Here is a 72,089-nt window from a genome sequence, read left to right on the forward strand (position 1 = left end):
GTGTTTCTCTCAAGTGTCATAATATAGTTAGATAGGGGTTTGAATCCTGCAAATGCTGTGTGTTTGCGTGAGGGGGTTAGTGTGTGTGAAATAAATGTCCCTTTTGGCAACTAGAAGAACACACTACATGATGCACATTCCTCTTTCTAAACACTGATGATGTCAGCTCCCTATAAGTACAGCAGGAGAAGGAAAACCTTCCAGTAATGCAATTATCGCGCTCTGCTCATGTGTGTCTCTCAAGTGTCATAACATAGTTAGGCAGGGGTTTGAACCCAGCAAATGCTCAGTGTGTTCTTGGATAAGGGGGATTAGTATGTGTGCAATTATGTGTGAAAGAAATGTCCCTTTTGACAACTAGAAGAACACACTACATGATGTACATTCCTCTTTCTAAACACTGATGATGTCAGCACCCTATAAGTATAGCAGGAGAAGAAAAACCTCCCAGTAATGCAAATAGCGTGCTCCGCTAATGCGTCTTTCTCTCAAATGTCCTAATATAGTTAGATAGGAGTTTGAATCCTGCAAATGCTCAGTTTAGGTGAAGGGGTTTAGTGTGTGTGCAATTCTCTGCGAAGGAAATGTCCCTTTTGACAACTAGAAGAACACACTACATGATGCACATTCCTCTTTCTAAACACTGATGATGTCAGCACCCTATAAGTATAGCAGGAGAAGGGAAGTTTTCCAGTGATGTGAATAGTGTGCTCTGCTAATGTGTCCTTTTCAAGTGTCATAACATAATTAGATAGGGGCTTGAATCCTGTAAATGCTCAGTGTTTGGATGAGAGAGGTTAGTGTGTGTGCAATTCTGTGTGAAAAAAATGTCCCTTTTGGCATCTAGAAGAACACACTACATGATGCACATTCCTCTTTCTAAACACTGATGATGTCAACACCCTATAAGTATAGCAGGAGAAGAGAAACCTCGCAGTAATGCGAATAGCACGCTCTGCTAATGCGACTCTCTCAAGTGTCATAATGTAGTTATGTAGGGGTTTACATCCTGCAAATGCTCTGTGTGTGCGTGTTTGGATGAGAGGGGTTAGTGTGTGTACAATTCTCTGTGAAAACAATGTCCCTTTTGGCAACTAGAAGAACACACTACATGATGCACATTCCTCTTTCTAAACACTGATGATGTCAGCACTCTATAAGTATAGCAGAAGAAGGCAAACCTATCAGTAATGCAAATAGTGCATTCTGCTAATGTGTTCCTCTCAATTGTCATAACATAGGTAGGGGTTTGAATCTTACAAATGCCATGTGTGTTTTTGTCACACAGTTTGTCCATGTGTGTGGGCTGTTGCTCTTAATATTGTATGACATAGATTATATCAGTAATGTCAATGCACACATGAGGTATGTGTGTGCCACATAGACATATGTACCTGTGACCTTAAATAGTTCCCATGTCTGAAGCCTGCCTCATGTGAATACATGGAATTTGTATTACACAACTTTATGACTGTGGTTTTCTGTGCAGGGGCTGCATTTGGTATGTGAATATACAGTGAGAGTAGTCTATGGTGTCATCTTACCAGCGAGGGATACACTTCTGGTCTGGAGCATATAGTCCACATGTTGGTGATGATCAGGTGCAGCATGTTTTCCCCTCTTGTGGGAGTGGTAACAAGTTGTTCCATGACAATTGAATGTATGTATTCTAGGAACCTTACACCTAGGGTGTTGGAGCTACAGTAATGCTCCCAGTCTATGTGTGGGTAAATGAAACTGCCCAATATATTGTTGTTTGGAGACACCTGCATATATTCATGTATTCTTAAGTAGGCCAAGTGGATTACCTGGGTTTAGGAGGGTGGTCCGTAGCAGGCTATGAACTGGAAGTCAGTTTAACCCACTGTTAGTTGCATGTGGATAGTCTGTGATGCATCACACTGTGGCAACAGCCTGGGGGTGTGGGTATAGGTACATAGGTTCATAGGTTCATAGGTTCATACTAGGATATCTGCCCTAGGGCATTTAAAAGCCAAGCCAGAGTGTGTTTGGCTTTCGCCACCCATTTTAGATTAATGTTGCTATGCCCTTTTCTGAGGTTAGTATACTGTGCCTCTGTCTAACATTGACACAGAAGTGATACCCGGGGTACACCTACGATCCCACATCCAATCATCATGATTCCTCTTGAAGAGAGTCAATGAGGGACACTGCCTAACCTGGACTGGGATTTTATTCCAGAGTGAAGGGAGCCTCTGGGTTATTAATCTGTCCCTCCAGCATGTCCTATTGATGTCAGTGCTGAGGTTCAAGTCTCTTGAGAGGAAAGCTCGATGGGAGTTTGATTTTCTGAGGTGCAGCATGTCCATTACTTCTGGGTTGGACATGGCATTATACGTCTGGCACAGATCGCCTCTGAGCAGGCGGTATGCCACTGAGTATGGAGTTATGTTAACCGGGCAGCATATGGCATCTGTTTGAGCCCTTTGATCCTCTTGGTGAGGTACTTTTGTGGTCTTTCCAGTTGCTGCAGGTGTCTGGTAAGGTAAATCCAAAAAGGGGCATTGTACTCAATTATGGTCCTGATGAGGGATGAGTAAAGAGGCACGATGACCTCCCCTGATCTAGATGTGAATCCTGTCATGATTAGGTGGGCTATATAAAATGTTTTTCTAACCACTTTGGCCACGTGGTCATCAAATGAGAGATTGCTATCAACTTCAAGTCCCATGTCCCTAATTACATCTTCCATACGTAATGGATTACCACCTATGTGGTCATTTGTGGCCACTTTGTTTTTGCCAAAGGGGATGACTATATAATTTGTGGCATTTAGCTTGAGGCCATGGCTCTGGCACCAGTTGTCTGTTTCTATGAGGCCCTTTTGGAGGATGGTTGTGTCGGTTGGAGAGTCAATTATAGCGCCCAGTTTGAGGTCATCCGCGAACTTGGTCAGCCACAGTCCTTCCATGTTGGCCTGTACCTCCGAGACATATATACTGAACAGGAGAGGTCCCAGGACTGAGCCTTGTGGGACACCACTTGTAACTGGTTTGGAGTCTAACATGGCTCCAGCAATTCTAACCATGTGGGTTCTGTCCTTGAGCCAGTTTGCAACCTAGTGACATAGGGGTGTATATTTAAACTGGTGAGCTTATCTATAATGCCCAAGTGGGGTATTGTATCACAGGCTTTTGCGAGGTCCAGGTAGGCTGTGTGGACCACCTTCCCCTTGTCAATGGCCTTGGTGACTGTTTCAAAGAAATCAACCAGGTTTAAGAGGCAGGATCTGCCCTTAAAGTCACACTGGGTAGGATCCAGTGTCTGTAGGTCCCCAATATCTTTATGTATGAGGACCATGATGATCCTTTCCATAGCTTTGCAGACCAAGCTAGTCAGGCTTATGGGGCGATAGTTTCAGGGTCCGTTGACGCACCACCTTTGTGGAGAGGGACCACTGTTGCTGTATGCCACTCTTTAGGTACATATCCTATAGTAAGGCTGAGATTGAACAGTAGTTTTATGTTTGGGTTTAGCTCATCTTGGAGTTCATTTAGGATGCAGCCCGGGACACCGTCTGGTCCCATTGATGCTGTGTTATTTGCTTTGGAGAGGGCAGCTCTTACCTGAGCATCTGGGATGTCAGGGGGGCAGCACTCTGCTGGGATAGATATTTGCCCTTCTGGTGGGGAGGGGGGGAGAAGTTTGCACTGAACCTGTCAGCTAGGATGTTGGCAATGTCTGTGGGTTCGGTGTAGTTTTTTGTCATTTTGGACTAATTCTGAGCATATCTGGGAATTCCCACCCAGGTTCCTAACATAACTAAAGAAAGCCTTGTGATTATCCTTAGTGTCCTGCGCATTTCATCTCTCGAAGCTGTCCTATAATGATTTTATGAGTGCCCGTAGTATTTTGCTAACACTGAACAGTGATGCCTCCCCTTTTGGGGATTTTCCTCTATCATGTAGTAGCTTCCTCCTTCTATTGTATAGTTTGGTTATGGCTGTGGTCCACCAGACAGGACGTCTGCCTTTGTAGGATTGGGTTTTGTTTTTATTTGGGATTGCATGATCCATATATTCCTGAAGGTGTTTATAGAATGTGTTTATAAAGGATTCTGTGGTCTGGGCCGTATTTTCCACAGGCCCGGGGGCTTTGAAGGATTCCACCTCGATTTTGAGGGGTGTGGAATTTGCTGTAGAGAAGTTTTACACTGTGGTTTTGTGGGCAGGGGGTGGGGTTGGGATGTGAATATCCAGGGAGATTACTTTATGGTCTGATCTTACCAGTGAGGGGTACACTTCTGGTCTGGAGCATAGAGTCCCCATGTTGGTGATGAACAGGTCCTGTATGTTTCCCCCTCTTGCGGGAGTGGTAACAAGTTGTTCCATAGCATTTGAGTGTATAAATGCTAGGAACCTGTGAGCTAGGGTATTGGATCTAGAGCAATGCTCCCAGTTTATGTTTGGGTAGTTGCAGTACACCAATATAATGGTGTTTGGAGAGACCTTCATATTTCCAGTGTTCTCAGGAAGGCCAAGTGGGGTTCCTGGGTTTGCGAGGGTGGTGTGTGCCAGGCTATGAACTGGAAGGCAGTTTTACCCACTGTTAGTTGCACATGGATAGTCTCTGATGCTTCGTGCTGTGCCACCAACCTGGAGGTGTGTGTATCTTTGATGAATATTGATACTCCCCCTCCTGTTCTGGTTCGGTGCAAGTTTTGGGGCCAACAAGCATGGTATGAGGTATAATCTGGCAGTGCTGGGGTGCTCTTGGGAGCCTTGAACCAGGATTCTGTTACTGCACAGATATTGATGTTCTCCATGCTAAGGACAGTTTCCAGTGCATGCATCTTGAGGTTTACACTGCTGGCGTTGAGCAGCATTACTATTAGTTTCCTATCCCTTGTGATACCTATGGAGGTGGTTTTGTCTTTTGAGCCTTGCCTAAAAAAGGCACTATGGGGGTAGCAAGAGCCTTTGCCAATATCTGAAAGCCCATGGGTGACAGGTGCAAGCCGTCCCTAGCAAAGCATCGTGGCTTGTCGAGCATGTCGTCCCAGGCTGACAGGCATTGGATCCCCTTTGAATGACACCGACACTTAAGCCAATTGTTGAAATTGATCATCTTGTCTTCATATTGTGGCATCATTCTTGGTGAGGATAAGATGCTACTCAAGGTCAGGGTCATACCAGCCTAGGCCACATGCTCAGAGAGCTCCTCTATGACTCTTATCATGTAGTCCAGGGAGGTACGTCTCAGGTCATTCGCACTGGCATGGACAATGACTGTGTCATATTTGTACATGCCTTGGAGTGACCTGTGTGCTTGTGTTATGTGGTCGATCATAGCGCCCGACAGGCATCTCACCGTGACCTTCTCCTTGTTCAGCCTGGTGAGCGGGACGTCAGTGTGCCTGATGATAGAGGCACCTATTACAAGTGTATCAGGTGTGTTGTTTAGCCTTAAGGGCTGTGACTGTTTGGCATACTGGCTTTGTGAGCTATGTGTTGCACGTGTTCTTTTCTGGGGTAGCGGTTGCTTGTGTGTCTGCTTTGGAGGTGTCTGCTGCTTAGGCAGAATTTTATTTAGAGACTCCGAGTATGTTTTCGTGTGTTTATGTGTTTGGATTGCTGTCATGGTAGGGCTATGTGAGACTGGAATTGTAGTGACTGTGGTTTCCTTCTCCTCCTGACAGGTTTCGCCAGTACTGAGTTGAGAGAGCTTAGCCTCCAGTTTGGCTATATGGTTGCATCTCTCACATGTGTTGGAATTTGTTGGGAGGAGGAGAGGGTTGTCTGTGTACATGAGGCAGTTGTAACATTGCCTCAAGATTCCCAAATTCACCAGCTGGACCGGAGAGGAGATTGACAACTGACCTTTGGACATGCTAGAATAGTATTGGGAATTCCTTTATAATTAACAACAAAAAGGGTCAATGGGGAACAAGGTACTCAAGGTGAGTTTGTGAGGGTGTAGTGCTTTTAATTTGTTAGTACTGGCATATATAAATGCTTTATTGAGCAAGTGCCAGGTAACTCAAATGCAATGTTTTACCAGTAACTTAAATGCAAAAATGACAAACAGTAACTTTCTGTCAAGTGAAACAAGGAAATAAGTACAGTAAGCAATGCAGATGTCACTAGGGATCCACAGAGGCACTGTAAAGCTGCGTTTCAGGTGGAATTAGTGTTTCAGGGAAATAACAAGCAAACAAGCATACAAACAGAGCAGTGGCTCTTGCAATTTGTTGCTATGGCTTCACTATTTGGCCTTTACATTCACTCCTTGAATGCCTGCTAGGTGTCTTTACTGGAATGTGTTGCTATGGCTTTCCTATTTTCCATTTACATTCACTCCTTGTAATGCTTGCTATATTTCTTTCAGCAGCAATTCCTTATATGTTTGTTGTGGTTTGGTGGTACTGCATGCAGTCTGGTCTGGCCAAGGTGTGGGGCTTGACACCTACAAGGGTATTTTATTTTGCTGCTGAGCAGTAGTGGGGCCTTGTACTTTGTACTAACAGTTATGGATAGCAGGCACATGCAGCGCTTGTAAACCGCTATACTGTCCTTATTTTATTAGTTGGCTACATCCTTTGATATTTGTAGGTTGTACACCTACATGTGGGTGTGCTTGTGGAAGCTATTCTACAGCTATTCACAGAGTGTGACAGCAGACAGAATGATATGCCTGTGAGTTTGTGACACTTGCAGGCCTCAGAGATACTCTCAGGTGTATCTTTTATCAGCCTCAGGGAATGGTACATATCAGTGGGATACACCCGTGATATATTTCAGATATTCTGCAGTTGTGACAGTGGGGTATTTTGAGCATATCTATTACTACACCATTTCTGACATGCAAGTAGTGCATACTTTCAGTAACTGACAGTTACCATTACGTGGGATAAAACACCTTTCTGCCTACTGTTAGTATATTTTACAGGGAGTTAGTGGGCACAGTTAACATTTGTTTTCAAATCAGGGACATCCTTGTAAATCAGTCACAGTTGCGAGGTCTGGCCCCTTACTATTCAAATTTGGCAGTGTTTATCCTGCTCTGATAGTGTGTGTGGTTTGCAAGGTGCTACTGTCACATTATTACCTACTAGCTACTGACTAGCATGGCTGTTTCTCTTCTCACACTAATGTTATACAAATCCACAAGAATTGCTAGTAAAGATGCAAGAAAAGCTTTGTGTAATAGCCTTCCTATATTCCCTTTACATTCAGTCCTACTATTTCATGATATATTGCTTTCAGCACAAAGCTCTTGTATATCAGTCATGGCTTTGTGGTAAGTCATGCAGACTAGTGTTTCCAAGGTCCTGGGTTTGAGACTGACAGAGGAATTTTATTTTGCTGCTGAGCAGACTACAAGCCTTGTCATTCAGAGTGACTAAGGCACTTTTAAGCAGTTGTAAGCGGGTTAGCGCTGGTTTGCGTGAGCTCACGCATGCGCACTGTCGCTTAGCTTGACGCACACACACTTAGCTAATCGCACACAAGCGCGCACCCACTTACAACTGCTTAAAAGTGCTTACTCTCGCACACACCCGCGCTAATTTCTTTGAAAGAAAAGAAAATGGGGAGATAGGAAAGTGGTGAAAAGGGGGGCACAAAGAGGGTAGGACAGTAGGAAAACAAGCTCGGGATTTACAGGAAGGATGTAGGAAAGGCCCATAGCTGCCCATTTCTTTATCAGCAACAGCTGTGCATATGTCTGTAATTTGGTGTGAAATTTGAAACCTTTCACCCCTGAGAGAGGGGTGAGGACAACAAAATATGTTGTACAGCCAGTTGTAATTACCAGTTCACATGTCCAGCAGACATGTCTGCAAAATGGGCAGCTATGTATGGGGCGTAATTTTTTTGCGGGAACAGAGTGCCCTTTTTTTATTTTTTTTTTCAGGTGAGAGTGGAATGTGAGGTACAGGAAGTAGGTATATTTGGGGAGGTAGGTAGGGGAGGTTCACAGACAAGTCAAACAAGACGCATACAGGGGCTGAGTATGAAACATGTGGGGGGGAAACACAATTGATGGGGATGGATGTTTGGATATTGCGAGCCTGTGAGCCCACAGATGGCAACAGTGGAACTGAGATCCCCACCCATGGGCAGTTGCCACTGTGCCTTCACAGCCCAGGACGGGGCTGTGCTGGGGGCTGTGTAGGATGGGCAGCAGGCACACCAGTGAGTTGCGCCACCCGAGCCTCAAGCTGGCGTAGGGGTTCGAGCACAGAATGCCTGATGTCGCTACGCACCACAGACCGGACACTTTGGAGGGTGAGTGGACAGTCTCCTCCGGCCACGCTTGCAGTGGGGGGATGAGCCCCATCCCCTGCAGTGCTTCCACCCGAAGGTGGCACAGGGCCACCGGAGGAGGTTCCGGCCTGGGCACTAGTGCCAGGTGCACTCGCCAGCTGAGGTGGGAGAGGTGGGTCTGCTGGAACCCGCCTTCTCTGTTGTCTTTTGTTTAGCAATATTTTATGACATTTTGGGTTAGTAACAAACAATACCATTCAAAATTAGTTGTAACAGCATGCATCAGTATTCCCATTAACCAAACACCCATGAATTCCAAACATTGAACAGCAAGCATAACACATGCATATTTTGAACAACAGTACACAATCCAACAGCATGCAGGGTTGATTGATGGCAACAGGCCATCAGGTTTGGATATGTGAACAGGGCACATGCAGCAACGTGCGTGCAAATATGTTTGAACCAACAGGACAAATGTCCATAGGAATTAATTGTGAATACACATACCCAGTTTGTTGTGGAATGGCATTATTTGTGAATATAGGGTAGGGTGAAGAAATATTTCATTAACAACTTCAACTACCTATACATATGCTGTACATCTCTAGTAGCTGCAGATATATATACCCTACAGGTCTTAGTACAGTTTCCTATATGTAACCTTAGGAATGTTGGTGATGGGACTGTTACTACTACATTAATATACATTGCATTTTTATTCATACACGTTCATATCTGGCTGTGTTCAGGTACAACATCCTGCTACATTTGATTTATATGGCTCTAGACAACTGTGGATGTCCATTATTTCATACAACCATACTATCTCCATATTGCAAGGGTACAGCAACATATCCAAATTGTGGGACAGACACATTCCAGCTTCAGTACTTTATTTCAAACATTTCACTGTTTGGTTGTGGCTGTCTCATTCATTTCATTATGTACTGACTGCCGTACACTTTATTCAGAAGTTATAACAGCTTTCTTGGTCGATTCATACCTCTTTCTCACACTCTCACTTGTTTTATTTTTACAATTCAAGATGGTACTTTATTCTAGGTGTTATTAACATGTCATACTTGGTTACAACAATCCTTTCCAACAGACTCACTTGTTTCATATGGCAGATTTTCAAAGGGGATGTATTTGACACATGTCTATTGTCTTTAGCTTGTTTACCACTAATTTTCAGGCTACAGCAGGTTATCTGATATTACAATGCAGGTGGAAAATCTCTATTTCAGACTTATTTAATTTTTATTTCTGGATTACAGGCTGCATCACTTATCTAATCATACAGTACTAGCAGAATCTTTCTTCTAGTGTTATTTGAACTTTATTAATATGTAACTACACTGAACTCTTTTACAAGCTGTCTCACTTATATTGTATAACAATTACAGAAAAATAATTACTAACCTGCCTAGTGGCACAACCGCTCCAGCCTATCACCATAGGCTCACCGATTCGCAGAATGCACACCTGCAGCTGTAATATAAATTAAGTAATATTGGAACATACATCTCCATAATATCAGCTAGGATAATTCCTTACATACATAATTACATGGATATTTACTCAGTAATGGGGCGTTGGGCATTTGCTGGGCCTCCTGGATCCAATGGTTCAGTTGGTCCTGCTTTCATCTCTTCAGGTCTGCATGGTGGTGACGGACCTGTTCACAAGTCCTTGTTATGCCTGTGGCACTGGTGAGATCATGTGCCAACCGGTTCCACGCCTCTGCCTTGTACGCTCCCCACAGAACCTGGCCCTGCATGAGTTGAGCCTCATGATCGTGGACAAGGAGCCAAACCATGTATTTGGACTCCTCAACACCCCACCTCTGTGCTCGGAAGCGACTACCGTCTCCTACACCTGTTATCCTGACTGCAAATTGGTTCCACAATCAGTTATGCTGTGTATTCACGCCTATGGAGCTTATATATGCCGTTTTTCCTGCACTTATCTGTGATTGGCCATTTTGGAATTGTATCAGCTTAAAAAAACCTGCTTTGTCATGCTTCTTTTTCCATTCATTCCTATATATATGCTAATACTGCATTTTTTAATGCAGCTGTCAGGGCTTAGTGGTTCAGTACTTTGACAATGATGCACAGTATCCTGGGTTCAAGCCTGGGCATTGCTTTTTTTTTATTTTGCTACTGTCTAGACAGGCTAGGAGGTGTGTCTGTTTAAAGGCGGCTTTGATACAGGTTGCTCAACATTGCCCGCCGGTAAGCCGGTTGGCACGCTGCGCAGCTCTGCGCAAATGGGTTAGGCTGGTTAACACGTTATTTGGCTATGAGCATGCATATTACGCTATGAGAAATGTTGCGCAACTACGGGCACACAGTTTCAGCGTGTTAAAGCGCTGCTCAACTCCTGGCACTCATATTACACCTGTTAAACCACTGGTCACCTACGGGCAAACATACTCAGCTTGTTAGAGCGCTGCTCAGCCATGGGCACTTATAAAATATTTTTTTTTTATTGTGTCAGATTTCTTCATAAAAATATGGCCCATTTCATTACATTTTACTTAAATTATAGTTATATATATATATATATATATACATATATGTCAGGGGATTGTTTTGTGCTTATTTCACTAAAAATAAAAAATGATGTTGTTGGGGCTCAAACCGTGACTACCTCCTCTTTGGCCGATGTCTCTACCGCTACGCTATTGCTACTTGACTTAATGTGCATATTTAGATCTTATATGCTTTTTCAATGACTGCTAACTGTGGCTGAGCGAAGGGCACACCCGCGCAAACGAGTGCAATTATGGGCAAACATTTTTGAAATTATAAAAAAAAATTAAACCGTTCATTTTTACGTTTTACATTTCAGTTGGGTTTATAGTCTGTGGGGGCATGTGTGGTGATGTGTTTCTTGACATTTCCGCGGACTCGCTCTTGGGTGTTTCCTTTCGGGACTGTGATTCTTCTGGGGGCGTGTCCCTTTGCAGGACTCGCCGTGCGGACACGCCCCCTACTTTGCTACACGGACCGTGTTTGCCTAGGGTGTGATTCAGCATGCCCTCATGAATATGCATGGCATGCTGACATCACCCCGTTTAACTGCAGCCTCCGTTTAAGACTTGTTAACTCTTACACGGAGGCTTCGTGAATCCTGCCCACTGTTTATTGATGATACTGATTGCAGGTTTTTTATCTTCTTTGCTTTCCCACTTTCTATGAACAACCTAAGTATCTGCAGAACATATTTGATTATGACAGGGTTCCACTATATTATATATGTGTCTGTTGTCATATAACTGTGTGCACAAGGCAGATTGGTGAATAGCGAGAGGTTCCTGGGTTAACACATGCAACTGCCGGATATGTGTGGCCCACTGCTGTACTCAGACATGGCCTAAGTGTGTGAGTATGCCCAGTTTGGCCTTTCAGTGTTTTGTTGCCTGACATTTGTCTCATTTATTCAAGTGTGTGAGCATGTCCAGTGTGACCTTTCGGTATGTTGCTGTCTGAGGTCCACTACATTTGTTGATGTGTGTGAACATGACCAATATTAACATTTATACTATATGTGTGTTGAAAATCAGGTTCTATTCTTACTGCAGGGCTCACCTTTGTGTCTTAACTTGACAGGGATTATGCTGTGCCTGCAGGGTTTCCATGAAATACTTTGCATAGACTTATCAACATTTCTTCAAACAAGGTGACCACAGCAATGCTGTCATGGTTTAGTGGTTCTGTACTATGACTATAGTGTATAGTATCCTGAGTTTGAGGCCTGTCACTGCTCTATATTTTCATACTGAGCAGACCAGACTGCTTAAGGGCCAGTAGAGCAAAAATGAGCATGTTGACTTTTGTTCAGCTATGCCCTACTTAGACCAAGCTTGTCCAACATTGCTCAATGTTAACCAACATTGCTGAACATTGCCCAATATTGCTCAACATTGAACACAGTTGTGCTAGTTAGTGTGTGCAATTTTGTTTACATATACTGAATGGTGGTAAGAGCTGTTTAGCACTGCTTTATATTGCTTAACACATGGCAATCGTGCCTCAGGTGGTGCTGCAAGGCTGTCTATGTCGGATGCACATACTACACTCCCTATACCTGTTTGAAAACAGGTAGTGTCAAGTTAGGCACCCCTTTTACTATATGTGCATGTCAGAGAGAGGTATCATTTCCAGGGTTCCTACTGAGCCAGTGTATGTGCTATGCATTGCCTCTTTGCCAAGACCAAAGCATACTGGGCACACCTCCTTCTGCCTACTGGGGCAGGCTCAGGTTGTTCCTCCTCTGAGTCACACTCTGCCTGTGATGGCCTTGGCAATGGTGGGGGGCTGTTTGGCCCAGGCCTATGCTGGTCCTGCTGCAGCTGTTTTCGCAAGATCATATTATGTAGCATAGCACATACCATAACAATTTGGGTACATGTAGTTGGTGAGTACTGCAAGGCTCCACCAGATGTGTCCAGGCACCGGAATCATGACTTGAGCAGCCCAAACACATGCTTGATTACATTTCGTGTTTGTGCGTGTGCCTCATTATGACGTTCCTGTTCAGGTGTTTGTGCGTTTCTGATGGGTGTCATCAGCCATGGCTCCAGTGCATAGCCAGCATCCCCCACTAGGTGGCCATAAGGGATGTCCCCATTGGCAAATGTCTGGTACAGCTGTGTCAGATGCCAGATATGGGAATCATGGTAGTTTCCAGGGCAACCAGCACACACATTCAGTATTATGCCCTGGGCATCACACACAACCTGGCAGCTGATGGAGGGGAAGCCCTTGAGGTTAAAGTAGACCCTACCCCGCGCACTGGCTGGTACTTTGATGCATATGTGCGTGCAGTCTATTGCACCCACTACCTCAGGGTATTCCGCTATTTGCTGGAAGAGACGCATATTGCTGGACAATACCTCATGGGAATTGGGGAAATATACATGATCACCAACATGAGCTGACATGGCATCCGGGAACTGGTGCAGTACCCTGGATTCTGATGCCTGTGATATCCCCATCATATCACCAGTTGGTCTCTGAAAAGTACCTGTTGCTAATATTCTTAGGCCAACACATACCTTGGTTTCCACTGGGATTGGTTCCCCTCTGTTGGTACTGGGTGTGAAGCATGGCCTGCACAGCTCAACAATTTGCTGCATTAGGTCTCTGTCCACTCTATAGAGCTCCACTATCTCCAGTTCATGTAGCCCCTGATAGGCTACCCTGGGCCTGCACACTCTTCTCAGTCTCCTCACTGTGGGTTGTCCAGCAGCATTCGCATTGTCACCACCCTCAGCATGTTGCATATGTCGCCTTGTAACAGCAATGGCAGCCCCTAACATTTCTTTGTCTCAGTAAATCTTTTTCAGTTTTCACTTCTATTAGCTTACTGCAGTGTCTCTGAGAGAAACATAGTGGAATGTTGTTTGCAGAGTTTTAAGTGCTGGGCTGGGCTGGGCTAGTGTACTGCCTGTGTAATTGCCTGATTCTGATTGTTTTCACCTGCTAGCTCTGCTAGTACTCCCTGGTTAACTTCCTACTATTTGTTGTGCTTCCTTTCCCCTTTCTGTTTCCTCAGGGGGGCAACACCGTGCACACAAGCGCAAACATGCTCACACCAGCTCACACGCAAGCACACATGCTTACACGGACTAAAACTTGCTTATTCTTGCTAAAACATGCACACACTGGTGCAAACATGCTTACACAACTTTAAACAACCTTAGACATGCTTACTCCAGCTTAAACACACGCACACAGGTGCACACGCATGGACACAGTCTTACTCAGATGTACTGGCGTGCACACACACGCAAACACATTGCAAGCACTTCTACAAGAAACTTTAGTGTTATCCATGGCATACACCTTCAATCTCTTGCCTTTAGCTAGAGTACCTGTTGGCACACCTCTTCCAGTGATGAGTAACTGACAGCAAACACATGCCACTCTGCTCCAATGAGCTTCACTTCTTTCATACATACCCCCCTCATGATGTCACCTGTCTTCTAATCTGATACTCCCCTTATCCTACTCCTACACTCCACTGACTGTGCTCATTTCCTATGTAAACTTGGGATTCACTATCCTTACCCTTATTTGCATATGATTGCCTACTAATGCTTGGTTACATCTCTTAGACTGAGCTTCCCCCCTTAGCAACCTCTACTCGGTAGCCATGTTGTCTTCAGCCTGCCATTCCCTTGCGTTGTAAATTAAGAATTACAATAAAATCCACATTTGTGGATTTTAATTATTGGTTTTCTGTTTTTTTAGAGTGCAACGCGTTTGCGCGGTGCTGCGCTACGCTTAAACATCGGAGATCGGGATAAAAAAAATAATTTTATTTTATTTTGCATCGGTGAACATTGCCAGTGGCCGTATTTTTGGCCATTGGCGTGCTTCCTCAACTGGATGCATCCTTTTTTTGGAGCTGTCACGGCTCCGTTTTGCTATTTGCAGAACCGTACTCAGTTATCAATGGAGTACATTTCTGCAAATAACACTACTCTTACTCGGACAGGTTTGGGTTTCCTGGATCGCAAATTTACCTCATTTGCATAGCTTTCACCTGCAATGAAGGTAATTTGCATATCCTAGCCCTGTCCGTGTAAGAGTTGTTTTAGGAGCTCTGTTGCACGCCCCTAATGGCTGTTCCTGGATCGCTCGGTGGACATGTTGGCTGCATAGAGTCTTACTCTACTCTCAGACTCCATGCAAGCCTTTTTGAATCTGGCCCAACAGTTTTTTTTCCCATTAGCATTAATTTTCTGAAAGGTGTGAAGCCTGAAACTCAAATGTCTGTCATTATACTCCGAGTTGAATCCTCAATGATTTGCCAATGATTTGCTAGAAAACCACAATTTTATGAGAAACAGACCAAAAATATTAGGCAAAAATCTGACATTCTGTGGAAATCTGGACAGCTGAGTGGTACATGCAAGTAAAATAAAAATGTATGTTTATCAATCAACAGTACTACTTAGGTAGAGTGTGTGTGTGTGTGTGTGTGTGTGTGTGCGTGCGTGCGTGCGTGTGTGTGTGTGTGTGTGTGTGTGTGTGTGTGTGTGTGTGTGTGTCATGTCTGCATGAACACAATCAAGCACTATGCTAACAGTATGTCCTATCATCTCAGACAGGTGTGAGCCATGCACAGTAGACCTATCAGTTCTGCATCATTGCTCCTAACCATGAGAACTACCTCTTCCAGGAGTTGCACTGCTAGTTCCATGGTTCTTGCTAGAATTTGGGATGCTACCTGACTGTGACTGATGTCTTCTGGATGAATTCTTATCACGACTACATCCAGGAATATGACCACATGGCATACCATATTTGTGTGTGGACACAGCAATCACTGATGGAGCACAGGAAGCAGTGCTACTACTGGAGCAGGATCTTGCATGACCAAGTGGGCTAACACCGGATGATGTAGTACTTTTATGGCTGCATGGATGCTGACCCACACCCAGTAGACATTCCATTACAGACACTACTCAATCCAGTGTCCTTCATCCTGTCCAAGGAATCACCCACACCGTTCAGTAAGTCCTGGATGTCAGAATGCACAATGTTTAGTGGCAATATCTGCTCTGAGGCCCTTTTGGAAAGTGTCCGTGCCTCCTTGATGCCCCTAGACATACTTTGTTTGACACCTACTGACACACCAACATCAGGACCAGGGTGGGCAGCAGCTTCCTCCATGCACTTCTAGCAACTTGCCAGTGTGGTACCTCAGTATCATGGTGCCTATGGGAAGAATCAACCAGTTCTGCAACTGGAGCAACCACACTACTCTGATCAACTGTCTCACCCTTAACCTATCCTATGTCTGAGGTTCTGTATCATGGGTATCCATAGACATACTAAATGCATCTGAAAAAGACCATCAGTTCCCCCAGACTATGCCTCTCCATCACCACAATTATCATCAGAGGCTAACAATACTCTGACATCAGGCAGCAGGAGTTCTACAGTGCCACTGGCAGGCTCATCTTTTACAAATAAGAACCAATGATCAAACCTACATTAAGTGAAATGTGTATTGTAACTTATTAGGGAATGGGCAAACTGTACATCAGCAACCTGATTGGAGAATGAACGTTCTCCACAGGGTATTAATGTACAAGTAATGCCTGCTGAAAAACAAGTCCACCATTTCACGGCAGCATATCAAGCTGCAGTGGAGCTCACACAGAAAAAAATAACTGTTGCCATTATTTTACAGTCACTAAGCAGCACTTTAGCTGTTTAGTGAGTGTAAAATAAAAATGAAAAAAAGAAAAGAAAAAAGCATGTGTGTATGTGTGTGAGAGTCTATGCATGTATGAGAGTAAGAGAGAGAAATTGATTGAGTTATTATTTTACACTTGCTAATCAGTGCTTTTCCTGTTTGACAAGTGTAAACAAATAAATGAAACAGGAAAAACTTGTGCATGTGTGTTTATGTTGCACTCTGCGTGTGTGAATGAATGCATGCACAAAAGCTGAAGAGACTGTGTGTGTGTGTGTGTGTGTGTGTGTGTGTGTGTGTGTGTGTGTGTGTGTGTGTGAGAGGGAGAGAGAGAGCGAGAGAGACTGAGAGCGACTGAGCTTTTCCCTGGCAGCATCAGCAGCATCAGTTAAGAGATTTATGTACCTTTTAACCTCTTAGCACAAGAAATCTGGACAGAGACACAAATAGCAGGGGAACAAGAGACTGAAAATAGGGACAGATTTTAAACATTGCTCTTATACACTTAGAAAGTTGTGCTTATTAAAATTGAAAAGTTTAGATAGATGAGGTTGTGTTTACACACAAATTATGTTATATATAATTTTGCATAGAGTACAACATTATGGTTTTAATCTATTAGGTTTGAATAAGTGTTTACATTTGACAAATGTTTCATCAATGTTTATTATTTATTATTTTTTATTTTTCATTTTGTATTTTTATGTGATATTCAACATATATAGAGCTAGGGCAATTTTTTAGATAATAATATAATCCACAAATATGTTTGTTGGTCCTTGTGAATGCTTAGGAATGGGTGATTTTATTGTATTGCATTTTATTCTATTTTCACTTGATTTCATGGTAGGAACAGAATTTAGGATGTTGAATATTTAGTGACCTGTACCTTTAAGAGATGCTTTTGCTGTGGAAATTTGGCGTTTTTTTTATAATGAAGTTTATAAATTCAGTATTCAAATTTTAAGCAATGTGTTATTTGGTTTCTGAGGAAGTCTAACTATTTGGTTTGGACGAAAAACGTTTTTACATTGGCGTTTAAATAAATAGAGTGTTTCTTACGAGCTGTGGCTTTAGCGATTCCTGTAACACTTAGAAAGTTGCTGGAAAAACAGGGTTTCTGTTAGCATGCATTTTCTGAAGCAGAGATGTGTGAGAAGGAGACTGGGTGAGAAGACTACTGGCAGCAGCTGCAGTAATGAAGTTTGCATACATCTGGACCTTTCAACTGAAAACATCTGGATAAAGCCTAAAATAAAGGGGGAACAAAGGCTCTAAAATAGAAACAGATTTTAATTATTGCTGTTATAAAATTACAAAGTTGCTTAAGTAAAGGAGCTGTGAAGGAAATAAAAGTCTGAAACTCAAATGTATGTTGTTATTTATTAACTTCAATCTCCAATGACTGCCAACAAACTAAATGATTTGGGAGTAAGGGACTAAAAAATAAAGTAAATACCTGGTTATTTATAAGTGTTATATTTTGGATGTAAAATGCTTCCTCCAACACCATTAACACATATTGCAGCAAGTTTGAAACATTAGGCAGAGGAACTATTTTACATCAAAAACATATTCAAAAAACATATAATAATACAAAGGTAAGTAAAACAGATTAACACATACCCTGGCAGGCATTATTGTTTGCAAATATGCTAATGCAATGAAAGCAAATAACTTTCAGTTGCACATACATCTACTTTTTAGATGTTAATAAGAATACAAAAGGTGTGCTTACCATGTGCAGGTGGTAGTGCAATGGCAAACCCATATGCCCCTACATATAAACAAAAGAGATGAAACAGTAATAAGCATCACTAAGCAGATGAGAAAAGAAATAGAAGTCAATTGCCTTTACAGCTGCAAAATAAGACACATCTCATGGAAATTGTAACTGTGCACTGGACATACCCTCATCCCCCCATTCACACTTTCTTCTCCCTCTCCATCTATGTCTACCCCACTGTGTCTTTGTTTCTCTCTCTCTCTCTATATATATATATATATATATATATATATATATATATATATATATACACACACACACACAAGCATATACATATATAATATAACAAATTTTGAGGGCATAGTAGAGAGAGAATTGAAAATGGGGATAGCACAAAACAAGGGGGTCCCTAACTTAAGCAAGGAACAGAGATTAATATTGGATGAATTAAAGAGCAATAATTTTTTAAGAAATATGAGGCCAGACAAGGGAGGAGGTACTATTTTTATGGATATTATGATCTATGAATCAAAAATTATGGAAATGTTGGATGATTCGACAAAATATACAAGGGTATCGATTAATGAAATTAATATCTCATACAAAAAGATTTTTGTTACTCTTAATGATTTATTATTGGAAGGGACAATTGCTATCAAGTTATTTAATTATTTACATTTAGATAAACCTAAGGTACCTTCCATATTTGGAATTCCTAAAATTTACAAAAGTATAGAAAACCCACCTTTAAGACCTATAGTGGCCTCAGAAGGCTCTGTTACTGCTCCACTAGCAAAATGGTTGACAATAAATTCAAGGCTATGGTGTGTAAAGGAGTTAGTGTGCTGAAAGATTCATGGCAAATGTTAAGAAGTTTCAAACCAGAAATGTATAGTGAAAAAATCATTTTTGTAACTATAGACGTAGTGGATTTATTCACGCCCATCCCCCATGAGGAAGAGATGGAGTGGTTTGAAGAAGCTTTGATTAAATATGGGAAATTTATTCAAAATGACTTCCACCATATTAATTTTAATGGAAATGGTACTGAAGAACAATTTTATTCATTTTGAAGGAGAGTTCTTTCAACAACTACAAGGGGTAGCAATGGGTGCTAACTGTGCCCCGATATATGCTAATATTATTCTTTCCTACTGGGAGGAAGAATTTGTTTTAAAATCAGAGTATGTGAATAGTTGGAGCCTGTATAAGCTTTTCCTGGATGATATTTGTATTCTATGGATGACTACAGAAGAAAAGTTTTTAGAATGTTTTAATTATATCTCAGGGACTCCATCTTTCTTGAAATTTACTTACAGCATTGACTCGGTGAAAATGAACTATTTAGATATTATCATTAAAAAGGACGAGCATAGATTTAACTCAGTGGTACACAGAAAAGAAACATTCTCCAACTCTTATTTATATTACTTCAGCTCCCACCCACTACACCAAAAGAGGGGGATTATAAAAGGACAATTTGTCTGAGGATGTAGGATGACCACTGATGAGAATGATTTTTTGAAAGAATGTGAATTTTTAACTAAATTATTTCAGGAAAGGGGAGGCCCATAAAATATGATTGAGGAAATGTAAAAGAAAGTGGTTGAAGGAAGAAATGGCAGATGTGCACCCATTTTAGGACAGGAAAGCATCCCTTGCGGTAATGAAACAAGTGACAAAAATGGTAAAATAAATGATTTTGATGATGCATTTGTCACTGACTTCAATGGGGACTAAGGAACATCCTGGAAAAAGAGTGAGAAAGGTTTCGAAATATTTCTGACATAGAAGTGATTTTCAGAAAACCCTTGAAATTTATATATAAAAAGGGACAGAATATCAAGAACATATTTGAAAATAAAGGAAATAAAAACATGCGGAGAGAAGGTAAAGTAGGCACATATAAATGTGGTAGTTGTCCACAGTGTATATTTATCCAGACAGGAGGGGTTTATATCATAACATTGAAGTAGTAAAATATTGAATGTTATAATATCAAACCCAAAGCAGTGAACACTGAAACTAGCAAAGCTACAGAACTCAACTTCTTTCCTAGGGAAAGAATTTGCTGGGCTGTTTCTGCCGCTTCGCTATTTTCTCCACTGTGGTGCAAAGGTTACGGACCGTGTTAAGGTAAGTGTGCGAATGGACCGGGTTAAGGTGAGTGTGGGAAAAGGATAGTTAGGAACCTTAGGGAGCGGGTAAAGTGAGTGTGGGATAGTTCATAGGTTCATAGGTTCATACTAGGCTATCTGCCCTAGGGCATTTATAAGCCTAGCCAGAGTGTGTTTGGCTTTCGCCACCCATTTTAAATTAATTTTGCTATGCCTTTTTTGAGGTTAGTATACTGTGCCTCTGTCTAACAGTGACACAGAAGTGATAGCCGGGGTAAACCTACGATCTCCCATCCACTCATCAAGATTCCTCTTGAAGAGAGTCAATGTGGGACTCTGCCTAACTTGGACTGGGATTTTATTCCAGAGTGAAGGGAGCCTCTGGGTTATGAATCTGTCCCTCCAGCATGTCCTATTTATTTCAGTGCTGAGGTTCAAGTCTCTCGAGCGCGTAGCTTGATGGGATTTGGATTTTCTGAGGTGCAGCATGTCCATTAATTCCGGGTTGGACATGGCTTTATATGTCAGGCACAGATCGCCTCTGAGCAGGTGGTATGCCATTGAGTAGAGCTGGAGTTTCTTTAACCGGGCAGCATATGGCATCTGTTTGAGCCCTTTGATCCTCTTGGTGAGGTACTTTTGGGGTCTTTCCAGTTGCTGCAGGTTTTGGTAAGGTACATCCCAAAAGGGGCATTGTACTCAATTATGGGCCTGATGAGGGATGAGTAAAGAGGTACGATGACCTCCCTTGATCTAGATGTGAATCCCTTCATGATTAGGTGGGCTATATAAAATGTTTTTCTAACCACTTTGGCCACGTGGTTGTCAAATGAGAGATTGCTATCAACTTGGGTCCCCAGGTCCCTAATGACTTCTTCTGTACTTAATGGATTACCACCTATGTGGTAATTTGTGGGCACTTTGTTTTTGCCAAAGGGGATGACTATAAACTTTTTGGCATTTAGCTTGAGGCCATGGCTCTGGCACCAGCTGTCTGTTTCTATGAGGCCCTTTTGGAGGATGCTTGTGTCGGCTGGAGAGTTGATTATGGCGCACAGTTTGCTGTCATCTGTGAACCTGGTCAGCCACAGTCCTTCCGTGTTGGCCTGTACCGCCGAGAAATATATACCGAACAAGAGAGGTCCCAGGACTAGAGGTCCCAGGACTGAGCCTTGTGGGACGTCACTTGTAACTGGTTTGGAGTCTGACATGGCTCCAGCAATTCTAACCATGTGGGTTCTGTCCTTGAGCCAGTTTGCAACCCATCTAGTGACATAGGGGTTTATATTTAAGCTGGTGAGCTTATCTATAATGCCCGAGTGGGGTATTGTATCGAAGGCTTTTGCAAGGTCCAGGTAGGCTGTGTGGACCACCTTCCCCTCGTCAATGGCCTTGGTGACTGTTTCAAATAAATTGACCAGGTTTAAGAGGCAGGATCTGCCCTTAACAAAGCCAAACTGGGTAGGATCCAGTGTCTGTAGGTCCCCAATATCTTTATTTATGAGGTCCATGATGATCCTTTCCATAGCTTTGCAGACCAAGCTAGTCAGGCTTATGGGGCGATAGTTTCCAGGATCCGTTGAGGCACCATCTTTGTGGAGAGGGACCACTGTTGCTGTACGCCACTCTTTGGGTACATATCCTGTAGTAAGGCTAAGATTGAACAGTAGTTTTATGTTTGGGTTTAGCTCTTCTTGGAGTTCATGTAAGACGCAGCCCGGGACACCATCTGGTCCCATTGATGCTGTGTTTTTTGCTTTGGAGAGGGCGGCTCCTACCTGAGCATCTGAGATGTCAGGGGGGCAGCACTCTGTTGGGATAGATATTTGCCCTTTTGGTGGGGAGGGGGGAGAAGTTTGCACTGAACCTGTCAGCTAGGATGTTGGCAATGTCTGTGGGCTCGGTGTATTTTTTGTCATTTTGGACTAAATCTGAGCATACCTGGGAATTCCCACCCAGGTTCCTAACATAACTAAAGAAAGCCTTGTGATTATCCTTAGTGTCCTGTGCAATTTTTCTCTCGAAGCTGGCCTTAGACGATTTTATGAGTGCCCGTAGCTTTTTGCTAATACTGATCAGAGATGCCTTCCCTTTTTGGGATTTTGCTCTATCATGTAATAGCTTCCTCCTTCTATTGTATAGTTTGTTTATGGCTGGGGTCCACCAGACAGGACGTCTGTCTTTGGAGGATTGGGTCTTGGTTTTATCTGGGATTGCATGAGCCATGTATTCCTGAAGGTGTTCATAGAATGCGTTTATAAAGGATTCTGTGGTCTGGGCCATATTTTCTACAGGCCCGGGTGCTTTGAAGGATTTCGCCTCGGTTTTGAGGCGTGTGAAATTTGCTTTAGAGAAGTTTTTCACTGTGTTTTTCTGGGCAGGGGGTGGGGTCGGGATGTGAATATCCAGTGAGATTAGTTTATGGTCTGATCTTACCAGTGAGGGATACACTTCTGGTCTGGAGCATAGTGTCCCCATGTTGGTGATGATCAGGTCCAATATGTTTTCCCCTCTTGTGGGAGTGGTAACAAGTTGTTCCATAGCATTTGAGTTTATAAATTCTAGGAACCTTTGGGCTAGGGTGTTGGAGCTAGAGTAATGCTCCCAGTCTATGTTTGGGTAGTTGAAGTTGCCCAATATAATGGTGTTTGGAGAGACCTTCATATTTTCCAGTATTCTCAGGAAGGCCAAGTGGGGTTCCTGTGTTTGGGAGGGTGGTCTGTAGCAGGCTATAAACTGGAAGGCAGTTTTACCCACAGTTAGTTGCACATGGATAGTCTCTGATGCTTCGTGCTGTGCCACCAACCTGGAGGTGTGGGTATCTTTGACGAATATTGATACTCCCTCTCCTTTTATGGTTCGGTCCAAGTTTTGGGGCCGAAAAGCATGGTATGAGGTATAACCTGGTAGTGCTGGGGTTCTCTCAGGAGCCTTGAACCAGGTTTCTGTTACTGCACAGATATCGATGTTCTCCATGCTAAGGAGAGTTTCGAGTGCGTGCATCTTGAGGTTTAGACTTCTGGCGTTGAGTAGCATTACTCTTAGTTTCTTATCCCTTGTGATACCTATGGAGGTGGGTTTGTCTTTTGAGCCTTGCCTAAAAAAGGCACTATGGGGGTAGCAAGAGCCTTTGCCAATATCCGAAAGCCCAGGGGTGACAGGTGCAAGCCGTCCCTAGCGAAGCATCGTGGCTTGTCGAGCATGTCATCCCAGGCTGACAGGCATTGGATCCCCTTTGAATGACACCAACACTTAAGCCAATTGTTGAAATTGATCATCTTGTCTTCATATTGTGGCATCATTCTTGGTGAGGGTAAGATGCTACTCAAGGTCAGGGTCATACCGGCCTGGGCTACATGGTCAGAGAGCTCCTCTATGTCTCTTTTCATGTAGTCCAGGGAGGTATGTCTCAGGTCATTCACACCAGCATGTACAATGACTGAGTCATATTTGTACTTGCCTTGGAGTGACCTGAGTGCTTGTGTTATGTGGCGGATCCTAGCACCTGACAGGCAGCTCACCGTGACCTTCTCCTTGTTCAGCCTGGTGAGCGGGACGTCAGTGTGCCTGACGATAGAGTCACCTATTACAAGTGTATCAGGTGTGTTGTTTAGCCTTAAGGGCTGTGACTGTTCGGCACACTGGCTTTGTGAGCTATGTGTTGCACGTGTTTTGGTTTGGGGTAGCGGTTGCTTGGGTGTCTGCTTTGGAGGTCTCTGCTGCTTAGGCAGATTTTTATTTAGAGCCTCCGAGTATGTTTTTGTGTGTTTATGTGTTTGGTTTGTTGTCGTGGTAGGTCTATGTGAGACTGGAATTGTAGTGAGTGTGGTTTCCTTCTCCTCCTGACTGGTTATGCCAGTACTGAGTTGAGAGAGCTTAGCCTCCAGTTTGGCTATATGGTTGCATCTCTCACATGTGTTGGAATTTGTTGGGAGAGGAGAGGGTTGTCTGTGTACATGAGGCAGTTGTAACATTGCCTCAAGATTCCCAGATTCACCAGCTGGACCGGAGAGGAGATTGACAACTGACATTTGGACATGCTCGAATAGTATTGGGAATTCCTTTATAATTGAAAAAAGGGACAGTGGGGAACAAGGTACTCAAGGGGAGTTTGTGAGGGTGTAGTGCTTTTAATTTTTTAGAGATGACTTATATAATTGCTTTAGTGAGCAAGTGCCAGGTAACTTAAATGCAATGTGTTACAGGTAACTTAAATGCAAAAACGACAAACAGTAACTTTCTTTCAAGTGAAACAAGGAAATAAGTACAGTAAGCAATGCAGATATCACTAGGGATCCACAGAAGTGCTAAAAGGCCACGTTTTAGATGGAATTAGTGTTTCAGGGAAATAAACAAACAACAAGCATACAAATAAAGCTAGATTCAGAAGGCCTGGATCTAGTCTATGCTACAGCAAACAAGGTGTACCAATTTCAGTAAGAAACAGTGAGAATATGCAGGCACTATAAGCCTCTAACCAGAAATTCCCTGCTCAGAAGGGCAGAGTCCAGCCTCTCCTCCCACAAGACTGCAGACCGCAATCCTTCTTAACATAAAATAACTGGCCTGAAGCCCAAGTGCTTAAACCAGAACTAATACATTTTTAGAATAACAGACACTGAGCTCTCAATCAGCAGTTCCCAACTTAGAAGGATGTAAGCTACCTGTCTTGCCACCACAGTGCAGGCCACAAACCTTCCTAATGTAAAACAACTGGTCTGAAGCCCAAGTGCTTAATCCAAAAGACTTAGAAATTATAGCTACACTTTAATCAAGTTTCTACCAGCAGTAATAAATACAACTGAATACTTTAAAGAATGCCTGGATTAGTGCTCAAGTTATATAAACAAAGCTAGATCCAGCAGGCCTGGATCTAGTCTATGTTACAGCAAATGAGGTGTACCAATTTCAGTAAGAAGCAGTTCAAATATGCAAGCACTATAAGCTTTAACCAGAAATTCCCAGCTCAGAAGGACAGAGTCCAGCCTCTCCTCCCACAAGAGTGCAGAACACGAACCCTCTTAATATAAAATAACTGGCCTCAAGCCCAAGTGCTTAAACCAGAATTAATACACTTTTAGAATAACAGACACTGAGCCCTCAATCAGCAGTTCCCAACTTAGAAGGATGTAAGCTACCTGTTCTGCCACTACAGTGCAGACCACAAACCTTCCTAATGTAAAACTGGTCTGAAGCCCAGGTGCTTAAACTAAAAGGCTTACAATGAGTTACACCAAGCAGTAATAAATACAATTGAGTACTTTTAAGATGACGCAAAAGCAAAATAAAGTAGGAAAAACACAAATACAGTAAAAGCAGATAATTTTTTTTTTTTTTTTTTTTTTTTTTTTAGAACGAGAGAAAGGAGTAGCAGAAACTAAGCTGATTGGCCTTCTCAAATGCTCTCCCTGTACTGGGTAGAATGAGTTAATGACACTAGACTGGGAGGAGGGTCCCAGATCAAATTTACACTAGGGGCGGGCAACTGCAAAGCCACCAACTATAAAAACACTATACCAACAGGGAGGGAGGGTGGGAAACAAACAGCAGAAATGTTACTCACAGCTGAAAAGCAGCAGTGAGCCTTTAAATGAAAGTTTTAAACAGCTAAAGGATCCACTAGAAAAAAAGAGTTTAACTGCAACAAGTTATCATAAACAACCCAACAGATGCTTAATAAGAGTGGACAATTTCCAGTTAATACCTCACACACAGTGAAACTAGCTAGAAAAAATACACAGTACACAAAGTGCTATAAACAACAAAGAAATAAAGAACAAAATAAACAAAAAACAGGATTAGGTTTAGGGAGCGGCATTAGGGTTAGGGAGCGGGTAAGATGAGTGTGCGATAGTTAGGGACCTTAGGGTTAGGAATTGGGTAAGGTGAGTGTGCGATAGTTAGGGACCTGAGGGTTAGGGAGCGGGTAAGGTGAGTGTGTGATAGTTACAGACCTTAGGGTTAGGGAGCAGGTAAGGTGAGTGTGCGATAGTTATGGACCTTAGGCTTAGGGTTTGGGTTAAGGTAAGTGGATACATAGTAGTGTATGTATGGTTTAGTGTAGGGTTAGAAGTAGGATTTTAAGTGTATATGTGTGGATTACTTTTTTTGGTGTGCTTGTGTTGTGTGTGTGTTTCTTGGAACAGCAACATTTTTCCTTGGGATTATATCACATTTCGACATTCCAAGTTCAAGCTTATGGTGTTCGATATTTTGGGATTTCGATTATGTGATATACACCCAGACAGGAGATGTAGTCTTTTTGAAGAGTAGAAACAGAAAGTTATGTAGCAAAAGTTTTGCTAACTGTAACAGCAGTGGATTGGTTTATATAGCCCTATGTGACACATGTCCCTATTTTTATATAAAGAAAACTGAAAGAAAATTAAAAACAGGATGTACGAGCATGACTATGGTATAAGGAATAAGGTAGCAAATAATGCCCTATACAAACACAAAAATACATGTCAGGATGCCAGCTTCCAATTCTTTGTAGTAGAAGTGGTACCAAAGGACATAAGAGAGGGTTTGTGGAAGGCTAGGTCAGAATACAGGTGAATTATTTTGGCAGCTATCCTTAGATGCCACAAAGCCCCCGAGTTTAAATGAAGCAGTATCACTGGCCTCAGTAGATAGATTCCTGTCCCAGAGACTTCCTATACTCTGGAACAAACTACCCATTCATGTCAAGCAAAGCTCCTCATTGGCCCTCTTTAAGAAAAACCTTGACGATTGGATGGGAAATAGAAAAGTCACCCCAGGGATTACTTCTGCAGCACTGCTTGACAGGGGCACAGGAGAATCATTTTCTTGGATGGCTAAAGCCAGGGAACCTTTTTGGCTAGGCTTATATAGGCCCCAGGGCCACTAGCCTAGTACCTACCTATGAAACTAAAATTAAGAGCAGCAAAACTGTAATTTAGGGTGGAATATTTTATTTGTCCACTAGAAAGCAAATGGAACATAGGTGGATGAATAAACTGCAGCAATGTGTATGTTCCTGTAGTCATTTATTTTAATTATATTTTTATCCCATTTTAATCATCTGTGCAATATTTATTTATGGAATGAATTTTATTTTTTCAGAGTATTTTTTTAAATGATGCTGGAATGTGGTAACTATTTATTTATCTGCATTTTATATAAATATGTTTTATCAACACTGTTTTAAACATTTATTTCTCATTACGGTGTGCTTTGTGATTGGTTAGGGTTGATTTGTATGAGTATAAATGGAGGCACAATTAAAAGGGAATGCATTCATCTGAAGAATTTTTTTAGGTGATGAAAACACTATTTAAATTTAAGCATTCATGTAGTTTATTGTCTGACTGTACTTTGTTTCAGTGAGAAATTAAAGGATTAAACTCAGTAGCAGCGTGGTGGTTCTTCCAATGTGCTCCGTTTGTACTGTTTTATGGTCATTTTTTTGGGTGAGGACTTTATTTCACAGATTTTCTTCATATATATATATATATATATAAATAGATAAATAGATAAAGTTCCAACAACAACTCCAGCACTTCAAATTAAAATAGCATGAATATAATAATCATGGCATGGGACATTCACAGACTGTGTGTTAAGTTGATTTAATAACTGGAATAACAGTAAGACCAGCAAAACAAAACAATAAACTGGTTTTGCCACATGTATCTATAGATATAGATATATATGGCTCTACTTCCCATGACCAAAAACTTAAAATACTGCAATTTATTTTACTGAGACCATAATCCCTAATTTTCAAAATACTGAAAATGTATTTGATCAACTCTCACTATACTGAAATGTCATAATGCTGATAAATGAAGGTTTCATATGAGTGCTCACAACTTAATAGCAGATCTCCTCTCCCTCATACTCCTCTCCACAAAGAAAGAACTTGATAATAATTTCATAACAGGGCAAATATTTCTATCACTCTGTACATTCCAGCATTAAAATATATATATACCTGTCAAGGAAATATGGTTAAAAGTTTTTGGTCTGATAGGTACTTCAATGGAGGAAGCCAGGTAGACATCAGAGCCTTAGCAAAATTGTTACTGCTACTAATGCAAAAACCCATGACCTTGGTAATAATTAATACAATAGGCTTCTGAACAAAGTGGTCAGCTTTTAAGTTTGAATTTTCCAGTAAATTATCAACCCATAACTAAGATTAAAATACATCAGTTTGTTCATAACATCTACTTATTTTTGGAGCAAGTCATTTGTGAAAACAGAAAAAAGTTTGCAAAGGAAGTAGCAGTTAAGTAGCAGCATTGATTTGTCTGGATCCATACAATCCTACTTACTATGATACAAGTTCTTTAGCTATACAATTACCTTTCTAGAGTGCAGACTCAGCCTTCTCAGCACTGTGAATATGCAAATGAGGTTAACCCCACAATCTGCAAAAAGTGCAGGGAAAGTAAATGTGGTGTAAGGACCTATACAATTGCAGGAATATGCCCTATATCTGGAGAGACAATCAATGAAACGTGTTACCTCCTAAGTGCTTGCTAGAGTGGAAGATCTGTCTGATTGTAGTATCAATCAGGGTGTGTCAGGGAGAAAGTACTGTGAAGAAATCTTGTGACCACCATTGACTGACTTAGGAGAGGAATATTCCTGACTTTGATATGAATTGTTTATTACAAACAATGTCTGCCTCTGAATACAACTGTGTCTGCAATTCTAAGGAAGCAGATTACTCATTGAAGTATATTGCCAACTGCAAGGCAGAGGATATAGCATTCTTGATAGAGAAGCCTAGACATGTAAATGATGTTAATAAAACAAGGAAGCAAAAAGGTGCAGTGTTTAAATATTTTATTTTGTTTTATTTTATATTGTGTGAGGAAAGATTATCTTCCCTGTTGCCAATGTCACCACTGTCCACTCATCTAAAAGCAAATTACACAGGACAAAGATCAGGAATAATTTCTCTTGCACCTGTAATATCAATTGATGCTATGTTGCATAAAGACTATAGGAAATGTCTTCTATATTTTTGCAGCATAATGCATGTGGCACATAGTGACAGGAATCTGAACTGTGTCTTGTGAATGCCCTGGTGTCCTAAAGTTGTAATCCATCAATGAAAGTGGCTGTGGAAAGGTCATAATGAATAATGATCATATGCTCATGTTGAACTATAGTAAAGTTGAGGAAATATCAAACCTATACATTTTCATTTCTTTCTTAATGTTTCTTCTATTTCAGTACTTTTATTTTTTTATTTTTTTCTTCATCATTTACTCACCATTTGGCATTACACACTCTTGACTGGGAGTGGACCCTATCAGTAAACTAGTGTTCAGTGCCTGAGGAAAAAAGACAACATTTTAATTGGCTGCCTTTTGTAGCTCAAACAAACCTTGCAGCACTGCATAGACATTAGCAATCTGAACAGTGCTCAGTGGAGAAATTGGACCTGTCAGGTAGCTTTCTCTGTGGCACAAGGTGTAAGTGCAGTGAGCTTTGAGAAAAAGGGCAGCTTATGCAGGGTTAGAATCCAGTTAACTGATAATTTTACAATGAGGGTCTGAATATATATTTGCAGACATTTTGTTAGATCACTGTGTTGTGTAAAACAACTATTTTCAGTATTGATAACAGCACATGAGGTGTTGTCAACCTATTTTGACATTATTTGTCATTAACTACAAGTCTGATAAATATCACACATTACATTTATGATGCTGCAGGGACATGCAAGAATGATGAATGTGTCACTTGAAAGCACTTCTTACTGTTTTCATTGCTAGGTATACCAGTTGATGGAATTCATTTTCATGTCAGTTTTTCTCTGAAAGTTTTTCTAATGCCTTTTGTATTTGTGCTCTACTTAGTAGTGTGCAAACACAGTTTACTGCTTAAAGAAAAAAGTGATACATTAATTTAGGCTGCCTTCTGTAACACAAACCTGCTTGGTGTTGGTGTGCAGCCATTATCATTCTTGATATTACTTAATGAATACATTCCTTCTCTTAGCTAACTGTCCCTGTAGACCAATGTAAAATTGAAGTAATTTCAGCGATATAAGATAGGTGATGAGGGTTCAAATCCAGTTCAGAGATACCTTTGCAGAGGGAGTCAGAATGCCATTTGCCACAATGTTTTGATTAAGAATGTCACAGTAAATGCATATGAGTATCATAACTATGGGCCGGATTCAAGAAGGCTTGAACGGAGTCTAAGAGTAGGGTAAGACTCCATGCAGCCAATATGTCTGCCGAGCGATCCAGGTACAGCCGGCAGGGACGTGCAAGAGAGCTCCTAAAATGACTCTTACACGGACAGGGTTAGGTTATGCAAATTACCTCCATTGCAGGTGAAAGCTATGCAAATGAGGTAAAATTGTGATCCAGGAAACCCAAATTGTGATCCAGGAAACCCTAACCTGTCCGAGTAAGAGTAGTGTTATTTGCAGAAATGTACTCCGTTGTCAACTGACTACCGTTCTGCAAATAGCAAAAACGGAGCCCTGACAGCTCCAAATAAAGGAAGCATCCAGCTGAGGGAGCATGCCAATGGCCAAATATATGGCCATTGGCAATTCTTCCCTTTGCAAAATAAAAAAACAAATTTTTTTTACCTCGATCTCCGAAGTTTAAGCGTAGCGCAGCACCGCACAAAAGTGCTGCGCTATAAAAACTATGAAAAAAAATAAAAGCCACAAATAGGGATTTTATTCAAAATATCCAACTGCCATGCAAGTGAATGGCAGGCTGAAGACAACATGGCTACTGAGTAGAGGTTGCTAAGGGGGGAAGCTCAGTCTAAGAGATGTAACCAAGCATTAGTAGGCAATCCTATGCAAATGAGGATAAGGATAGTGAATCCCAATTTTGCATGGCATATGAGCAAAGTCTGTGGAGTGTAAGAGTAGGATAAGGGGAGTAGCAGAGTAGCAGATAGGTGACATCATGAGGGGGATATGTATGAAAGAATGTAAACTCATTGGAGCAGAGTGGCATGTGTTTGCTGTCAGGTACTCATCACTGGAAGAGGCGTGTCAACAGGTACCCTAGCTAAAGCCAAGAAATTGAAGGTGTATGCCATGGATAACACTAACGTTTCTTGCTGAAGTGCCTGCAATGTGTTTGCACATGGGTGTGCACCTGTAAATCCGAGTAAGACTGTGTGCATGCGTGTGCACCTGTGTGTGAGCATTTAAGCCGGAGTAAGCATGTGTAAGGTTGTTGAAATTTGTGTAAGCGCGTTTGCACCTGTGTGCGCGTGTTCAAGCAAGAGTCAGCAAGTGTTAGGCCATGTAAGCATGATTGCGTGCGTGTGAGCTGGTGTGCATGTGTTTGCGCTTGTTTGCGCAGCGCTGCCCCCTGTGGAAACAGAAAGGGAAAAGGAAGCACAAGAAATAGTAGGAAGTTAACCAAGGAGAACTAGCAGAGCTAGCAGGTGAAAACAATCAGAATCAGGCAATTAAACAGGCAGTACACTAGCCCAGCCCAGCCCAGCACTTAAAACTCTGCAAACAACTTTCCACCATGTTTTCCTCCGAGACACTGCAACACTGCAGTAAACTAAGAGAAGTGAAAACTTAAATAGATTTACTGAGACAAAGAAATGTTAGGGGCTGCAATTGCTGTTATAAGGCGACATATGCAACATGCTGAGGGTGGTGACAATGCAAATGCTGCTGAGCAACCCACAGTGAGGAGATGGAGAAGAGTGTACATTCCCAGGGTAACCTACCAGAGGCTACATGAGCTGGAGATAGTGGAGCGCTATAGAGGGGACAGAGACCTCATGCAGCAAATTTTTGATCTGTGCAGGCCACGCCTCACACACAGAACCAACAGAGGGGAACCCATCCCAGTGGAAACCAAGGTATGTGTTGGCCTAAGAATACTAGCAACAGGTACCTTCCAGAGACCAACTGGTGATATGATGGGGATTTCACAGGCATCAGCATCCAGGGTACTGCACCAGTTCCTGAATGCCATGTCAGCACATGTTGGTGACCATGTATATTTCCCCAATTCCAGTGAGGTATTGACCAGCAATATGCGTCTTTTCCAGCAAATAGCAGAATACCCTGAGGTAATGGGTGCAATAGACTGCATGCACATACGCATCAAAGCACCAGCTGGTGAGCGGGGTAGGGCCTACATTTCCCTCCATCAACTGCCAGGTCATGTGTGATTCCCAGGGCATAATACTGAATGTGTGTGCTGGCTGCCCTGGAAGCTACCATGATTCCCATATCTGGCATCTGACACAGCTGTACCAGACATTTGCCAATGGGGACATCCCCCATGGTCACCTAGTGGTGGATGCTGGATATGCACTGGAGCCGTGGCTGGACACCCATCAGAAATACACACACACCTGAACAGGAATGCCATAATGAGGCACACGCACAAACACAAAATGTAATCGAGCATGTGTTTGGGCTGCTCAAGTCATGGTTCTGGTGCCTGGACACGTCTGGTGGAGCCTTGCAGTACTCGCCAACTACATGTACCCAAATTGTCATGGTATGTGCTATGCTACATAATATGATCCTGCGAAAACAGCTGCAGCAGGACCAGCATAGGGCTGGGCCAAACAGCCCCCCACCATTGCCAAGGCCATCACAGGCAGAGCGTGACTCAGAGGAGGAACAACCTGAGCCTGCCCCAGTAGGCAGAAGGAGGCGTGCCCAGTATGCTTTGGCCTTGGCAAACACGCAACGCATAGCACATACACTGGCTCAGTAGGAACCCTTGAAATGATACCTCTCTCTGACTCACGCATACAGTAAAAGGGATGCCTAACTTGACACTACCTGTTTTCAAACAAGTATAGGGAGTGTACTATGCGCATCCGACATAGGCAGCCCTGCAGCACCACCTGAGGCATGATTGCCATGTTTTGTTTTAAACAATATAAAGAAGTGCTAAACAGCTTTTGCCACTATTTAGTATATGTAAACAAAATTGCACACACTATCTAGCACAACTTTGGGCAATGTTGAGCAATATTAGGCAATGTTCAGCAATGTTGGTTAACGTTGAGCAATGTTGGGCAAGTTCGGTCAAAGTTTAGCAAAAGCAGGTAAACATGCTCATATTTGCTTTACTGGTCCTTAAGCAGTCTGGTCTGCCCAGTATGAAAATATAAAGCAGTAACAGCCCTTTAACCCAGGCTACTATGCACTATAGTCACAGTACTGAACCACTAAACCATGACAGAATTTCGCTGGTCAGCCTGTATGAAGAAATGTTGATAAGTCTATGCAAAGTGTCTCATGGAAACCCTGCAGGCACAGCATAATCCCTGTAGAGTTATGACACAAAGGTGAGCCCTGCAGTAAAACTACAACTTGGTTTTCAACACACATATAGTATAAATGTTAATACTGGGCGTGTTCACACACATCAACAAATGTAGTGGACTTCAGACAGCAACATACTGAAAGGTCACAATGGGCATGCTCACGCACTTGAATAAATGAGGCAAATGTCAGGCAACAACATACTGAAAGGCCAAACTGGGCATGCTCACACACTTAGGCCATGTCTGAGTACAGCAGTGGGCCACACATATCTGGCAGTTGCATGTGTTAACCCAGGAACCTCTCACTATTCACCAATCCTGCCTTGTGCACACAGTTATATGACAACAGACACATATATAATATACTGGAACCCTGTCATAATCAAATATGTACTACTGATACTTAGGTTATTCATAGAAAGTGGAAAAGCAAAGAAGATAAAATACCTGCAATCAGTATCATCAATAAACAATGTGCACTCCAAATATTATCCAATCCAGGTTATGGAAAGATTATCTGCGAAGGATTCCAGACAGAACCATGACAGTTCCTTCAGCTATGTCATAAATAGCAATGTACACTCATATATGTTCTGTGTCAGGGCCAACTGTAAATGACTGACAATGCCAACATCCTGTCAGACAGGCCCATACATATATACTCACCTCCCACTGACAAAAGGCCCTATCATCATACCAGGAGATATCACATGTAGAATGGGTAAACAGCTACTTCCAAGGCTGAAAACATGGCATCAATTGGATTACATTGTTTCCCTATTTGTGCCATAAGTGAACTGCAGAACAAACAGACCCTGCACCTGAACAATCTGTTCAGCCTCACCCTCCCTACAGGATATGAAACTGTTGAATGGGTTACATCAACATATGGCACACTCCACAAGTGTTGGTGCACAACAGACCATGGGAACTATAATCTTATAAGCCTATGAAGTCTGATCTGCAAGGCCATGGAGTCCATCATGATTGAAGTCATAAACAGAGCTATTGGAATCCTACAAACACACAACCCTACCAACTTTGGTTTGGTCATGGGCAGATCATGGTTCCCAAACCTGCTAGACTGTTTGCAAGGCAGCCACCCAGGACATACATCACTGAAATGAGCTACACACATCCCACATAGACATTGAATAGTCCTTTTCCAACATCCCAGACACATGTCATATCCACAAAATCAACAACCTGTGCATAAATATGTATTGTCATCTGATGGATTGGCAACTGGGCCACAGATAGATCACACAAGGTAAGAATTGTGGAGTCCTGTTCAAGCTGGTAACACCTGCTGTCCCCCATGGCTCAGTCCCGGGATTGCATAAAACAAAGTGCATACACATTACCATGTCTAGTGATGTCAGCATCCTACAAATATAGCAGGAGAAATGAAAACTCCCAGTAAAGCATATAGTGTGTCATGTTAATGTGTATTTCTCTAGTATCATAACATAGTTAGGTAGGAGTTTGAATCCTGCAACTGCTGAGTGTGTGGGGGGTGTATGTTTGTGTGTGAATTCCTTTGAGAGAAGTGTCCTTTTCGGAGACTAGAAAAACAGCTTAAAAGTAGTACATTCCTCTTTGGCAAGTCTGATGATGTCAGCATCCCACAAATATAGCAGTGGAAACAAAAACTCCCACTGACGCATATAGTGTGTTGTGTTAATGCGTATCTCTCTAATATCATAATATAATTAGGTAGAGGTTTGAATCCTGCAATTTGTGAGTGTGTTTGTGTGGGAGGGGTGCATGTTTGTGTGTGAATTCATTTGAGAGGAGTTCCCTTTTTGGAGACTAAGAAAACACCTTAAAAGTGGTATATTCCTCTTTGGCAAGTCTGATGATGTCAGCATCCCACAAATATAGCAGTGAAAATGAAAACTCCCAATAAAGCAAATAGTGCGTCATGTTAATGCATATTTCTCTTGTATCATAACATAGTTAGATAGGGGTTTGAATCCTGTAATTGCTGAGTGTGTATGATTTCTTTTGAGAGGAGTGTCCTTTTTGGAAACTAGGAAAACACCTTAAAACTGGTATATTCCTCTTTGGCAAGTCTGATGATGTCAGCATCCCACAAATATAGCAATGGAAATGAAAACTCCCAATAAAGCATGTAATGTGGTGTGTTAATGCATATTTCTCTAGTATCATAACATAGTTCGGTAGGGGTTTGAATCCTGCAATTGCTGTGTGTGTGGGGGGGGTGTATGTTTGTGTGTGATTTCCCTTGAGAGGAGTGCCCTTTTTGGAGACTAGGAAAACACCTTAAAAGTGGTATATTCCTCTTTGACAAGTTTGGTGATGTCAGCATCCTACAAATATAGCAGTGGAAATGCCACCTCCCAGTAAAGCATATAGCGCGTCATGTTAATGCGTACTTCCCTAGTATTATAACGTAGTTAGGTAGGTGTTTAAATTCTGCAATTGCTGTGTGTGTGTGTGTGTGTGTGTGTGTGTGTGTGTGTGTGTGTGTGTGTGTGTGTGTGTGTGTGACACTGTTGGTCAATGTGTTGTGGGTTTTGCTTTTACTACTGTATGACATATCAGTAAAACAACAGTATGTGCATTGCACACTTCAGGTATCTGTGTGGCAAATACATATATGTACATGTGACCTCAATTAGTTCATAGGTGTGAAGCCTGCTTTTTACATGAATACATCTGTTACCTTTGACAGATTGTGCTGCTGCTTCTCAGACCTTAGGTCACATATGCATGTTTGTGACAGGGCCAGCCACTGTAGTGATCTGTGGCCTAGGTCATCTGTGTCACACACACCCATGACAGTTTCTATAGAATAGTGTGAGTGAGGGTTCATGCCTGGGGTATATTTCAGACATGTTCAAACATGACAAAATCTGTCAATAATGGACATTCATTATAGGTGTACAACAACTTTGTGGATATGCATACAGACCCCTTATTGCTTATGTGATACACCGAGGGACTTCAGAATACCTTTGGAAATGTGAATACCAAAGGACAGATGACATAACACTTGGCTGTATGTACACATCACTACCCATTCTACATGTTGGGGGCTACTACCTATGTGGTACTGTCGGGATACTATGTTTAGTAAATGTGGATGACAATGCTATAGTTGGCTTATAGCTTTACATCATGGGTTGGACAACAGGTATCTGTCTGTATGATACCCTTGTGGAAGATAAGTGTCTCATCCGGTGAATGCATTGTAGGCCACTGTATACATTTCCAGATGTGGACGGACATATCCCTAGTGTGTTTGCTTGTACCTAAGAGGGCTACATGCCAAACAGGAGTGGTCCCTGGAATGGGTGGCGGTCAGTACCACTGGTTACTGGTATAGTATAGTACCGGAAGGATCCAAATGCTACTGAGTTTCCTACATCTGTGTGTCAGTTGTCAAGACATCATCTAACGATTGGTTATAGTCAGGCTGTTGAGGTTGTGTATACTACCAGCATGCAAACCAATGACAGATAGTAACAGTATCACCCACAGCATAGTGTCAAACCATGTCATACACACATGTGTACCCGAGTTAAAACATATGTGTAGTAAAATGCATACTGGCCACCAATAGAAACTATGAAGTGTTAACACTGTGTAATACAGGGCATGTCACCCTTCCCATGTGTCCACTATGCACGTACATGCAGACAGTGCACCTCCACCATGTTCACAAATGTACACATACTGCCAGAACTACACACATCAGCCAAGTGGCACATGGGTGGACAATACATTTTTGGAATTAACACTGGTGTAAACAATACTACATTGATAATCATAGCTTTAATGCATCATGTCTGCTCAGATATACCTACAAGGATATCATTACACTTTACTGTTGACAACATGCTAACATTGCTACACTGCTATAAAGTCACCCTGTGCATCAGCACCATGTTAGCCTGTTTCTGCATCAATGTTACAGATGACAGGAGGTGGCACAGTTTCATCATATGCACAGGGTGTGTTGTTGGTTTGCCAGAGCCCGACATTGACCTATCCAATCAACATGTATGTGTGTGTGTGTGTGTGTGTGTGTGTGTGTGTGTGTGTGTGTGTGTGCGTGTGTATGTGTGAGGGACAACTGTACAGTATGGGTCAATATTGATGTAATGTGTGTGTATGTGTTAGCCCTAGGTGTTTGGTTTATGTGCGTGTGTCTGCATGCACACAGTTCCACCATGTGGCTGCCATATATGGGAGGTTGTGGGACAGCCACAGACTGTACCTGCCAGGCTGTACAGATCACCGTCTCTGGCCACGGACACAGTACCTGTGCCTGGCAGGGGTGCCACGGACAGTATCGGGTACTAATCCAGACTGGGTACTATCATCAGAGGCAGAGGGATGTCGACTGAACCCATGTCCCTGCAGGGACTGGCCAGAGTCACATGCACATGGTCTTCTATGACGGTCTATTGACAGCCCAGCCCCAACATTGCTTGGGCTGGTACTGCCACTACAGGAGCGGCTGTGACTTGTGTGTCGTCCGCAACGACTGCCAGCCAATGATGTTGCTGGGATACATCCACGTCGATATCTCAGCCATCCTGCACTGTCCTGGCACATGGACATGACACTGCGGAGGACATCTAATGTCTCCCCCCAATGTCTATCAATGACCTCGGTGTAATTACGGACGGCACCGGCAAGGTCACGGATACTGTCATTGATAGCGGTGTTATGGGCCCTCTATGCCCTTAGTCCCTGTCTGGTGTACCGTTCCATACGTGCCTGTGCCTGCATTACAGCCCGGAACATACCTGAGGTTGTAAAACCTGTGGGGGCACGTCTGCCAGGGGCATTACAACCAGCAGTGCTCCCACGAGAACCCATGGACATCTGCCTATGTGGTACCATTCCAGGAATCTGGGTATGGCTGCTGTGAGTGGATGCATGTGCCATAGATACCACACTATCCTGGTCAATGCCTACTGTATGCTGTCCCTCAGCTAAGGCCATTGATGATGAGGGGTGTATTGGCTGTATGAATGTGTGCATAGATGGGGTGGAAAGCTGTGTACTGTCGATTGGCGGACCAATCACAGACCCTGTCAAACCTGCCTGTGCCACAACACATGTATCATCATTTTCACTATTTGTGGCAGTGACTTCAGGTTCCCTGCTGCACTAAACCAACACAACCTCAGCACCTGTAAGAGGAAGACAGGAAACACACTTTACAATCTGTACATGATGTTAGCACACATGCACACATGCGCACATGCACACATGAACACATGCACACATGCACACATGCACACATGAACACAAATACACTACTCACTAAAGTAGATACACACACACACACACACACACACACACACACACACACACACACACACACACACACATACACACACACACACACCAACAGCAATCCAGAACATACTCATTAGTGGTTGATGGTGGAGTACAGTATCACAAGCCCATGAGTCCTATCACACATGTCAGCATGCAGGATGTGTGTTGCTCAACAGCATGCAGTGCGAGTGTAGAGAGTCCTTGTTAATAACAGTATACATATCTTTGATGCATGTGTGTTGTTCAATGATTGGCCTCACCCTGGAACACAATGTGTACATGGACACAACATTGCTGTGCAAGTATTAAATGCTTTTCAATGTCCTGTGCACCATCACTCACAGGTATACATACCATGGCTGGATGCACACAACTGTCAGGTGTATAGCAATGAATGCTATGTGTAGTACTGTAGTTACTGTAACTGGATGTAGTGTAGTACCATGAGACAGTATCAGGCAGCATCATGTCGTCACTCAAGGCCCCTAATGTGTGCCACGCTGGCAACTATCTTGCTGTACCTGAACTGCAGCACTGTGGCTACATTAACCATTTCACAGGCAGTTGTTACATGGGTATGTAAGGTGTTCAATAGGCAGCATTGCCTAACATGAATGTGTTGTGTGCTGAAGAGTGTCGCACCACCCCATGATAGGCCTCTACCCCTCAGGTATAGTATGTGTGCTGTGTGCATGACATTTGGGATACTTGAGTCTGATCTTACAGCAGGTGTCTAAATATGCCATGTTTATCATATTAACACATACTGCGTATGACAAAGTGGGGTATGTTGTGTGCATGTGTATTGACTCTGCCTATACAATGTCCACTACAGTGTACCACAATTGTTTGGGATGCTCTCTGTATTGCATGTGTTTGAGGCAGCTACTCATGTTACTGGGATGTGCATAGTCCCACAGAAAACATGCAGAACATGCATTATGTGTAGGTGTTTTACATGTGTATATGGCCTACAACTCACCTATGACATGCACATGTTATTTGCTATATTAAATGTAGAACACTCACCAGCATGGCTCTGCTGTCTTGCTGTCACACCAGAGGGACCTACAAGGATATGAGACAGTTTGTCAGTGTCAACAACTATGGCATTGCTGCTGTGAGTTTGCAATTTTACAGTAGTACAATGGTTGACAGTCACAGGCATACAGATTATGTTCCAAATTATCAGTATTGCACAACACCAGGCTCCACATCTTCTAAATACACAGTACACATCTGACATATGCATGTTCTAACAATTAAGCTAACAGTAGTCTACAGATATGTCATGTTACCTGCACGCTCCGAGTCAACTTGCTGGGTGACACCGGCCTCCATGATGACACATGTCTGTTGTAGTGGTTGGCCAGGAGCCACCACGCTGTGGAGCAGTTCTTCCACTCTGGTGAGGGGCGGATGCAATGCTGCACCACCACCTGTGGCAAGCTGTTGTCTGTGGACATCAGAGGCATGCTCCCGGACATGTCTAATTAAATCACTGCAGTGATGGAGTACCTGCTCATAAGTCCGGTTATGCATGCCTACATCATTAACCCGATGGACAACATCTTGCCACAGTGCAGTGCGCTCATGGTGGTCCTGGCTGGTTCTGGAGAACAGCAGGGTGTGATGTTGTACTAGGGTGGATATTATGATTTCCTCCTCTTCAGGGGAATATGCAGGGTTACGATGGTGAGACATGTCCCTGGAAGACAATAAAACAATAATTATGAACAAGTCATGTGGCACATTTAACATTCTAAAGTACAGATATCAATGAAATGCCATATATAGCAACCTATTAGCTGTCAGTAGATGCACACTTTTAATACCACATATCAGTGCTCATCCCACAACTTCCTGACAGTGCCTGGCATGTTCTATATATTAAACTATGTTCTGCACTGCAACAAAGTGAAACCAGTATGTAAGACTATGCAACAGTACATGGCACACTGTATGTGACACAATGCACCACCTAGCCACAGGAGGTATATATGAAGCTAATGCATACAGAAATATGTCATCCATTGAAATGATTGTAAAGTACAGTTACAGTACTACCAGTACATCACACTACTTCTTGATAGCAAACCCCTAAGTAACATATGTGCACATTCATCAATATAGGTGGCATACTGCTGTACTACACTATACATGTTGCTAGATATGCACTTATATCCTGTAACAAACGTACAACTGAGGCAATTTTACAGGCATACCCACACACACATCAGACATACCTACAAGACACAAAGGTATGGCAACCCAGATGAGCTTTACCTGTGTACCATACAGTACTGTGTGTCAGCACTTACAAAACCTTATGCCTGAGGTATGTAATGTGTGAGGACTACAAGTAACAAACAAAACAGTGTTTCCAAGCAATGTGGATATACACCATACTGTGCTGTGTAGACCTACAGCTTCAGGTAGTACTACAGTTCATACTGGATTTGTATTCACTAGTGTTAACAATCAATAAGCATACATCTACTGCTTTAGCCTACAATGGCTCACTCCAGTCAACACCATGGGACTATGTCACACCGTATGCCATACTGCTTTTCCTGCCTAGCAATAGCATACATATCTTTTGTGGGGATCAGAGCTAGAACACTACATACCATGATATAAACAGTTTCCCACTAGGCTATCACACATATACACAACATTGACACATTCACCTACACATTAACCATCACACTCAGTCAACCTCACATAGCAATTAATGCAACAAGTACATGCATGTGTGTATCGGGTCCTAGGTAGCTAATAGGCTATTAGCCGTAGGGCCTATAGAAGCCTTGCCATATGGTACCCTGCCCTTCAACACCCATGTGATTTAAGTTCATGTGCCCCTGTCATGCAGAGCCACAGAGGTGATTCCCGGATTGTATTTCCTATCTCACATGCATTCATCATGATTATTCATGACGACTGCTAATGAGGACCTTTCTTTGCTATTGATAGGTGGTTCTAGAGTATGGTATATGTCTGAGATGAGAATGTACCAGCCCAGCATGCTCTGCTTTTTGATGTTACAAGTTTAGATCAGTACAGTGCGTAGCTTGTATGGATTTTGATCTGTTTACATGGAGCATGTCCAACACCTGTGGGTTTGGCATAGCTTTGTATGTTAGACAGAGGTTGCCTCTGGGTAGGTGGTATGTGACACAGTGTAGCTGTGGTTTTGCAAGACAGTCTGCATAGGGCATCTGTTTGAGTCTGGTAATACTCTTTGTGAGGTATGTGCCTGGCGTTTACAGTTGCTGTAGATGTCTTCTGAGGTACATACCAAAAGGGCCATTGTACTCTATGATGGGTTTTATGACTGATGAGTTGAGTAGAACACTGACCTCTTTTTCCATGGATGACACACCTTTTCTGATGACATGTGGACCATACACAGTTTACATGACTAGTGTGGCACTGTGATTATCAAAAGGGACACTACTGTCCACCAGTGTCCCGTGGTCTCTAATCACACTTTTGGTGTTGAGTAGACTACCACATATGTGGTAGTTCATGGGTACAGGGTTTTTAACAAAAGGGATGGCAATACATTTACAACATTGAGTTTGAGCGTACATATAAACATCCATTGGTGTACATATAGATTTACATATAGGCACATATACAGTCCACCATTCATGGTGGGAATATCAATTATACAAAGGTTGAGAGGGATACAGTTATGTAATAATATTGCACAGTCTTGTGCAGAATGCATTGAAGGTATTCTCAGCCCATGTATCTTTAGCAGGACTCCCTGTCTGGAAGACTAAAAACCTAAGAAATCATACCCACAGCGTTTAAATGCCACATGTCATATACCAGCACTGTATGCTGTCTTGTTTGCCACACACTACAACCTACAGAAAAATATGCACATAACAACCTTCACCAACATATATATGTCCACCCTTCACAAACAGTTGCAGTATGTCCCTTGCTTTATGCACATGTTAAGATGCTAATATATCTGACGCATAAATATCTCTCCATATGTGTGTGCCATACACACACAAGTTCCACACTGTTGTAAGTCCATAGACCTCACGGATGACCTGTTGGGCTTTGCTACAACATGAACAGTTGTCACATGTGTGCATAACAGTAATATTACAGGGAGTATTTATAGCTGCTAATGCTACATTACTATAGTAGCCTGGTACAGCAGTTGCCAATGCTAAGCTACACATTATATGACTATCATGCATGTATTACTCTGTCACATCCAGGTTTATATAGCTGTTTGCACTACTCCCCCAAACAGCCATTATACACAGTACTGTACAGAACATAGATAACATGATCAGATGTTTGACATTTAATGTTGAGCTACATATGTCACAGTTATGTCCCACTGCACACAGCTACACACTAATTTGTCCATGGCAGTAGTTATGCATGGCATCAATGCATACATACCTACTGCTGCCACATATGCATGTTTCAATGTATGTACAGTACTCTTCATAAACATCTACTACTTGCCGGTAACCACATATCTGTTACATACCTGTTTGGTCACTTTCAGGTCCGTCTGTGTATGTTTTGACAATTTTTTTTTTTTTGGTATTAATTAAGTAAAGTTTTCTTTTACTTAATTTTTTTTTTGGTTATTTAAGTTTTTTTTTTACTTAATTAATATTTTTGGTTAGTAATTCAGTAAATTTGTTTTACTTAATTAAATTTTTGTTTTATTAAGTAATCATTTTTTTTACTCCTCTCCAGGTTTACAGATGCTATAACATGTGCAATGTAATGATTGCATGTGGGGATAGCAAGTACAGTCTGCTTTTATAGGTATCTGCACATGTGCATGTGATGCCCTCTGTACCAGTTGGTGCCCAGCATTTGGTAAATGCATGCAGCCTGCTGTGTGGTAAGTGCAGTACTCACTGTCATAGCAACCCAATGCTATAAATTGCTAAGTTATGTAGGCGTAGCCCTTTCAGATTTCCAGAGTGGGACCCATGCTTGTTTGCTATGGATCCTGTTGTTTAAGTCAGAAGGTTGGTATACTTCTTATATCTGAAGCTAGAGGTGTAGACAGTGATGTACATGTACTCAGACCTGACTGTTGCCACTTCCAGTACAGAGCTATCAGTGCAGAGTTTAATTCACTGCTACAAATACTTATACAAGATATATGTGAGTATGTAGTTTCTTTTCTACTTATATAATTAGCTGCCATATAAAAGTAGTTATTGAGAAGTATTCTTTTGGCACATTAACTGTTTGTGAACTGTTATACTGTGCATATTAATGTACTCACTTCTGCAGGGTTTGTGTTTTTTATTGTTGACATTAGCACAGGATTCTCAGGAAAACTGGACAATTCATGTACTGAGTATGCCTACCTACATCCTTGGTAGACCCTAAACACACATGTATATTTAAAATTTTTTTGGGGGGGGGTGCAGACATACAGAGAGCATTATGTATTATTGTGTGAATGTTATCTTACTGGACTTAAAGGATTGGTGTGTACCTGTTAGTTTATCAAGGCAGGTGCTCTGTCCACCTTTCTGACTAACATCAGCACTTTTCAGAGGGATTCAGAGGGACACAGCTAAAATATGCTTCACAATCAGGGACATCCCTGAAAAGTGGTCATAGTTAGGAAGTATGGCCTCTGCCCTAATCAGACATGCCAGTGTTTGTCCTGCTATGATACTGTGTGGGGGTTGTAAAGTGCCTCTATAACATTATTTGCTGCTAGAATGGCTGCTTCTCTTATCACAGTCATGTAATGCAATTCCACAACAATTGCTTGTAAAGATCCACAGAACAAGCTTTGTGTTATGGCCTTCCTATTTTTCCTTTACATTCACTCATTGTATTTCATGATATATTTTTTTCAGCACCAGGTTATTGCATATCTGCTTTGGCTTAGTGGTACTTCATGCAGTCTAGTGTGTCCAAGGTCTGGGGTTTGAGACTGATAGAGGTGTTTTATTTTACTGTTGAGCAGAACAAGGGTCCTGACATACAGAGTGACTAAGACACTTTTAAGCAGTTGTAAGCGGGTTTGCATGGATTTGCATGACGCTTAGCAATACTTAGCTAAGCACGCACATGCGCACACTCGCTTAAACCCGCTAACTACTGCTTAAAAGTGCTTACTCCCGCTAACCCTCATGCTAATTTCTTTTAAAGAAAAGAAAATGGGGAGATAGGAAAGTGGTGAAAAAGGGGGCACAAAGAGGGAAAGACAGTAGCGAAACAAGCTTGAGATGTGAAGGATGGGTGTAGGGAAGGTCCATAGCTGCCCATTTCTTTACCAGCAACAGCTGTGCATATGCAATAAATTTGGAGTGAAATTTGAAACCTTCCACCCCTGAGAGAGGGGTGAGGACAACAAAGTATGTTGTACTGCCAATTATAATTATCAGTTTACATGTCCAGCGCACATGTGTGCAAAATGGGCAGCTATGTATGGGGCGTAATTTTTTTGTGAGAACAGATTGCCCTTTTTTTTTTTCAGGTGAGAATGGAATGTGAGGTAGAAGAAGTAGGTATATTTGGGGAGGTAGGTTGGGGAGGTAAACAGACAAGACAAACAAGACAGACACAGGGGCGGAGTATGACACATGGGGTGCGTGAACACAATTGACGGGGACGGATGTTTGGAAATCGCAAGCCCATGAGCCCACAGATGGTAACATTGGAACTGAGATCCCCACCCATGGGCACTCACCACTGCACCTTCACAGCCCCGAGGGTGGCTGTGCTAGGGGCTGCATAGAAGGGGCAGGCTTATCCATGAGTCGGGCCATTCCCACCTCGAGCTGGCGTAGGGGATCAGCGACTGAACGCTGGATCTCTCTACACACCACAGCCCGGACCCTTCGAAGGGAGACAGGTAGCCCTTCTCTGCCCATGCTTGCACGGGGGGGGGGACCCCATCCCCTGCAGCACTTCCACCCGAAGGTGGCACAGGACCAATGGAGGAGAGGAGCCTGGGCTGGGCACCAGACCTGCTGATGCCAGGTGCAATCGCCAGCTGAGGAGGGACAGGTGGGTCCTCTGGGACCGGCCTTCCCATACATTCTGTGATTAGGTGTGTTTAATTACAACATAGACAACAGCATTCCAAATTAGTTGTAACAGCATGCAGTAATATTCCCATTAACCCAACACACCAGGGTTCCAACAGTTGAACAGCAAGCATAACACATGCATTTATTGAATGACAGTGGACATTCCAACAGCATGCAGGAATGATTGGTGGCAACAGACCACCAAGATTGTGGTGTTTGAACAGGGCACATGCATCAAAGTAAATGCAGATATTTATAGAACAATAGGACATATGTCCCAACAAATGTTTTGAGATTAGACATACCCATTGAGGTGTGGAATTGCATTGTTTATGCACATACAGTGGGGTATAGAAAGAAACCTGCATTATCATCTTATAAGTACTTTTAGTCTATACTACATTCCTGTTGACTGCAGGTGTATATCCCCTACATGTATTATTACACTAGGCAACATGCATTAGGTTGTGTAATGGGTTTGGCTAGTTCATTATATACCTGACCTATATCTGACATACTAGCTGTCCAAGATGCAGATGTTACTGCTACATAGTTATATATTTTATTTATATTTATATATCTACATATCTGGATTTGTTCATGTGACATTTTCAGTTAAATTTCAACAGGACCCTACATTTCATGTAGCACACTCACATTTCTGGGGAACACATTAACAAGCTACTTGTGTGCCAGATTTACCTATGCATGCCAGCCATTAACCGACTGTTGAGGACTGTATATATGCTTCACAGCTACTGGCACTTCCTTCATCCACTTTATATGGGACTGCCCAACAGTGGGTTGACAGCACTTGATACAACAGTACTATTTATATAATGCAAGGGTACAACAACATTTCAAAGCAAGTGACACAGACACACTCCAAGTATTATACCTTTATTAATTACATTACACAGTTTTCTACAGGCTATCTCCTTTATTTGATATTACAGTGTATATGGAAGACATATTCAAGACATATTATACCTTTATTAATAGGTTACAACACTCTTTTTCAGGCTCGCTCACTTATTTTATATGACAGTACATGCAGAGATATTATTCCAGACTTATTTTACCTTTATTAATGGGTTACCACACTCTTTTTCTGGCTCTCTGACTTATTTTATATAGCAGTACATGCAGAGGAATTATTCAGGGCATTTTATGGCTGTATTATTGGGCTACAACACTTTTTATCAGGCTCTCTCACCTATTTTATATAACAATACATGCAGAATAATTACTAACCTGCCTGGTTGCACAGCCTTAGCAGCCTATCTGCATATGCTTGCTGATTTGCAGCATGGACACCTGCAGCTGTGAAGTAAATGAAGGGATATTGAGACATACATATCCATTATATAGACTAAATTAGCATGTCTTACATACTGCATTCCATGGCTACCTATTCAGTAGTGGGGCATCTTGCATGTCACGAGCCTCCTGTATCCATTGGTTCAGTAGGTCCTGCTTCCATCTCTTCAGGTCTGCATAGTGGTGACGGACATGCTCACCAGTCCGAGGGATGCCTGTGGCACTGGTGAGATAATGAGCTAACCGGTTCCAAGCCTCTGCTTTGTACTCCGTCCCTTGGAACTGGCCCTGAAGGAGTCTTGACTCATGACAGTGGACAAGGAGCCAAACCATGTATTTTGACTCCTTTATGCCCCAGCGTTGCGCTCGAAAGCGAGTACCCTGTCCAGCACCAGCCATTCTAACTGCAGATGGGAGCTACAATCAGTTATGGCGAGTATTCCTGCCTATGGAGCTTAAATATGCCACATTTCCCACACTTTTTTGTGATTGGCCATTTTTGAAAATTCTCGGCTGACTGCAGACCTGCTTAGCAATGGTTAATCTACCATTTATAAGTATATGTATGTTAACAGTGGCTGGTTGTCCTAAGCTGTCATGACTTAGTGGTTCAGTACTTTGATTATGGTGCACAGTATCCTTGATTTGAACCTTGTCATTGCTTTTTATTTTACTACTGTCCAGACAGGCTAGGGGGTGTGGCTGTGTTCAGGCCTCTTTGCTCTACGTTGCTCCACGTTGCCCTACAGTGCACTGGTTAGCGCGGTGCACACCTCCGCACAAACCTATTGCGCTGGGTAAAGCGCTGCTTAGCTACGGGCAATTATATGTCAAGATCCTTCTTATATTTATATATATACATTTTGTTCACTGATACATAGGCCATTTCAATGCTTTTTTAGTAAAATTGCATTTGTATATGTCAGGAATTATTTCACATACTAATTTAAACCATAAACTAGAAAGGGGAGTGGTGGGACTCGAACCGTGAAGGCTTGACCAATGCGCTATTTGGCTTAATTTGCACAAATATTTCTTATTATGCTCTTCAGTGTCGAAATTGCTAACTGCAGCTAAGCAATGGGCACACCCGCACAAACACGTGCAAATACGGGCAGCTATATCAGGAATTATAAAAAAAAAAAAAAATAAAGTTTTACATTTTATAACTGTACTGGGGGTTTACAATGTGAGGGAGTGTAGTGTTGGGTATGTAGATAGTTGAGCAGACTCGCTCATGTGTGTTGACATTTCACAATTCAGACACTTGCAGGGGTGTGGACCTTTGGAATGTTCGGCAGTCAGATACGCCCCCTGACTTCCAGCACGGTCCATGTTAGACTTGGACTGGAGTCAGCGTGCCCTCATGAATATGCATGGCATGCTGACGTCATACCATTCAACTGCAGTTTCTGAGTAAGGCTTATTTAGTCTTACACGGAGGTTTTGTGAATCCTGGGGTATATTTATTGCAATAAATGTATCATTTCTGTTTGCTGTAGAAGCCCAATATAATGTGTATAAATTATGCTGAATGTGACAATGATGATATTTAACACAGAATGCGCATGCATAGGTCTGATATGCAAAATACTTTTGTTCTAATTATTGAGTTCTCACATATCTTAAGTATGTGTTTATGACAGTATCTGTTACAAAGTATGAATGTATGAAACCTAACCCACTATCTGTTACTGAGGTCATGCAGCTGCATGCATCTATGATGTATACACAAATACAAATACTGCATTTTACATAGAAATGCAGACCCATGACTACATTAAATCACAGACATACAGGCATAGTTTAGGTATGCTGCAGTGGTGCAGCGGTAGTGTTGTCGCCTCACAGCAAGAGGTTCTCCTGTTAAATTCTCAGCCGGAGTGCCTTCTGTGTGGAGTCTGCATGTTCTCCCTGCAGTCGAGTGGCGTTCGAAAGACATGCGTGAATGGATGTTCCTTCGTTGAAGGTTGGGCATTGGGCTGGCACCTCGGCACCGTAAAAAAAAAAATCTACTGCCAATCATTAGCAGACTGGAGTTCTGCTGTGGTGACCCCTAACCGGGAAAAGCCAAAAGAAGAACAACAGGCATAGTTTAAGTGTGTGCACATTCAGTCATAAATTTCTATACTTCTAATTATTATGTTTATAAGTAATCTCTCCTGTGGCATTGACAGTTTATCAGCAAAGTTTAACATTTTATCCTTTTTTTTATTTTGGGTTAAATTCCCAGGTGTTACTATTCAATCTTACCAATGTCTGATTCCCAACATGTCAATGTATCACAAGTCATACCATATTCCTATAAACAACCATGATTATAATAAACACCATAAAGCATGTTAGTGTTCAGCATTGGAAAATATCCCAGTAGTTTAAGCATCACACATAGTTGTAGTTCACTGTCATTTTTAGCACCTTCTCTGCTTTTTGATATGATCATTGTCAATGTGTCTGGCAAGCCATTACTGTGCTGTCAGTTGTGTAAGTGTATCTTTGCGCACAAGCTGTTAGATGTGAGGCCTGATTTGCACACCAATTTAGACTCATATTTTTGCTTGACTGCTCTAGATGTGGCTGGCAACAGTAAGACTAGTGTTCCATTTAGAAGAGAAAGTTAGTGTGTTGAGAAGTTCAGGATTTTGTGGCATTCCTTATGAAGCATAATAGTCAGAGACTACTGCAGGGGGAATGTACTGAGTCTCAGTATAATGCTAAGGCTTAGAATAGTTTGGTAAGGCTGCCCCGATGCAAACTGGGAAGCAATGCCATCACCTGTAAAGTGATATGAAGAGGTGCATGAGGGACCTTCTGAGTAATGTATTCACCTTAGTTTTACCATATTTCTGCTTAGTTTCTTGCCATACTACATGAAAATGTCCATATATGTATTGTATTGTATTTCTATCCATTCTATATATTCCTTTATTGCATGTTATGTAATTACTTCAGAAGTATGTATACTTAAAATGTAATCTGTGTTTATCTTTGTTCTTACTATTTGTTTACTTAAACTTTTTTGGGGAGCTTTTCTTCTCGATTCTCTGCTGAAAAGGGGCTTCTAAGAACCCAGACAGACTAACCCGGTTAACAAATGTAAAAATAAAATAAATAAATAAATAAAATAAATGTATTTAAGGCTGCAAACACCCTTCAGTTGTGCAAGTATACTGACCCATTACTTGGCAGTGATATGGCATTTATTAGATGGCCAGATAGCCAGTTATTCATTATGCTTTTACATACATATTTTTTCTTTTTCTACTGCAAAGCTGTAGCTGTGATTGTTGAAAACTATGAGACACATCAGGAGAAACTAACTCATCTTAGAGAGGCACAGGGTAATCATCTGTTCTGATTGCAAGGTATGGAAGACTTCTCAGTCCATCACTGTATTTCATCTTGTGCAGGCAGGTGTACCTTTTAATTTTTATAACAAGTTTGTTCCAATAGCTCATGATTATTGCATTCAGTTATGAGTACCTTAGATTAATTGTGTGGTGATTCAATACCAGAAGCAGATATTTTACTTTTTTTACAATCTGCTATTTATAAGATGTTTTAACTTCACCGCTGAATGGCATTAGCAATTCAATACTTACAAATGCAGTTATTACCATAGAAAGTATATTTCTGACATGGCACAATGAAATACGTGATTTTTTTTTGTCATATCATACCATTGTGATTGACTCATTTCATGACACATTCATGCCTTCCCATTATATCTGGATGTGGCTAAGGTATACTTATGTATTTCTCATATTGTTTTACCTATTGGAATAATTAAGTAATGTGGCATGCCGTTAATTTAATTATCGCTCTTTTGTCTCCCCCCCTTTTATCTCTCCTTGTATGTATTTATTTAATACATTGCTTCTGAAAATAAAAAGACCATCATCACAGGGATGTAGACCATCCACTGGGGTTTAGTCCACTATACCCCCACAGGTGATGATACCACCACAGGCAACAAAGACACCTAGCACATCAGGGATATAAACTGTCAGCATTGCCTCCACAACTCCTGCCCTACCTGCTCCATCTGCAGCAGGTAGTGCTGTCCTGGCTGCTGGAGAAGAGGTACCCTCGAGCTGCAGTAATAGTGGAGGTGGTGAATTTGTCACTGAATGGAGATGGCAGGACTGGTGGAAGGCATTATGAACAGCGGCTTCAGTGCTCCAATTGGCAGGGTTGAAAAGGTCCTGCATTGTATTGCCAAAACAATGTCAAATTCATCACTGACCAAAGCAACCAATACAAGAGACAGAGATGAGCGTTCAGAGGGTGAGGTTTAGATTCTCACTGTTCTCAAGCTGGACAGGGATGCACTTCCAAGGTGCCCTGTATCTCCAGTCATGGTGCCCTCAAGTCTTTTCTTTCCATCACCATCCCTATCTCTGTTGTATGTCTGGGAACTCTGCACCTGCAAACTAACCCACCATACCCAACTGACTTTCTCATTCCTAAGAACTTTCCCCAACATTCCTCTCTATCCCCCCCAAAATTGGGCACTTGCCCCACAAAAAAAAAACAAAACAAAAAAAAAAACAATTATGCCCCTTACAAAGCTCTTCACTTCACCTAAGTGTCATCTTGACACACTTGGTTTGGTACAACTGGCTACACAACATTGTTGCTGTCACCCATCCCTGATGTGGTTCTCTCCAAAGTTATGAAATTGTGTTTACAATGCTACATTTATGTTATTAGGAAGTGGATAGCTATGGTGCATATTCATGTCATATTTCCCCTGTGTGCCATCCTATGTTTGTCAACCCTATTTTAACCACTTTCTTATCAACCCCTTTTTCACATATGTAAGCTTGTCAAAAAATAGAATCATAAACAACACATATGGCCAGAAATGGCCCATGGAAGAGACTTCACTTTTTGTCTTCAGCATTTATGCTGAGGTTGGCATCAGGCACCAATGCTGACAGTGAAAGCCATTCAATTTCCAGTGGCAAGAGCTGACAACTTTAATTTCAGTTGCAGTAGTCTAGTTACTTTTGTGCAAATGTGTTTAAACCCATTGCACTATGGAATATGGATGAATGGGGGACTAAAGGCACCAATGTGAAACAGTTCCTGCAATAGTTCTTACAATGCCAGATATAATAAACCAGAAGCTCCTATGTGGTGTGTTGAGATAATTCTCGTCTCTAGAATGATGTTTTTGCATAGTGTCATGGGTTCATTTACATTTCTAGGTCAAATTCTTATTTCATGACATTTTATATTCCAGTAATATAATGAACTGCAAAATGTTTGTGTTTATCTCCGTTTCCAACATTTCAGTAACACACCATTTGAATACTGAAGTAATAAATCATTTTCATAAACGTTCTAACCCCAACAGCACCCTTATCCTGCTTATGTCTTAATCTTGTTTCTGCTCTCCTACACCTACTTGATCCCTATAGTAAACACTTTGTTATTTAGACCATGACAGATTAATAATGAGGAAATAATTAAGCATAACACACCATACAGATGGTCCTACTTGTCCAAGAAAAAGATACTGCTGATATTTCTCCCTCTATCTGTCTCTCTCTTGCCATCTCTCTGTTCAGTCTTTCCACTTCAGGAAGTTGTCAATGTCTTTCAGTTGGGTGATTTAAATTGTGTACAGTAGGTGCTCCTTTGTGTTGTAATGAAATAATGCTCATATCTATAGACATGCATTGAATACTTTAAAGGGTTCTAATCCAGGCATTAGCTAAGTATTAATGACTGTTTTATTAATTTTTTTGTGCAGCTGTTGCCTACATATTGTTATGAATCACTATTTTCCTACTTCTATCATAAGCTACTTGGTTCCTCCCTCCCTCTGTCTTTGTCGATGTATCTTCTCCCTTCTGTGTCATTAGTTTTCTTCTCCTGCATTTGCACAATATCTTATATTGAGCATCAAGTCCAACTTAAGTTAAATGGAAGTACACAGCTTATGTCAAAATCTTGTGAGTTTTTGCCTTCGGCTGCATTATTGAAGTGCCCTTCATGCTGTGCTTAGCTATGTATAGTCAGATTAATCTACTTTTGAACAAGCTGAAGAGTTGAATGTGTAGCATGCAGTTGTCATGAGGGTAACACATGCATTCTCTTTCCCGCAGTCTGTTTTCATATGGGAAGTTTCTGAAGTTCCTATAGCATGTATTTAGGTAATACTCATGTCTGCAGATTTTTCTTACAGTATTTTCATGGTTTGAATCCAGGTGTATGCCAGTGTTTTTGAATGTTTTGTGTGCCTTCTGTGGCTGTACATGTTGGCTACACCTTGTCTTAACACAGTATTATCTTGCTGCTATATTAATGTGCTTTCTCCTTATTGTGAAGCCTGTCACATATAGACCTTGCATGAATAATTAATATAATAAATTCATCAGTAACACAACAAAATTATGAGCAGAAATAAACCATAGACTAATTGCTTAATGTTTTTATGTATATTCCTGTCAACAATGGTCCACCTCATTCCAATCCCTCTGTGTCATCAAAGAAATTTTACCAATTCCAAAATGTTTCTTTTAGCCATGTTTCCACCAGCAATAGCATGTTTGGTTCCTCATGTGTAACATAATATACCAGTAGGATACTTATAAGGTTAAAGAATTGCAACTATCATAACAAATGTGTTATATGTTATATAGTCCATCAGATTCAAACATAGTTGTAGTGCAGACTGCTTCTTTGTACGAAAGTCATTGATGAGCACCATAGACTATTGCTAATTCCCCATTCTAAGTTCAACACCTCATGATATGACTACGTATGTGCTAATACTTTGTCATCAGCAGCATGACTGAGCTTGCCAAGGCTGTGCTTCAAAAAAAAAAAAGATTTACAACTAATAATTCTTTACTTAAGTTGTACACCATTTATATGTCTGCACTGAATTTGGAAAACACGGTATCTGGATTTCACACTGATGTTGACTGAATTAAGTCCGTCTGTTAATGTATGCCTGCACTCCAATGGTTATACTAATGACTGTGTTACAGTGTTGGGTATCTTATTCACATCTAATCCATCACTGTTATTCCGAAATCCACTGTCATGTTTAGGACGTGTCTGCTTGTGATGTTAGTGTATATTGTGCAAGCATGAGACAAGATGAGTGACAGTGACACTATACATGTTTACTATTTCCATATAACTGTTCTAGTGATGTGGCAAGAGTGCCTGACTGATAATACAGTGGTTTACAATAGGGATTGTCACTGGTATTCCATTTTTTAAGGTACATGCTTCATAAAAAATGCAATGTCCAGGAAGGACAGAACATAAATCTTAGAGAGGGATGTATTACATGGGACAAGCAAAGTGCATTCACTTGTCCACACACTTGCATTTGTTCCAAAACCTGTGATGCCTAGTACCAGCTGTTCCAAACACCGAGGTTACACATATTACATACGATTTTTCACATCATTAAAATCAGGCTTCTCCTGCAGTGCTTGTGACTAATATAATGTGTAATAGAATGTGTAACTAGATAGGTAGGAGGTTAAAATCTCATCATGAGGAATGCTTATGTGTGTGTTGGGAGATAGGCTTAGTGACAAGTAAGTAATATATCACTGTCAAATATGCTGTGTCTACTTCCACTGAGGAAAATATATTTTAAATTTGAACACAGTTTTCACTGCACATTATTCCATTTTTATTAGAAACATCCTCAATATGGTGCACTGATGAGGTCATCCTGTCAAAAGTGCACTCTTTTCCCTTAAGAGTCAGACTCCTTCTGTGGTGCTTGCACATAATATTGTGTTCTGTAGATTGTGTAAATAGATAGATAGGATTTCAATTAAACTCCCTACTGAAATGTTGGCACTTGAAATGCTGAGTGCCAGCAAGCCAAAAAAAAAAACAAAAAAAAACAAAAGAGAAGAGAGAGTCTCAAAAATTGTTCCTCTCCTTAAAACTTTTTTTTGCCATGGCGTAAGCTCCCCTGCACCGCCTGCACCCCCATGCCCTCTGTAGTTATATATCTCAACTCATAGGTCACCATACCTTAGAGAAAAGGGAATATTCAGAGAAATGGCATCTTGAACTCAGCATATGTAACTTTGTTATTACAACCATTCAGTCTCTGTATTACAGGACTCGCTTTAGCAGGTCATGACATTTCACATGGTTATCTTCAGTTCTCACAGTGGGGAACTTATGTGTGTGGCTTCAACATCAAGTATGTATAGCTTCCTGAACAGGTATACTGTATTAACTTCCAGTCAAGGAAAGATTTTAACATGGGAGAGGATGCCGCCATCATCTTATCCTACTTTTACCACAAACATCTTTTCTCCATCACACTGATGAGGTCATCATGTCAAACGTGCAATCTGCAACCTTACAACTCCAACTTTACTGGAGCACTTGCAGATAATTCTGTGTTGTATAGATTGTGTAGATAGATAGGTAGGGGGTTCAAATCCAACACTATGTAACTAATGTAAGAGAGAGAGATCATGTACTAACAAGAACAATAATGTCTGTGACTTTAACCCTAAAGAGATGTATTTCACTGGCAGAGGACTATCCTGTACTTTTGTATTACCCCAGGCAATAAACAGATTTAGAAATCCAGCATGGTATCAAAAATGAACCACATCAAAGTGCTCATATGAGTTATGCTGTGGAGCTGGCTGGTGATACTGTGCATTCTAGACTGTATAAGTATGTGGGGGAAATGTTTGAATCCAGAAATGATTAATTACATTCAGGGGTGTTTGTCTGTCAAGCTGTGTAGAAAAGGTTTCTAATGCATGCAGTATGTGTAGTGTTACTCTGCACTTTAACCACCTTCATATATTTTTCAATGAATTTCAATCCCTGAAAAAATGTTGATGTCATCCATTCAAATGTACACTGTTACAGCTGTAAAAGATCATCTTGGATGTTGTGTGCAATTCAACAATGTTCTGTACCTTTTGATTTTAGGCAGTGTATTCAAACGCAGCTATTACTCCTTATACTCACTTGTGTCAGTATGTCTGTGAATATGCAGGTAAGGTAAATTTGTCAGCCAGCTATCTGTTGTACACACACATGGCAAGGGATTCCTACTGCAAGTATTTCTGCTCATTTTTCACACAGAAATACTTTATTCAATAATGATGATGCCAAGGGATGACAATTGGTGCTCCCATGTGAACAACTAAGGTTTTTCTTGTGGCATAAGAACATGAAACTAGATTATGCATGTTTGTGCCTACATAAGGCATGTGTTCAAATCCATGATTATCAACACATTGTGCCTGAGTGCCATTCTTCCATCACACTGATGACTGTATTATATACATGTGTCTGGGTATACTTAGCAGCAGGCAGTGCTATGTGAAAACCACACATATAGTAACAATATTTTAAAGAAATAACAGGCAAACATATCCCTTGCAACAATAACATGATGTCCTGGATTCAAAGACCAAAATACCTCACACTAGTAGCACAGTTGAACTATAATACATTCACTCTTCTCAATTTCATATTCCTGCTGTTGTTACATAGTCAGGTGTTCAAAACAAACTTTGACTTACTGTAAGCATTGTATGCCTTAATGCTATTATGCATGAATGACATCCACAGGTGTTATAATATACACAATTACAGTTGGAGAAACCTCCACCAGCCCTTCTATCTCATAGAAATTGCAACACAATCATATGATGTAATCACTTCATATAACTGGAGTTTCACGGCACTGTTAAGATTTTCAGTGTGGCACATGTGATTCATGCATGTTTGTAGTTGTTGTATTTAAATAGCCTGGTGTTCAATTACAGCCCAGTGTAACATTCTATGAATGTACTTACATTATACAAACACTGCGTAAGATTCTAATCTCCCTACTCATGTCAACTGAGTCTAAGACCTGCAAACAGAAACTTGCTTTCAGTAATCAAAGCAAACAACAATCACTGTGAAGTTCTATTTTCAAATCAAATAACCAAATTATGGAACTCTCTTCTCTACACCCTTCAAAACACACCTGAATCTATGAATTTCAAACAACTACTATTTGAATATCTATCCAAAAACTGGTATTGCCCCTGAACTGACAAGATATCTATAACTCTCTCACCATACTGTTCACTCCTTACCTCATTTTCGACCTCTCCTCAGTGCTCCCACTGCTCATAAAACATATACAAAGAAAATCTTATTTGTTCATAACTATGATTTATTATGTACACAGTACTAATTTTATTATTCTCGCAGTGATCTTAACTGAAATGCCTGTGCCATTTTCTTTTTTTGAACTTGTATCTACTAGAAAAGAGTATTGAATATTTCTCTGTATAGACTAACTGGATGATGTGTATTCTGCATCTTACTATATGTTCACTATTGTACTATTTAATTATTGTATTTTGCATATTTCTGTTTTAGCTTTTCTCACCAGGCCACCAATTAAAAAGGGCTTCTGGCCCAGTCAGACTTTCCCTGTAAACAAATGTAAATAAATAAATAAACAAATGATTATCAATTTTTAATTTGGGGAAAGAAACATCAATGATGTGACTGCTCGGGTCTACTTCTTTTTAATGAAATGACACTTTACTGAATCTGACATTGCAAACTCAAACTGCCAAAAGTGCAGTTCAATGAAACTTCACTACATCGAACATCATTTTCCCGAAGTGAAAAAAAAAAGCACATTTTTGCAGGGGGGTGGGCCCTGCACACCCCATGCATATTATTTATACCAACTCTGAGATTGCACTACAGTGGGAAAGGGTTAAATCTCCTTATCCCCACTATACTGCAATCTGCACCAGCAAGCTCTGGCTACTATGCAAAATACATTCCCAGTAGTTATGTTAACAACAAAAGACAAAAACCAAATCTGTTCTGCAATACCACTCTGGAATCAGTGATCTGTATTCAACTAAGTCAGTCTCAATGTAGTGTAATTTAACTGAACTGCACTTTCGGCAGTTTGAGCTCCATGATGTCAGATTCAGTAAAGTGTCATTTCATTAAAAAGAAGTAGACCTGACTGCTCCTGTGCCACATGCCTTCAGTAATGACTTGTATAGCATATCTACACAGATACAGTGTATTTCAAATCTGGGACGATGTTGAACAAACAACAGCAACAGCTTCCATAGACATGAAATATTTGATATTGCAATGGTCACAGTCATCATTCTGACAAAATCATATTGCACACATTTTCCTCAGATGCCCTTTATTTTTTATTTTATTTTATTTTTATTTTACATTTGTTGACCGGGATAGTCTAGCTGGATATATGTCCATTTTCAGTAGAGGCCCGGGGAGAAAAGCGCCACACAATACAAATCAAATTCACATTTACAGAAGTACATATTTAGAATGCAAATACATTTTATTGTAAAGATAAGAGAAATCAATAAGAGGTTGCAAATTTATAAAGTACATAAAGAAGGTTACATATATTTGAAAAAACTTAGTATAGTTAACAAGAAGTTATATTTAATTGTTGCTAAAGAATACTAGTTAAGAAAAGAGAAGAAAAACAATAGTGTAGATGCAGATAAGAAAGAAAGATAAAGGAAAATGAAATGGAGAAGCAGTTAGGTAATAAATCTAGAAATAATATGTGTTACTTTTTAATGAATCCAGTAATAGCTAGGACTATGATGGAGAGGAAGCATAGTAGTATTTAATATGAAATAGATTAAGAGAATAGAAGCATAATACGTTGTAAAGATGAAATATTTTCAGAGATGAGAAAGTAGGTTGATTTAAGGTAATAATGGATAAGTTGGTCAGTCAGGTTTAGAACAGGGACACATCCAATGTGTTTTCAGGAAGTTTATTTTTAAACAGAGTAGTAGAGGGAAGTGCGGTAAGTCCAGAGGGAAGTAGGCTCCAGGTTTTTCCAATAGAATTAGAAAACAGAGAGTCTCCTTTATTACTTCATGCACAAATTTCATTTATTTGTGACAGGATCCATTGCTATGTCTTGTAGCATATGTAAGCAATACAAGCTCTGCAGAATGTGTATTATGATAGGCAGAGGTTTGAATCTGGTATCATATAACTGCCACATAACTGTATCAGACGGGAATGGCTTGGGCAAAGGAAGTACTACTGCACAATCAGAAGGCAACATTCTTAGGGCATCAGCTTCCATGGTAGGGGATCCATACCCATTACAAAAGGGAAATACTGTAAGCCCTTCAAGTGTGTTCATGACACACGAAGTGTAACTATTTCTGTGTGTCACAGGTTAATATGCATCTTTCTGATATCTGTCTTGTCATGTATTCCAATCTGGCAAAATGCTAATGTTGATCATGTTATTGATTGTTCACAGGCATTACCTAATTTCCATATAAGAATGTACTGTATTGCGTGTCTTCCTCAAAACATTTATGTACTACTTTAATTGTTTTTTCCCACTGTACATCTTTAATGGACATGAGGATTTACATAACATGTCTTGCTGTATGGCATGATGCTAGATCATCATAAAGTGTGACTGGGCCTGTGCTTGGGCAGTTTCTTATATGTTTGCATTGTTTACATGCTGTTACAGCAGTGCTTGCTGTAATGTCTTATGAGCATGCTCAGTATAATCCTGTGTTAGATGCGCTCCTTTTGCAAATGGAGACCTTGAACTACTGCAGTGTCATCAGATCTGTGTTATCATGTGTCACTTTTGTATCTTGACTGCTGTTATATTACTGTTTATGATGTGCATGTATATAACACACATGCTTATCTAAGACGTGTCAATATAATATACCGTCCCATCTATAGTTGCCCAAAGACAAATGTTAAAACATATCCTTCTCAGCTGTGCATGACATAGCTGCTGTATGACTCATGTCTTGTTCATATAGGATGGAGTGGAGAACACAGCACTGCAATCAAAAATCACACAAACATTCTCTACGAATGCATGTCATGTCATATTCAATAACTGCACAAAATGCGAATGGCTCCTAATGTAGCCACTCTCTTTTCTAACTAGTATCTCAATTCGGCATGTTATCAACATTAATGTTGGAAATACTCCTCTTTCTTACAATGCTGTATTGTGTCCCTCTTACATACATTGTCAGCATAAGTTATGTACATGGGTAAACACTTGGAAACAGGATTATTTATTATTACCATCGATATGGACATTTTTCTATTGAAAAATATTTCTTTGTGGCATCATCACATTTAAATGCATTAACTAAGTACATTGTTTCCATTTACTCTCCTCTCATAATTATCCCTGTCCTATTAATATTGTATTCTGTATAAATTAACCCAATTCCACATCCCTTGCATCAATACAATTACAACTCACTTACCTTTACTTGATATAAGTTGTCAGCGCATGCACACCTAACACACTTGTCTACAGGCAGGTAGATTTGTTTACACTCTCTATTCATGTTTCCAGCACCATTTTATGGCTGCCAACACTACTGCTCACCAGAAAACAGTGTTTGAAAACATGCAAGCATGATGAACCACATGCATATTCAATGAACTCTGCTGCTCATTACGCTGAATCCCATCAAATGTGTTAAACACTAGAATAAAATCTGAATCACATTCTCTGTTTAAATTAAGCATACCCACCCTGCAATTTACAGGTTCATTGTACTTACTAGGCTTTTGATCTATCAGGATCTTAAGAAGCCTAGCCTTAAATTCCTATGGTAATTTTTAGCATATATATTTTGAATATGAATAACCCAAAGGTGGGCAGAGCAAGGATATCTTGGGACATATACTTCTTGTCCCTATCTAAGAGGGACATGGGTGCTATACCTGGGCTGAACTTTTGGTTTCCTATCCAATTATCCAAATTACATTTCAAAAGAATTATAGATATACCTTTCTTTATGTTAGGTGGAAGACAGTACCGTAGAAGAGATATTCTTTATGATACAAACCTAGCCCACCAACATCTTCTATTTATGTTGCAAAAGAGATTGTGATCCCTTGTGTGGGTATTCGTGCTACCTTTTGACTTACAAATGTGTAATAGGCCTGAGAGGATAGGGTCTGTTGAGGTTCTACATATGAGGCAGAGGTCAGGTCTTAGTAGCCTGTATGGTTATCAGAAGAGGAACAAGGCTTTGAGATGGTTTGCAAAATTTTTGTGATTTAGGCCCTTGATCTTTTTAGTGTAAAAATAGTGTGGTTACTCCAGTTATGACAAATCTTTGGACAGGTACAAATCAAATTGGGGATTATATTAATTGATTGGCACAGTGAGAATCCAGTACAATAGAATTACTATATCCCTGGACATGGATGCCACACTATTAGATACAAGTTGTGAAAATGGGCATCCTTATGATAATGGAGGCATAGTAATCAAAGGATAAATCAGTGTCAATGTAGGTTTTCCAATCGCTGATTATGAGATCAACTTTGAGGGGTGTGTTGTCAATGTGGTATTTAACAAGGGAAGTCATGCTTGCCAAAGGACCCAGTTATACATTTCTTGGCACTTCATTTTAATCCATGGTTTCAATGCAAACTATTGATTTAGAAAAGGCCATCTTGGAGGAGTTTATGATGGCACCAATTTCGCAGACATCTGCAAACCTATTACACTACAAACCCTTAATATCTGCTTTGACCTCCAAAAAGGACTGAATCCTGGAGTACACCACTAGTGACATGTTTTTTTTGATGAGGTAGAGCCACTCACCCTAATTTCCTTGGTTCTATTTGTAAAGGAATTTGCTATCCAACATAACATGTTGCACAGGGATTTACATTTAGCTGAGATACATTATCTACAATATTTTAGTATGGGATGGTATTGAATACCTTCGTGAGGTCTAGATATGTGGTATGCATTAATTTGTTATTATCCATTGCTTCCATAGCTTCCATAACCTTCTCAAAGAAGTCAACCCAGTAAAATAGGCAAGATCTGCCCTTAATGAATCTGAACTGGCTTGGATCGAGAGTTTGTAAGTCACCTATGTCCTTATTTATAATTCATAATGAGGCTTGCTATAGCCTTACAGATGAGATCAGTCAGTCTTTTGGGTCTATACTTACTTAGGTCCATTCAGAATTGGATCATGATCAAATGCAGCCAAAGGCCAGGTAATGGGCCAGCCACCTTCCCCAGCCATTCCAGTGCCCCATTAATTGGCTCTCTCCCCAGTTATAATAAACGCTGTTCAAACCTGTCAGTGTGGATACTATTTTCATCTTTATTTTTACATTGATTACAGCTATCTGGATTTAATGAAAACCCTTTATTTCAAATTGTATACCACAATCACTGGCCATTTGCTAAAAAAAAAAATAAAAACCGGTGTTCATTAAAAAGAGACTTAATGTGTGCAACAGTAAACTTTTCTTCCCCTAATACTCACATTCATTGAAAAATGCATCAAAACACAAATTCATTGAAAAATGCATTTGTCCAGTGGCAGATTAAGTGTTCCTTGGTCCCCAGGGGCTGTTTTCAAACTATGGACTCCCTGCGCACATTTTTAAGATGACGCAGAAAATGCACATGTTCATCTTGTGCAAGTGTTTTAAATTATATTTCTTGTTTAATGCAGCAACATTTGTTAGAGTGTGTTTTAAACTTACCAATAGTGACAAAAGTACCAATTTCAGAACATTTCAACCATAAAAGGCCACTCAAACTGATGTCATTATAATCCAACAATATTTGTACTCAACAGTCATGGCTACTAAATCTACTATGTACACATCATGTCTGATTGTAATAAAAATGGACACAGTAGAGTACTCCAGTTTGCTTTGCACAAATGCACGCTAGTTTTGCAGAAATAGACTAATAACTTTTGAACTTTATCATCGTAATGAGTTCAGTTATTTCTTTTTTTTTCTACAAACATTTCTGCAAAACTCAGCAAGTATAGCTGCAATGTTGACTGCATCCTCCTCAGACGTCTGTGTCAAAAAATAATGATGATGACCAAAGTCACATATCTTAAATTTGTTGCACAAAAGTGTAGTAGCCAAAGAATTCCTACTTAATTCTCATGCACACACACACACACAGACACACTCACACACACACACACACACACACACACACACACACACACACACACACACACACACACACACACATATATATATATATATATATATATATTTATATATATGTGTGTGTGTGTCTTGTAATGCATGCATGTGTGTATACACACACACACACACACACACAGACACACACACACACACACACATATGTGTATATGATATACACATATATATATATATATATATATATATATATATATATATATATATCACAAAGCACTGAACTGCCACTAAGGGCACATCACAAAATATTGAATATTGCTGCCCCACTAAAATACCCTGTATCAGTAAACCCCAGCTACAAAAGTGAGATCAAATTTTCAGCCCCGCACCACCTTCCTAATGTCTAACTTTAACCCTAACACTACTCGTAATTCTAACTCTGCATATTACATTACAAAATATCATTTCCCTAACAGTACAGCTACATAAGACAAGAGGATGCAGAATGCTCACAAAACCAAACATGAACGATACTGAATCTATTTTATTTACCCTTATTCTAATCCTAACCCATGAAAACCTGCACATGCACACCAACCGCTATACCACAGTCTTGTACAGCTTCATAACTACTTATTTTTCAAATACTAATTTTCCTGCAAACTCCAATTTACCTAGGCTATATAAAATTAAATTCAATCATACATGATTCACAGAAATAAGAATTCATTATTCTGTGTATTATCTCTTTGTCACACCCAGAAAAACGTTTCTGTCAAATGAGTATTTTGAGTTACAACTATATTGATATGGATATAAAATTGTGAGTGTTTGTGTGCGTATCTGTATGGAGGAAGAGATAGATAGATAGATAGATAGATAGATAGATAGATAGATAGATAGATAGATAGATAGATAGATAGATAGATATGGAATGCATTGATTTAATTGAAAACTTAAAGTATTGAAAATAAAAATATTAAACTCTCAAAATATTGAAAACCTATCAAGATCATAGGTGGTTGCAAAATGGGAAATTATACTGCTTGGGGGGTGGGTGCAAGCCCGAAATCTATACCAAATCCAGGATCACACATTAGTGGGTAAAGCACAATTTCCCATTTTCAATATTTTTAGTTTACAAACATTTTAGATGTTAATATTCTAGTTTTCAAACATTTTAGATGTTAATATTCTGAGCATTCAATCAAACAAATGTATGTCAGTGCACATATATAAATAATTGTGAGTGTGCTATTCATTGACATTCTTCACTTGATACTACATTTCCCTGAAAAGTATATACATTAATGTCTTTCCTTTTAAAAGATTTGAAATGCTACCACCTTTATAGCTGAGTCTATGTTGAACTATCAAAGTGTACAAGCATCAGAACACAGGTGATCGATGCAGACACTTTGAAAATATACCTACCATAAAAAGGTTATCAAAACATCAATCATTCAGAAAAATGAAAAGAGATTCTTTTGAAAACATTTAACTAAAGCCCTATGGCTAATTTCAGACACACTTTTTCTGAATAGTTGTTGTATGGAAAGGGTGTTTCCTAAGTTAAAGTGTAGGGTTGGGGTTAACATACACTAGTAATGGGGGGTTCAGAAGTTGACAGACCTATAGTTGACTATTACATTTTCCATAATGATCTATAGGGTAAGAGATAGATAGAGAAAGAGAGAGAGAGAGACAGACAGACAGAGTGAGAGACAGGGAGTGTGTGAGAGAGAGAGACAGACAGTGAGAGACAGGGAGTGTGTGAGAGAGAGAGAGAGAGACAGACAGACAGACAGTGGGAGACAGGGAGTGTGTGAGAGAGAGAGACAGACAGTGAGAGACAGGGAGTGTGTGAGAGAGAGAGAGAGAATTAAGTATACATAGTCAAGTAAGTCCATATGTATATATGGTGTGTGTGTGTGTGTGTGTGTGTGTGTGTGTGTGTGTGTGTGTGTGTGTGTGTGTGTGTGTGTGTGCGTGTGTGCGTGTGTGCGTGCGTGTGTGTGATTGTGTGTGCGTGCGTGTGTGCGTGCGTGTGTCTGTATGTGTGTATGTGTGTGTGTGTGTGTGTGTGTGTGTGTGTGTGTGTGTGTGTGTGTGTGTGTATGCATACTTATATGTATATATACATATAGATAGGTGGATACAAATACATACATTATTTTTGTATGAAAATGAAAGCATTGACTTTTTCTTTCTTTGCTACTTTAGCATTTGGCATCAACCTGGTCTAACTGTGCAAGAGAGAACAGAGAGTACAATCTCTTCATTTGTGAAATATTCTGTGAAGTGCTTAATAACTGCATGACATTTGAAATGCTTAAGCCCTTTACTCACATTCCATTGCCCTTGCTATTCTGATTAAAACTGAAATGGCACCCTGCGAGACATTTCTATTAGCAAAGCGAAATTAAAACCTAAACTATGCATTTGGAATCAAGGTCACATTCTCTGTCAAAAAATATTACAATATAACTTTTTCAAGCTTTTCATTGTTGTCACAGCTAAATACTATTGTTATAATATCTGTGCTTCACAATGATAAACAGTAAAAATATAGAATAAGAATATAATGTGATAAGTAATACAAAGATGAACATTATCAGTGGATGAGCAGGTTGGAGACTTCATAAAATCTCTGATTGTTTAATTGTTGTAACTGTTGTTTTGATTCATAGCAATGCATTGTTTTCAGAATATAATGCAGTACAATGTGTTGGCTTTATATCTAACTAGGACTATTCTGACTTTTAGAATAATTTAGTTCCACATGAAATGATACACCCAGCTGCCAGGAAGCATATTGCAGTTTTTAGTATGCTCCTTGGGGTGCACATATCCCCTGGGGTGTTCACATTATAATGTCATGCACAATGAATGAACAATATGTCACTGTAATCCACAGCTAGCAGATTGCCCAAGGAATAAATGGAGCTAGTGCATTTCAAACAGGTTGAATTTTATGTTACTAGTAGCTGTAGTCAATGCCTCTTAAGCTAATGCTATCACAGCTAACTCTAGACTTACATTTGATATCCATTATTACCAGTGCCCACAGCACTTTGAAGAAACTAAATGTTTGCCTACTTTGTTATTTTCAACTAAGAATGATACCTGCTACTCACTTTTCCTTGGTTGTATTAATTTTTGAGTAGTTACTGTACAAAAATACATGTCAATCAATGTTGGACTTTCACTGATTTTATAATTAAAACTGTAAATGAGATTAGTAAGATTTTAATGCAGCCATAGACCCAGCGACTGTGGCTCATGCTCTTCAAAATAAAACAGAAAAAGGTGAAATCAGATTTTGGTTTTAGGCATCCAGTGATTTATACTCTTTAAAATACTTACTCTTGCTGGCAAGTATTACAATTGTACCATGAGGCAAATAATAACCCTGCAATGTGGAGATCAGTGCACAAGATTGTAGTTCCAGAATAACAGTTCAATTGCATCAGTTTAAAAAAGTTCATTCATAGGTTAACAACACCACAAGCAGGGTAAACTGTATAAATTTCTAGCTTAAAAGGAATGAGTATTTATTTTTCCTAATGTTTCAAGTCAGACTGAATCTTAAATTGCAAATAAAATAATTTATTATGTGAGAAATCAGAAATCCTTGCTTTATGGATGACTGTTTTATCTGTCGTTGACATATTCTTCTGAAATGTATCTTGTGGCATGCAATGTAGCATGTACAAGTTTTGTGTTTATGCCACAGCTTATACCGGATCTGACAACTTAATGTGGTTTGTAAAGCCATCATTTCTACCTGACTCATTTAATACTTAATTACTTTTCTTACTAAGTTACCTACATTTTTTTTATTTCTCTCTCCCATAATCTTTTTAACCCATTCTTCTACTCACTAATTCAGAATTATAACTTTCTTTTAACTGTCACTATTTAATCAAATATTACATTTTAACACTCCCTTTGTCTACATTTTAAATCAAAAAGTTATTATTAACTTAGTAACATATACTGATTTGCATCTATGTAATATAGCTTTTGCTTCTTCTTATTTACTGTCTATTATATTGTACAACGTGTGAGTTTTTGTATTTAGAGGCTATGTGTGAATTAATCTATTATTGCAATCTGCCCTGTTTTTTATATTTTTCTAATTGTATTGCAAATATCTGTATAGTTTTATTTTATATATATATATATATATATATATATATATATATATATATATATATATATATATTACTGTTTGAATGTAAAGTATGTTTGTAAAGTGGGTGTCTCCCCCTCCGCCTGGGTTTCCGCTGAAAAAGGGTTAACAGCCCAGTCAAACCATCCTAGTAAACAAATATAAAATAAACAAATAATAATAGATAATAAATAAATAATCCTAACTTTGACTGAATGGAGTTTATAGAATGGGTTCGCCAATTGGTGTAGAAAAGAAACAAAAAAAGATATTGCTTTCAGGTGAAGTTTAGCAAACACAATGATATAAAATATATATGCTGTAAGTCATCCTTTAATTATGGAAGGAACAAACTACTTCAGCCACATTATACGTCCTAAAAACTTACTAAAGGTCTTCATATGATACATGCCACAACCATTACAGTGGAGCTGAAGGCATTATTATAAAACAAAAGTTCAAAGGATCAGAATCATCTAGACACTTTCTTTATAGCAAAAATGCAAAGCATTTATTAGTTACATTTGCATTCTAAATATTCTTGTCACAATTGTAAATAAATATTTTTTATTTTGCCTTACTTATCTAATCAGAAATGTACACACACACACACACACACACACACACACACACACACACACACACACACACACACACATACACACACACACAGACACACACACACACACACACACACACACACACACACACACACACACACACACACACACACACACACACACACAATCTGCCTATTTGAAAAAAAGTAACCTAATACCAATGGTCCTGAAAGTGTTTTTTTCCCTGCTAGATGCTTTAAAAATGATAAAAATATTATCTGATCATAATGACTCTTGTCTGCTGAAAATATGAAAATAAACAAAAGACTTTGATTGAGCAGACTTAATGTTTATCATGCTAAGTTGAAATACATGAACAATTTAGTAAAATGAATGGAAATAAAATGAATAGTAACACAAATGGAGTTTTAGAAAAGCCAACAGTGCATATCACTAGATAAACATATTTATAAGTCTAAAATATGGATATGACAATGGCTCAAAACATAGAAAGTGGAAGGAAAGAAAAGAGAAAGATATTTGTGAGACTGTGGGCAGGATTCACGAAACCTCCGTGTAAGAGTTAGCAAGTCTTACACGGAGGCAGCAGTTAAACGGTGTGATGTCAGCATGCCATGCATATTCATGAGGGCATGCTGAATCACACCCTAGGCTAACATGGTCCATGTAGGAAAGTAGGTCCACACGGCGAGTCCTGCAAAGGGACATGCCCCCAGAAGAATCACAGTCCCGAAAGGAAACACCCACAAGCAAGTCCGCAGAAATGTCAAGAAGCACAACAGCACACATGCCCCCACAGACTATAAACCCAACTGTAATGTAAAACGTAAAAATCAACAGTTTTATTTTTTTTTTTATAATTTCAAAAATGTTTGCCCATAATTGCGCTCGTTTGCACGGGTGTGCCCTTCGCTCAGAAACAGTTAGCACTCATTGGAAAAGCATATAAGATCTAAATATGCAAATTTAGCCAAGTAGCAATAGTGTAGCAGTAGAGACGTCGGCCAAAGAGGAGGTAGTCACGGTTCGAGCCCCAGCAACATCATTTTCTATTTTTAGTGAAATAAGCACGAAACAATCCCCTGACATATATGTATATATATATATATATATATATATATATATATATATATATATATATATATATATATATATATATATATATATATATATATATATATAACTATAATTTAAGTAAAATGTAATGAAATGGGCCATGTATTTTTGAAGAAATCTGACACAATAAAAAAAAAAAATGTTATAAGTGCCCATAGATAAGCAGTGCTCTAACAAGCTGTGTATGATTGCCTGCAGGTGAGCAGTGGTTTAACAGGTGTAATATGAGTGCCCGGAGTTGAGCAGTGCTTTATCATGCTGAAACTGTGTGCCCGTAGTTGAGCAACATTTCTCATAGCGTAATATGCATGCTCATAGCCAAATAACACGTTAACCAGCGTACCCCGTTTGCACGGAGCTGCGCAGTGCGCCAACTGGCTTACCGGTGGGTAACGGTGAGCAACCTGTATCAAAGCCGCCTTTACACAGACACACCTCCTAGCCTGTCTAGACAGTAGTAAAAGCAATGCACAGGCTCGAACCCAGGATACTGTGCATCATAGTCAAAGTACTGAACCACTAAGCCATGACAGCTGCACTGAAAAATGCAGTATTAGCATATATATATGAATGAATGGAAATAGAAGCATGACAAAGCAGGTTTTTCTAAGCTGATACATTTCCAAAATGGCCAATCACAGATACGTGCGGGAAAAATGGCATATATAAGCCCCATAGGCGGGAATACACAGCATAACTGATTGTGGAACCTATTTGCAGTCAGGATGGCAGGTGTAGGAGAGGGCAGTCGCTTCCGAGCACAGAGGTGGGGTGTTGAGGAGTCCAAATATATGGTTTGGCTCCTAGTCCATGATCATGAGGCTCAACTCATGCAGGGCCAGGTTCTGTGGGGAGCATACAAGGCAGAGGCATGGAACCGGTTGGCACATGATCTCACCAGTGCCACAGGCATACCAAGGACTGGTGAACAGGTCCGTCACCACCATGCGGACCTGAAGAGACGAAAGCAGGACCAACTGAACCATTGGATCCAGGAGGCCCGGCAAATGCCCAACGCCCCACTACTGAGTAAGTATCCATGTAATTACGTATGTAAGAAATTATCCTAGCTGATATTATGGAGATGTATGTTCCAATATTACTTCATTTATATTACAGCTGCAGGTGTGCGTTCCGCGAATCGGTTAGCCTATGGTGATAGGCTGGAGCGGTTGTGCCACCAGGCAGGTTAGTAATTATTTTTCTGTAATTGTTATACAATAAAAGTGAGACAGCTTGTAAAATAGTTCAGTGTAGTTACATATTAATAAAGTTCAAATAACACTAGAAGAAAGATTCTGCTAGTACTGTATGATTAGATAAGTGATGCAGCCTGTAATCCAGAAATAAAAATTAAACAAGTCTGAAATAGAGATTTTCCACCTGTATTGTAATATCAGATAACCTGCTGCAGCCTGAAAATTAGTGGTAAACAAGCTAAAGACAATAGACATGTGTCAAATACATCCCCTTTTAAAATCTGCCATATGAAACAAGTGAGTCTGTTGTAAAGGATTGTTGTAACCAAGTAAGACATGTTAATAATGCCTAGAATTAAGTACCATCCTGAATTGTAAAAATAAAACAAGTGAGAGTGTGAGAAAGAGGTATGAATCGACCAAGAAAGCTGTCATAACTCTTGAATAAAGTATACTGCAGTCAGTACATAATGAAATGAATGAGACAGCCACAACCAAGCAGTGAAATGTTTGTAATAAAGTACTGAAGCTGGAATGTGTCTGTCCCACAATTTGGATATGTTGCTGTACCCTTGCAATATGGAGATAGTATGGTTGTATGAAATAATGAACATCCACAGTTGTCTAGAGCCATATAAATCAAATGTAGCAGGTTGCTGTACCTGAACACAGCCAGATATGAATGTGTATGAATAAAAATGCAATGTAAATTAATGTAGCAGTAACAGTCCCATCACCAACATTCCTAAGGTTACATATAGGAAACTGTACTAAGACCTGTAGGGTATATATATCTGCAGCTACTAGAGATGTACAGCATATGTGTAGGTAGTTGAAGTTGTTAATTAAATATTTCTTCACCCTACCCTATATTCACAAATAATGCCATTCCACAACAAACTGGGTATGTGTATTCACAATTAATTCCTATGGACATTTGTCCTGTTGGTTCAAACATATTTGCATGTACGTTGATGCATGTGCCCTGTTCACATATCCAAACCTGATGGCCTGTTGCCATCAATCAACCCTGCATGCTGTTGGATTGTGTACTGTTGTTCAAAATATGCATGTGTTATGCTTGCTGTTCAATGTTTGGAATTCATGGGTGTTTGGTTAATGGGAATACTGATGCATGCTGTTACAACTAATTTTGAATGGTATTGTTTGTTACTAATCCAAAATGTCATAAAATATTGCTAAACATAGGACAACAGGGAAGGCGGGTTCCAGCTGACCCACCTCTCCCACCTCAGCTGACGAGTGCACCTGGCACTAGTGCCCAGGCCGGAACCTCCTCCGGTGGCCCTGTGCCACCTTTGGGTGGAAGCACTGCAGGGGATGGGGCTCATCCCCCTCTGCAAGCGTGGCCAGAGGAGACCGTCCACTCACCCTCCAATGTGTCCGTTGTGTGGTGCGTAGCGAGATCAGGCATTCTGTGCTTGAACCCCTATGCCAGCTTGAGGCATGGGTGGCGCAACTCACGGGTGTGCCTGCTGCCCATCCTACACAGCCCCCAGCACAGCCCCATCCTGGGCAGTGAAGGCACAGTGGCAACTGCCCATGGGTGGGGATCTCAGTTCCACTGTTGCCATCTGTGGGCTCATGGGCAGCGATATCCAAACATCCGTCCCCATCAATTGTGTTTCCCCCCACATGTGTCATACTCTGCCCCTGTATGCGTCTTGTTTGTCTTGTCTGTTAACCTCCTCTACCTACCTCCTCAAATATACCTACTTCCAGTACCTCACATTCCACTCTCACCTGAA

The sequence above is a fragment of the Protopterus annectens genome, chromosome 4.part0 (genome assembly GCF_019279795.1).
Source record: "Protopterus annectens isolate FY-2018-M chromosome 4.part0, PAN1.0, whole genome shotgun sequence".
Classification (NCBI taxonomy): Eukaryota; Metazoa; Chordata; order Ceratodontiformes; family Protopteridae; genus Protopterus; species Protopterus annectens.